Below are 72,089 nucleotides of genomic sequence, written 5' to 3'. Positions count from 1 at the left end.
GATCGGGTTGGAGTGGGTAGATCGGGTAGAGTGGGGTAGATCAGGGTAGAGTGGGGTAGACTGAGGTTGTGTGGGACATTGACATTACAGACAACACATTTTCAATTGAAAGGACCATTACATTGGGGCAGCCTTGCAGTTCTACAGCGCACAAACTATGTGTGGAAATGTCTTCACCTAGTGTATTCCACCACACTTCAGAAATACAAAAAAATAAACAAACTTAATTTGTACTTTCATAATTCTGATATATTTTGCAATATCTTCACTGTTCATTTTGTTGTGTTTTAGAAAAAAGCCTTTCCGTTTCACAGCAAGATTGTCACGTACATTTTCTTACTTTGAAGTCAGAGAAAGAAAAATAAACACCAGGATCCCTGGAAGACAGAGCCTGACAATTGACCTGTGTCTTGGAAGGCACAGCAGTGGCATAGCCAGCTATACCTACAGCCTGATGGGGGGATGGTGATAGTCGACAGACATGACTTCCGCCGCCCCTAAAAACAGTGCTGCATGGGGCGGACCGCCCTCGCAACCCCCAGCTACGTCACTGTGGCACAGCAAATGTGACGAGATAAGAACAAGATTCAAAGGGCTGTTTACTGAAACGAGTACTTGGATGGATACAGTAAACAAGCGTTTCTCTATCAGACGGACAAAGGCATGCTGGGCAGCCTAAAGCAGATAAAGCCACCAAATAGAAAGCAAGCAATTGTGAGTTACAAACCACAAAGCCAATGGGCGGCAATGGGCAGAATGCAAATGCAGGGAAGCTTTCAGAATGCCGACAATAGGTACCAGCTTCGCCCTAAACATGATAGCGGTGAGCCGCACGCATATAAGACTAATACAGACACTCTCGTCTTTGCGAATGACGCTACTGCCATCCAGTGGCTAAAGGAAGTTCGCATTCGGGACAGAAAGTGATTTCCCATAAAAGATTTCGGTTCTACTTTTACAAAAAATGCTCACTGAGGCGTAATTTTATTATTCATTTTAGAATAAGAAATGCTTAAACTCATTTGTTTGCCATTTTAGGAAGATGCTTCACCTCTCTGAACGGAAACACGAATGACATTTCTTCAAGTTTCAATCGTGCACGCTTACCTAACCCTAATGCTTACAAAAACAAAGCGTCAAACCTAACCTTAATTCCAAATGACGCCCTAACCATGAACCCTGACCTTGCACAGTGGTTAACAAAAGTCTCGGATGAACCAATAAGGCAACACACAGGGGCAGATTTACAAGCCCCTTGCAACACTTTTGCGTCATTTTTAACATGGAAAAAATGACGCAAACGTGGCGCGGGAAACATCATTAACAACGAAGGCAGTACTACGCGTAACGTTTACAACGAGGCACTTACCACGTAAACGTCTTTCCAACGCGTATGCCTTCAACGATCGTATTTACCACGAAAAAAAAAAACCGAAGGATTAAAAAGGGGGTTTGGGGGGGGGGTCTCCCCCCCCATAAAAAACGATCCTGCCGTGCCGAAAAAAACAGTGTCATAAGAGAGGAAGCGGAATAAACTTCTGCTTCCTCTTTATGACGTAAGAACGACGTGGCAAAGAAGATGAGGGGAAAACGAATTCCGTGGTAACGCATGCGTGGAAAAGGCATGTGTTGCAACGGAATTCGTGGTAACAACATATAACCACGTGGCGCAAGGGGCTTGTAAATCTGCCCTTCAGTGCTTAACAAACTCCTTATGAAAATACAGGGGTGCTGTGAGTGACCCGACTAGAATAAGCAAACATGCAGTTATCAGGCCATTTGCACCTTGTTGTTGGCAGATCTGGAACCGGGGAAAGTAAACTTGTTTCAATCCAACAGGTCCAAAGTCGAAGTCTTGCAGTTAATTTTGAAGTAAACTAATTAGAACGCATCTCAGGGAGGCGCCATGGAAGCAGCTGCCAGACCCAAGAGGGGGAGACTGAATATCGACAGGTACTCAGGGTATCTGCCTCTCTTGCCGGAAGAGGCTTGTCCGCACTCCATATTGGTTGGCATTCAAGTGTGTGCACTTTTGTTGAAGGATTATGCACTCATCTGTAACGGGCATCAGAGCGCCTGCCACAGGAAGTCACGTGTGCAACAGGTGCATAGGATTGACCCGTGGTACCGGACCTTTTTGTGCCCAACAATCATATGACTGTGCACTGCATCCGAAAAATATAGGGACTAGCGATATCCCCCTGAAATATTACTAATGGGTCTGCTGGGGACAGCCACCTTGCTTCACCAGCTCATCTCGACTGATATATACAGATCAGAAACATTGACAGCGTTGCACCACAAGGAGGTGCTCTGCTATTGGTTCTTGATCTAACATGCATTGGTAACGCCAGTAGGTCTGGCTAATAAATGAGAAAGAGCCTTATGTGCCATTGATGGGTTTAGGCTCTCAATAAGACATTATACAAACACTGTATGGCTCATTTTGCACTCATGCATCCCTTCATCCATACATTAAATGTGTATGTCTAATTGGCCCGCACACAATTGGCATAAATTAACTTACTTATAAGTCCCTTGTATATGGCACTAAAGTTACCTAGGAACTGTTAGTTAAGTTGGTCCTCACTTATTGTGCCAACACAAATATGACAAAGCAAAGCACAGCTCCCAGCCCACCGTTGCCCGCTTGCAGAGCATTTTTTAACTGCTGACTCAACCTTACATTTTAAAGTAATGCCAAAGCCCAAACCTTTCTTTCTAATATTTAAAAGTCACCACTAAGGCTGGCCTAGTGTGCCCTAAAGGCAGTGGGCATTATATTTAAAAGATGGATATGTGTTTTAGAAACTTTACAAGTCCTGACAGTAAAAGCCCTGCATTTTCACTTTTACTGTAGAAAGGTCGCTAGCCTGTTGGTGAGTTCAGAGTCACACACTGACAACTCAGCAGTGCTAACTTCTGAATGGGACTACCAAATATGATACTTTGAAGAATTTTTGCATTTAACTCGACTTGTTGCTCAAGTCAAATTTAATGTAACTTGTGCACAAATGGGAACTGTAGAAAGTTGCCACCTTGTGGCCCAAAGTGTCCAGTGACCATTTACACTTGCGCGCCATCTGCTGTCCTCAAGGCAGCTTTTTGCCCTCCAGGGGAGAGGTGTGAATAACTCTCAGGAAGGAACACAAAGGTTTTACTGAGGGAAGAGGTGTGACCTTTTCCTGGTAGGATGGCAAAACAGGGTGTGAGCACAAAAGGCGAGCTTCAAAGGAGAAGCTGCCTTTGAACGGTAAATGGTAGTCACACATGAAAGGGGCTCTTCTTTTGTGTTAGGAGAAAGGCTGGCATCTCAGACAGAGAGAAAGATGCTGTTGACAACCCATTTTTGTCCGTGGGTGTCGGGAACCCAGGTAGCCGCACTTCTGGGTCGGGACAGGGAGTTCCACACATCAAGAGAAGGGTTCCGCCATGTTGGGAGTGGGCAGAATGGTGCATTCTGTCCTATCTAAATGCCACACTTTGCAGGAAGTTGTCACATGGCGGGAGGGCACCTGATATCCCTTAGACTAGTAATTGCCACATCCCAGAGGGCAAATATGGGGATAGAATAAGCAACCCTGGCACCCAAACCTCAGATCATATCTGTACTGGAGAGAAAGACTGCCCTGCTGAACCCTGGACCCAGTAAAGAAAGGGTGAACCAATAACTGGACTGCAGCAGCTGCACCTTGTAGAAAGCTGTCTCTTTATGTATGATACAAAGTGAGGTGCACTATGTAGAGAGTCCAGGTGTCCCTTAGTGTATAGGGGCTTGCTCTAACCAACCCAAGGAGCTCTATTTGTAGTAGTGTGTCGCACAGCCTTAGGATTATCAGAGGGGAGTGTTGGGCATTTGTTGCACACTCATAGTCAATAAATGAGACACAGACTCAGAAAGAAAATCCAACACCAATTTATAAAAATAACACATATTTTTCTATTAATTTGGACATGAAGATCTTATAGATCAGATAAGTACTTTTCAAGCTAGCAATTTGCAGAAACGTAGAAAATGCACCTGTCAGATTTGAGGCATTAGAACGCAGTAACGTTATCCTATGAGAGAAACATACACTGAATAGAGTCACTTGCCAACGCTTTACAGGGCTGTTCTTCTGGACATAAGGTAAGTAGGGGCCAAGGTCCAAGAAAGCACCAAGAGTTCAAGTTTAGCTGCCCTGGGGTGTTCGGTCCAGGGGTACTTTTCGCGGTTGTAGCTTCGAACGCTACATGTTAAGTTGATGGGGAACAGTACCTGCAAAGAAAGGCTGCAAGTGGGGACTGAGGGACCAGTCCGGCAGGACCCAAAGGGGGACTCAGCTCTTGGGGTCCCAGGACCACAAACACACCATCAGTTTTTGGTGTCTGAGGGCCACCTACATACTGAATGTAACGACATTGAGGAGGGTGAGGGGTAGTAGCCAGTGTACTGCATACCTTGGGGTCACTAAACCCACTATATGACCACTTCCTATTGGGAATGGGAATAACCCTGTCCTGGAGTGCCTAATTCCATGAAAAACAAGATGGGGGAATCCTTTCCTGGAGCATATCAAGTAGCCCAAGTGGTGCAACATGCCTACTGCATAGCAGGGCTGGGTCTGGCATCTCCCAGGTCTAGAGGAAGCTGGGGTCGCACCTCAAAGGCAGCAGGGGCTTTAAAGACTCTTGCCTTGATATGGTAAATCACTAGCCATTCTGCTGGAGGGGGTGCGAATAACTCCCTCCAGAGCAGGCATTGTCTCTTGTCTCAGAGAGCATGGGCTCTCATATGCAGGGGGTCAAAAACTTGTCTCTGTTAGCAGGCTGGTCAAACCCAGTCAGCCTGCACACCAGTAGGTTTTTCAGGAGGCACATCTAAGGTGTCCTCTGGGTTCATGTCATAATACATCTAGTATTGGCAACAGTACAGAATTATCAAGACAAGGTGTTTGATACCAAACACCATAGGTTTCTGTAAGGTCACCATGTAGCTGGGGAACTCGTAAAGACCAGTGCCCAGTGCATATATTTAAGAGGGCTTCTCTGTTCACTTGCACCATCTAGTAATTGAACCAGACTGCACAGGGGCAAAAATATGATTAGGAAGGTGCTGGGTCATGTGCCATATGCCCCAGAGATGTCACTTTGAGTGATACAGCCCTTCTCTAAAATTGCAGATTCTATGTCTGTCGTTAGATGGAAGGAGGTTTGATGCCTAACAATGGGTGGCCTCTTTGAAAATAAACAATTCATTACATGAGAAAGCGCAGAGACTGCTTTTGACCTGGGGAGGGGACATTTCCTGCAATATAGGAAGATATCCCAAGTAGCCCGGTAACTATGGCCTTCGTTCCCGGAAGAACACCCTGTCACAAATGTACTGAAAGTAATGTTATATATGACCCAGGGGAATATGCCACTTTATTCTGCATGCTTTTTACCTTCATGCAATTACAACGCGGTCATTCTAACATTTACGTTGTAACAACGACTGCATTGTAACAAAGCATGCCATTACCCCACAAATCATAACAACGACTTGCTCTAGGGGGGGCGCTGGATGTTGGAATAGTATCATTTACTAGTCCAACTCCAGTATGTGCAATAGTAGGGAAGGTGTTGGGATTTTAAATCCAACACCTTCTGACCCCTCCGCAAGTCGTTGTTCCGGCTTGCGGAGTAATGGTATGCGTTGTTACAACGAGGTCGTTGTAACAACTGTGTTGTAATTCCATGCAAGGAAAAGGTTTGTGGTAAATGTCGTCTGATCTTGCACCTATACCGGGCGATTCGAGAGGATAAGATGATCTGGGTACTCCCCATTCAAACAAAATGGGCAACAGTGGTTAACAGAAACAGACTGGATTAAAATACACAAGGGGATTAACCGAGCGAGTTTAAATACACAGTTTAAAGTGATCCAATACAATTTCTTTCATCAAACCTACCTTACCCCCAAAACACTAAATAGAATATACCCAGATAATTCAGGACAATGTCCCCGTTGTGGTGAAAGGGACACAGCTTTTACACATTAGACATGGGCTTGCTCCACTTTAGACTCTTCTTGGACCAAAATGTTAGTCAAACTAAAGGAAGCCACGGGATGGGTGATCCCTAGGGAGATTTGTATGGTCCTCTGAGGAATCTTTCCTAATCCTAAGCACAAAAGCCTTAGTAGGAAATTTGTGATGTTAGGGCTTGTGCTTGCAAAGCGCTGTGTAGCCATATCCTGGATGAGTCACGCCCCTACCAATAGTAGCAATGTGGGTGAAGGATGTTTATGAATGGGCAACATCAGAGGCAGTTCGATTGAAACAAATAAGACACGATGAGAAAATGGGAGATGATGTACTGGCCTGGGTGGCAATGATCAAAGATATATAAGAGAAAAGCAACTACCTGGAGCTCCTTTGCCTTCGAATCCTGGTACTGGGAACACCCAATAGAGAACAGAGTAGTGACAAACAATAGCCTGATGAGCCATAAGTAGGACATAAGATGAGCCGCAAACAGGAACCAAAACGAGAGTAAAAGTAGACCTTCAGACACGGGGGAGGGATGGAGGGATGCAGGCATATAGGGGAGTTAAGGGACTCTGTTGACAAGGTGGTATTTTCCAAGAATGTTATGTTGTATATGCCTGGAATAGGCAAAAGGATTGCTAATGGTCTGATGATCCTCCCATAAGAGACTAGAAATGTATATTTACTGTTCAAATGTTTCAATATATGTATTGAAAATACACTCTGCATGTTCAAAGTCTAATAAAAACATTTAAAACAAGACTGGACAGGTGCACACCTGCTCATGCAGATTTACCCTCACGTGTAATATAATGCACCCTGCCTTAGGGCTACAAGGACTGCTGTAGGGGTGACTTACATATATTACATGCAGTGACTTTGGCCTGGCACATAGTCAATGTGCCATGTCGTGTTTGCACCATGACTCACAGTCTGAATTGGCAGGCTGCATGCAATTCGTATGGGGGTCCCTTAGGGTGGCATAATACACGCTGCAGGCCTTAGGGACCCTCTTTAATACAATGCCCTATGTAACAGGGATACCACTTCTTATGGAATTACAGGGGTGCTAAAGTGTGTGCCAATCGAACTACAATTAGACCATTTTACCTTGTTTTTAGGGAAAGAGCACTTGCGCTGGGGCCTGGTTAGCAGAAACCCAGTGCAAATCAGTTAAAAAAAATCAGTACGTGTGTCAAAAAGAGGTACTTTCCGGCACACTTTGGTCTAGCAAAGATAGGATTGTGCCTGTGGTGTTACACTCAAGGAAACATCGTACCCAAGTTCTAGACAGTGAAGGGGGGCATCCAAGATTTAGTTGGCTCACTCCCTGTTATAACAACAGGCCATAAAAACTGAGAATTCTGCTCCTCGAGGCAAGAAGCTTCACTGTCACTGGACACCAAGGTTCAGCCCGGGGTACCAAGTCCTGGCCCTCAAATATAGCACCCATGTCTGCAGGACCTGGTAGAGTCATCGCAGTGCATGCACAGCATGGCTATTACAGAAATTTAAAGGAAACCTCTGCTTTTGCTGTAATTGGAGACCAGTGGCAACTGGTTTTATGCTGGAGTTCATAGGACATTGACCCCTGAGGCCAAAGCTACCCCTCCATTGACTGAGAGGTGGCCACTGGAAAAACCCCAGACACCAGCTCAACATGAGTATCTTCAGCATCGTGCATCCCTCGCACCAGGACCACTATATTGATTCCTATGGCAGTTCGCCCATAGAGTTTACAACTGAGCTGGAAGATTCTATCCTTACGAGGTAACTGTTCTGTTGGACCTTATTAGTCCCTGTGACTGACTTACTGTCAGAACTGGTCCCCACAATAGTGATTTTATAGCTGATTTTAAGTCATTTGGGCCTAACCCTAAACCGTGAGTAGCACTAGATTACAACTCTTTGTTGAGCTAAGTGAAAATCTGTGATTTATTGCTCCTTTAAAAATTCATATCTCCCGAACCCTCTGGTGGATTTTGTCATTGAGGTGTCTATTTAAAGATAAACCTTATATTTATAAATTGGTGTCCGATTTTTATTGTGTTTCATTTTGGTGCTTCTGAATACTTTGCAGTTGTTCCTTTGATAAAGCCTGACTGCTCTGAGCCACAGCTACCCAGGACTAAGCTATGGTTTTACAAATGAGCCTGACTGGGCTTGGTACAGAATTGTGCCTTTATTACATTGTGAGTAAACACAAACATACCATAAAGTAAACTACTTTGAACACAAATAGGCTATCATTGTCAAAAATTCCTGCATGCCACCACATTTAGAAATAATGTGTTGGCCATCTTGGAATGAAAGAACAATGGTACAATATGGAAAACAGCATTCCATAATGGTCTAATAGCCATATGGGATGTAACGCATAGCAGAAGAAATAAGTAGCAAGCAAGGGATCGGTTAGCACTACCTGGAGAGCTGTTGTATCCTCTTAAAACATGAAACTAAAAAGAGGAGAAGAAAAGAAGTGAAAGGAGAACTAACAAATATAGAAAACTCAAAACTAAATGGCCTGCAAACCAACCCTGACACCAAAGTCATCTTCAGGTGGATGTATACATGTGTTCAGAAAATGCAGTCATTCAGAGTGTAAATGACACTCAGATAGACCAGTGGCAGATCAGAGATGACCCAAAGGGTCCTATGTGTGTGTGTGTATATATATATATATATATATATATTGTTTACCAATCCATTTCCCTCTGATTCAAGGAAGGCACTGACACCGTGGCTTTTACTCAAGGAAAATTATTTTAATCCGAACATGCTGCACAGACGCGTTTCGGCGGAAGCCTCCGCCTTGCTCACTTGACTCTGCAATAATTGGCATACGCTTATATACTGACATTACATGCTGACACATCATGAGCAACGTCATACAACATGATAGGTTGTTGGTCGTTATGACAACGGGTGAGTCATGGCTTAAACATACTATTAGCATAGACACAGAAGAGTCTGTAGTTTTTCGCGCACAAACATACATTTCCTCGCATTATTTCCACTACATCTCATTAGTCGTTAAATTACTACCCAGACGCTGCACGTTAAAATTTATAGGTACATTGTCTGAATATAAACTATATGAATTACCAAAGTTACCATGACAAACCACCGGTTTGCGGACAATTATTTACATTATGCTACGCTGCAGTCTGTTGACTAGTCATGTTAAGACACTTTGGTAAATAAATAAATTGATACAAATGATAATACCGATGCCCGGTCAAAAGCGTCTAAAACATTATCTCCAAGTGGACATAATAGTTGCTGTTTAAACATATAACAGTTATAAACGACATGTCTATGCCTGACATTCAGATGTATGCATCCGTTGACTTCCTTATCATGTGATAGTACTGTATGTGTAACAGTGTCTACTGATACTAGTAACCAACCAAAAATTTAATAGCTCACAATGTGTCCCAATTACAGAAGTGATTTGTGTATTTCATATTTCATATATTTTATATATATGTATATATATATATATATATATACATATATATATATATGATCAAGGCCTCTGTGTAGGCCGAAACGTCATGCTGTGGTGTGCCGCTTCCTCGAGGTTACATTAAAGGAATATTGCTCACTGCACCTGAGGTCTCCTCTCTTCTTCCTGCGCAGCGGTTTCCAGCACTGGGCTCCGGGCGAGAGGCAGCAGGGATTGTTTCATATGTATATATATATATATATATATATATATATATATATATATATATATATATATATATATATATATATATATATATATATTTATTTATATATATATATATAAATACATATAGATATCAGTTCAGTTCAGTTTTTAACGTCTTTATTTCGAAGTTTTTCTTCATAAAAGACAAGCATATAAAATACGTACACAAAGCACACAACAGATATGTACAAGTTTATACAAGCAATTAACATTTTTTTCATGGATCTTGTTTTTAAAAAAGTCAATTAAATAGAAAGACGATTATATCAAAGTTAATACTGGTATAAAAAGACAGTTAAGAAATGCTACTCAAGAAATATAGGTTAAGTCCATCATATTTGACAATCAGCTATTGGCTCTTTGTATACACCTTGCTCTGATTATCCAGGCCCACCCAAGAAATTTTGCCACCCCTATAGACAGCCATTCAGCTGTATTATATCTCAGGATTGACATATATATATATATATATATATATATATATATATATATATATATATATATATATATATATATATATATATATATATATATATGTGTGTGTGTGTGTGTATATATATATATATATATATATATATATATATATATATATATATATATATATATATATATGTGTGTGTGTGTGTGTGTGTGTGTGTGTGCTTGTGTGTGTCATTGAGTGTGTGATTGTGTGTGTCATTGAGTGCGTGGTTGTGTGTGGTTGTGGGTGCGGTTTTGTGTGGTTGTGTGTGTGGTTGTGGGTGTTTGTGTGTGTGGTTGTGTGTGGTTGTGTTAGTGTGTGTGGTTGTGTGTGTGGGGGGTTGTGTGTGTGTTTGTGTGGGTGTGGTTGTGTGTGGTTGTGTGTGTGGTTTTGTGTTGTTGTGGTTGTGTGTGTGTGGTTGTGTGTGTGATTGTGTGTGGTTGTGGTTGTATCTGTGGGTGTGGTTCTGTGTGGTTGTGTGTGTGTGGTTGTGTGTGGTTGTGATTGTGTGTGTGTGGTTGTGTGTGTCATTGAGTGTGTGGTTGTGTGTGGTTGTGGGTGCGGTTTTGTGTGGTTGTGTGGGTGGTTGTGTGTGTATGGTCGTGTGTGTGGTTGTGTGCGTGGTTATGGGTGTTTGTGTGTGTGGTTGTGTTAGTGTGTGTGGTTGTGTGTGTGTGTGTGGTTGTGTGTGTGGGGTTGTGTGTGTGTTTGTGTGGGGATGGTTGTGTGTGGGTGTGGTTGTGTGTGTGGTTTTGTGTTGTTGTGGTTGTGTGTGGCTGTGGTTGTGTGTGGTTGTGGGTGTGGTTGTGTATGTGGGTGTGGTTGTGTGTGTGGTTGTGTGTGGTCGTGGGTGGTTGTGGGTGTGGTTGTGTGTGTGGTTGTGTGTGTGGGTGTGGTTGTGTGTGGGGTTTTGTGTGGTTGTGGGTGTGGTTGTGTGTGTGAATGTGGTTGTGTGTGTGGTTGTGTGTGGTTGTGGATGTGGTTGTGTGTGTGTGGGTATGGTTGTGGGTGTGGTTGTGTGTGTGTGGTTGTGTGTGGGTGTGGTTGTGTGTGTGGTTGTGTGTGTGGTTTTGTGTTGTTGTGGTTGTGTTTGTGTGATTGTGTGTGGTTGTGGTTGTATGTGTGGGTGTGGTTGTGTGTGGTTGTGTGTGTGTGTGGTTGTGTGTGGTTGTGATTGTGTGTGTGTGGTTGTGTGTGCCATTGAGTGCGTGGTTGTGTGTGGTTGTGGGTGCAGTTTTGTGTGGTTGTGTGTGTGGTTGTGTGTGTGGGTGTGGGTGTTTGTGTGTGTGATTGTGTGTGGTTGTATTAGTGCGTGTGGTTGTGTGTGTGTGGGTTGTGTGTGTGTTTGTGTGTGTATGGTTGTGTGTGGGTATGGTTGTGTGTGTGGTTTTGTGTTTTTGTGGTTGTGTGTGTGTGTGGTTGTGGGTGTGGTTGTGTGTGTGGTTCTGGTTGTGTGTGGTTGTGGGTGGTTGTGGGTGTGGTTGTGTGTGTGGGGGCGTGATTGTGGTTGTGGGTGTGGGTGTGGTTGTGTGTGTGGTTTTGTGTGGTTGTGGGTGTGGTTGTGTGTGTGGTTGTGTGTGTGGTTGTGTGTTGTTGTGAATGTGGTTGTGTGTGTGGGTATGGTTGTGGGTGTGGTTGTGTTTGTGTGGTTTTGTGTGTGGTTGTGTGTGTGGTTGTGGGTGTGGTTGTGTGTGGTTGTGGTTGTGTGTGTGGGTGTGGTTATGTGTGTGGTTGTGTGTGGTTGTGGGTGTGGTTGTGTGTGTGGGTGTGGGTGTGGTTGTGGGTGTGGTTGTTTGTGTGGTTTTGTGTGGTTGTGTATGGTTGTGGTTGTGTGTGTGTGGTTGTGTGTGTGTGTAGTTGTGTGTGTGTGCGTAATGTAATCCATGCAAGTTGCATGTTGGGAGCAATTAAATTAGGCCCAATACCAATTTGTATAGTTGGTAGGCATTGACGAGCAGAGTAAATACGTGGTCCTGCACGGAAGAGACTACAAAGTTTGAGACCAATAAGTTTATTCATAAGACTTATAATAATAAGACTATTTTGATGCAACTCGAAAAAGTTTGCACACCATGGTAATTTACATTTGGATTTAAACAAAAGTGAAAGTGATCGGACGGAGGCAGAGGGGAAAGCACAGGAAATAAAAACAAGCAACTTAATGACCCATGACGGAGGAGACAGAAGGCGGCAAAGGAGACAGAGGCTGGCTGGGCTTGTGCAGGCTCGTTTGCACTCAAGCTTTAGGCCACAGGCAGCAGTTTGAAAACTCACCTACTAAATGTCTCGGCCAGAGCAACGCATGCACTGGATCAGGCGAGACCTAAAAAGTAAAATGCAATGGAGAGAGTGGGCAGACTTGTCTTGTCCCCCGATTTATTTTTACCCTACCTGCCCGTTTCGCATTAATTACCACATGGGCCAGAGCCCCTGATAAATATTACGTAGGATGGTGATAACCTGGGGGGAAACCAAATTAACCAAAGGCAAAAATCAAAGTTTTCCAATTTACCAAGTCGAATGCTTTCTCAGCATCGACCATCAAAATACAGGCCGGGATAGAGTTGATGTTACAGTAATCCAAGGCCTGTATTAAGAACTCTGTGTTGGCTGCCATGAATCTTCCTGCTATAAAACCAGTCTGATCTTTATGAATTATCTCCTGTGCGGCAAATAATAAACGCCCAGCCCATGCCTTCATTAAAATCTTATAATCTGAATTAAGAAGAATGGGCCTATAAGAGTTAACATCCATTGGGTTTTAATCTTTTTTTTTACAACTCACACAACAATTGCCTCCTTGAAGAATGAGGGGACCTGACCACCATTTTTGATATAATTAAACATTTTTTCTTAGGTGGAATTAATTCTTTCGAAAAGGTTTTATAAAATTCTATTGAGAACCCATCTTCCCCACACTCTTTAGCTCCGGCCGTTGCTTTAATGGATGCCAAGATCTCAGCAGATTGCACATCAGATTTTAACTGGTTAATCCGACAATCGGATAATCTAGGGATATTTACATTAACAAAATACTCCTGTATAGACTCCGCCCCCACCAAGTATTCGGTAGTATAAAGTTACTGGAAGTGTTCTAAAAAGATCTGTGGAATCTCCTCACTATTAACTACTTTTATTCCGGTCTTGGGGTCCTTCACCTTTGATACTATGGCTGCTTCTTGTTTGATTCTTGTAGAATTAGCCAACATTTTGCCAACCATCTGGCTGTCCTTATAAACCTTTTGTTGATAAGATTGAGAACTGCTGATCTCCTCTAAGACAAAAAAGTCTCTCAGGGCCTTTCTAGCCTGCTTCATTTGATGTGGGCGCGACCTGATCTTCTGAGAGTATTCCTTCTCCACCCACCTTGCAATTCTGCATTTTTGAGCCACTGAGCCCTAGACTGGGAGGCCGAAAGGGAAATTATTTGTCCACGAGCTGCGGCCTTGAACCCCCATACTGAAAAGTGTCCCGCTGTATGATCATTGATCCTAAAATATTCGGAGGTCCATTCTCTAAAATTCTCCACCCATTCTTGATCCTGGAGGAGGAGGCAATCCAGCTGCCAGCTGGGCCTCTCTCTTCTCCCCACCCTAAGTTCGAGCTCAAGCCCTATGTACGCATGATCAGAGAGGGGGTAGCTCCCAATATCTGCCTTTAAAATCTGCATGAGATCTTGATGCTAGAAAAAAAAACAATTCGGGAAGCGGTCTGAAAGCGGTGCGAGCAACAAATGATGGAGTTCTTATCGGCATTAATATTCCACCAAGGATCTATAAGTTGATAATCATGCCTAATAGCCTCAAAGATTTTATTTGTGTTTGGTTTAAGTTGTTTTTAATTTTTAAGGTGTCCTTCCTTAAGTCCTGTATATAATATAAGTCACCACCGATAATGGTCTGCCCAGGGTCCCCCTCAAAAGCTCATTGATTTTGACCAACCCTGAGGCTTCATCCATAACTGGGCCATAGTAATTTATGAAATTTAAAATTTTCCCCTTCAACTTTGCTACCACCCATAGCCACCTTCCTGGTGGATCCCTACGAACTTCAAATTCCCACGGTAAGTTTTTGGAAAAAACTCTAGGTAAATATAGTTGGGGGGATTTGTTTTTTAGATGTGTCTCTTGAAAAAAACAAGACATGGGGGTTAAACGAGATAAGCCATCTAATAAGTGCGCCATATTTTTGTTTATTAAGAATTTCATTAACATTGACTGACAGGATCTTGCATTTACTAGCAATATCTGTTGCTATTTCTAAGGTAGATTTCTAGTTTGCTAAATAAAAAATCTCTATATATCTCACTATCTGTACCTTTTGCTGCTGCTCTTTTTCCTGCTTCAAATCTCCCCCACAAACCCACCCTCCCTCTCCAAAGGAAGGGAACCCCCACAGAAATGTGGAAAAACCCCCACTGGCCACGCTAGCCACATTTCAATCCACCCAACTAACCTTTTGGGTGTCCTAGTACTACACCCAAGGTGATCTTACTGCCCACAGCAAAAAGGGAATTCAGACTTGCATAAGTAACCACCACACCTTCTCACCCCAACGGGAAGGAACCACCTCACAGAAATGAAAAGCCCAAGCTTTCTTGATATTAAATCAGACTCTAGATCCAGCCGAGATCTCTTTCAATAACACCTGGTCCTCCTCCAAATTCAAGAAAAGATAGAACTTACCCCTAACCAAAACCAGCAGCTTTTACTGTTGAGCAATTGATGCTTGAGCACCCTGAGCTTAAAATAGATAAAGCAACTTCACAAATTCCTTTAGTCTGCGTGCTGCCACTGCAGTCATATCGGAAAATATGCGACATTTAGAGGTTTCATTTACTGCAAACTGCCTCTGCTGAATCACATTTGTTAGGATTTGCTTCATAACACGAAAGTCTGCAAAGTTCAGCAAGATTGTTCGTGGTATCGTTGAGTTTGGGAAGGGATAAGACGGAACTTGATGCGCCCTGGTGATCGTTAGATCTCCTTCAAATTCAGGGAGAACTCTCTGTTCAATAAATGTATTGACCCATTGCAGGGTTTGAGTCCCTTCAATTCCCTCGGGGACCCATACTATTTGGAGGTTTGACCTCCGAGAATGGCTCTCGAGTTCTTCACATTTTTTCTCCAAAAAGCTTTTATTTTTGGCTGCTTCTTTCACTTTCCCGAGCATCCCATTCATTTGGTCTTCAAGCAATGAGATTCTGGTTTCAGCTTCTTGTAGTTTAATTGGAAGGCATGTCATTACTTCTTCTATTTTGCCTAACAGTTGATGTAAAGAGGCAATCGCAAACCTCTTCCAAAATCAAGTTCAGAATATCTCTTATGTCCCTCTGGTACATTCTGGATGTGTCTGCCCTATTACTGGAGTTGATTTGTGGTACCACCCTGACCCGGTTCGAAATCTCAGCAAGAGTGTTCTCCTGTTCCAGTAAGGCACCGCCAAGCGGTATCCCCCCTGTCAACAGTTGGAGCTGAGACTGGGGTCGGAGTTGAGACTGAGATTGGGCTGGGTCCTGAAATGGCAGAGAATTAGGTGTCTCACTTTCTAGTGCCTTATTGCCCTCAGCTGAAGATGCAGATCTAATTGGCTGGATCAGACTGAGAGCAGTCATTTCTACCAAATTTGATGATTCAGGAAGAGCCCACTGATCTTGATCTTGATCCTGAACTGCCGATTTTCTCTTTGTAGACAAGGTTTGGGTCTGACCAGATAGCTGGAGGCATTGTGATATCTTCTGGTCCCATACTGGTTGATCGTCTAATGTCACTAATGGCCCTTTTGGTATTTTTATGGTTGAGCTGGGAGAAAGAGGTGGTAAGGACGCTTTCTTTAAAAAGAGAGGAAATTCTTTTGCCCCTTTTAACTCCTTTTTGTGACCATCAATTAATGAATTATCTTGTTGTATTTAGCCGTTGAAGCTGAAAGTTCCATCCGATTCGGTGCTATGCTAATCTGATCTTCTACCAATTCTCCCAATTACGGGGACATGATGGGAGGCGCATCCTCTTCTGAACTCTCAAGGCTGGTGTCCAGACCATGGGTATTGATGGTATACTCCTAGTTAGCCAGCCGTGCGGTTTCCTTTGCCTGGGCTAAGCAAGTTTTGGCTTTCAGCCTGGCAGCGGAATCAACTTTGGCAACTGCGTTGGAATGCTTCAGAGTTTTACCCATTTTTTTTTGTTTCACCCTTTTGCTCCTCCATACCTTAGACCATGAGCCTCCTCAAATTTTTCAGATTCCTCAGGAAACCGCCAAGAGCTCCGTCTGGCTGTCTGGTCGCACTCCACAGCCACTCCTGGTATCAGCGCTCCACTCAACTCAGGGAGTCGCTGAGTTCAGGAATCTGCCTCCATGAAAAAAGCACTCCAGCGACCTCGGATCCCCTTTTTCCCCAGCGTCACCAAACAATGAAGCAGGCAGGCTCGGGAGGCACACACACTCGGGAGAGCAGCCTGGAGATGCCCACAAGGATCTATTCAGCCGGCTCAATACCAGTAGCCTCACTTGAACCAGACATCTGATCTCGCTGTCCACCGACGGAGAGAACCCGCCGTGGACCAGTCAGGAAAAAAGACTCTGCCCCTTCAATGATTATTTCCCGGCGTCCAGCATTCGTTTTTCTCTGCATTCACGTCCGATTAGAGACAGTGGATCTTTGCCACGGCTTACTCGTAGACCGCCAAGGTGAGATTCTCCATTGCTAGCGGCAGGGCGGGCTGCGTCACCTGTGGCCACTCGGAGGTGTTGTTCTCCATAGCCATCCCTCCAAACCCTCCACTTCAATGACTTATGCATTGTCATTGGGTAAAAAAATGTGGAACATCTGCAGATTCTATGACAAAAGGCAGCTTTATTAAAAACCAATAGTGATTCTCTAAAAACATGCCTCTTTCTTAGAACCAAAAGTGCGAAGAACAGTATGTCAGTGCACTCATGGCATTATAAAGCACAAAAAATTACACTATTCTTTTCTGATTTGTAAAGCGCATGACTAACCCAACAGGCTTCCCATGGGTGAGTAAGTAGACGATGGCGTCCAGCATAATTATAATACCCAGGTTTTCAAAAGCTTTGGCAACTCCACAAGCGAGGCACCCATGAATAGATTCAGGGGAGGGTCCTCCACAAGGGGGGCCTAAGGAGGCAAAAGAACCCTTACCTTGTCTTGGGAATTTAATATGTAGTATCACTACAAGATTAAGACAACCTGAACAAAGAGCGGGCTTAGGAAGATCTGAATGAACCACAAAACTTATATAGACAGGACCACAACCGTGCAGAGCCTTGTGCATGTAGCACCATGCTTTAAACTGATTACAGTCACCCATATGAAGCATGATGGCATTGCCAGTTAAATTATGACATACAATTGACAAAGGAAGATGCGTTTTCCGGAAAATTCTTTAAATTTCAGCACAGTAAAACTACTATGGAGGTTGGACTGCCACTCGATCGCTACTACCTCTGGGGATCCATGATCCTGCTGCGGTGGTGCAGCGGTCAGAGGAATTAATATGCTGGCGGTGCCGCTGGGGCACTGCTGAGCATATTCTGAGTTTCCTCACTGCCCTTCATGGGCATGGTATAGTGGTATAGCGGTGAGCACGTAATGAAATGAGTGGCAGTGAGGAAACTAAGGGCCCTTACAGGGCCTCCTGTCCCCTCTGTGCATGGGGGTGCATGCAGGGGGGTACAAGGTGTGCCCCCATGTAATTCTGCATCCCCTGCTGCTGCACAGGAAGAAATGCGCATCATGATGCATTTTGTCCCATGCAGGAACGTGCTGCGGCGCTACCACAGCAGTGCCTTTCTAAGGCTCCCCTTTGAGCCTTAGAAAGGTATCGCCGTGAGACAACCTGCCAGGAATCTATAGCCCGGCTAGTGGTCTGACTATGGGTTTGGTGGTCTTCCTGCAGGATGCTGGTATGGCGGCCCGCAGGAAGACCACCAAACTCGTAATCAGGCCCTAAATGTTTAATCCTGTACTTTTTTTTTACTGAATGACAATTTATAAACAGGAATGGTTATCCCATGTGCTTCTGAACTCTATTACAGTGGAGACTTTCAAGACTGACACTTCATCAATTAAAAAATGAATTTGCGAAGGGCGTGGCTAAGGCGCCGAACTAGATGGCCGACTACGGAGTTCTCCTCGCCGCGTCGGGACTCTTATTGGAATTGCCTAAGTGTTTCCCCTGCAGCGTGGTGATAATAAATGCCCGCAACATGTACCGGAATATCAGCTGACTCCGGTGAGCATTTTTCTGAACTTCAGCGCATCGCGCTTCATGTATTTTCAGACGCCATATCTCTTCCCTCAACACAGACGCCATTTCAGATGTGCCCGCGCCTCAAGATTGGAATCCACGCTCTTGCGATAATGTTTACTGTATGCTGGCTTTATCACTAACACCTGGAATGCCTGGATTCTTTGTTAGTTTCTCACTATCTTCCACTTGACTAAGGAGGAAATCAGCTTATTTTCATGCCACATAGCTTTCTATCTCTACAAAGCTATATTCGTCTCTACAAGATGGCCACCATTTTAGATGCAAATCTCCTCAGAATCTGGCTGCTTATACTTGTAAGTTAACAGGCTTGCTATTATACTCCTACTTCTCCCATAACTCCAGAGACTTCAATTTCAATGTTACTATATGCTCGCCTTTTCATTATTGTGGTACTTTATCTGCAGCTTAACATTTAATTTAATTTGTCATTGACTGGATTTATACTAGTATTTCGTCGCTGCTCTGAAGGGAGCATTTTTGCGCCACCTGACTTGCCTTCATCACCAACGCTTTTACGGTTATCTGGAGGCACTGTTTAACTGAATGGTTTGCTATGTTAGATAGAGAGCTATACCAATTTTCCTACCATCTTTGATGTGGAAAAATCCTTAAAGCCTGGAGATTAGCAGGTATGCCACCTGTATCTTGTGCCTTTTTCATGCTTTCCGTAACTTCAGGAATATTTTTGTCTCTGTAGCTGCATATTTACTTTTCTTTTGTGGTGAGTGCTTCGACTGTCTACAGTGCTGTCCTCTGTTGCAGTGCCCATTCATTTGCCTGTTCTACAGTGGGCATTCACTATCTGCAACTGACCTAATTACTACACCTTTAGCACAACAGCTCTCTGTTCTTTCCATTGCTTAGAGGTGATTAGTTTTTATGGGCAGATTACGCAAACCAAAGTTTGTTTTTGTGCCTTCCAAGAGTATTCCTGTGACATCTTTCTCATTTTTCTCGACACCAGGTTCTTCCTCCACCACATTCCAAATGGCTGGAGCTGCCCCTAATTGCTCCTCCTCAACACAGTCCATTTCGAGCAAGATCTCTCCTTCTACAACTTCGACTAAACGCTTGAAACAGGATCCTCCGTCTCCAGACAAATCGCCATCTCCCATCTCTATGGAGCTACTTTTAGAAGAGATTCATGCTTTGTGCCCATTTGTAGAGGAAAGCAATAATAAAATGCTATTTCTTGAGGAGAAATGGTCGACTATGGACAATAGAGTGACGTCTTTGGAACAACAAGTTTCAGGAATACAAGCTAAGGCTCAATGCATCTCCACTCTAGAAAAGTCGGTTCTTGCTCCCCAACAACACACTGAGGACTTAGGAAACAGAAATAGGAGGAATAACCTATGTATTTATGGTCTGCCCTGAATCCCTGGAAGGTGATGATCCTGTGACGTTTTTTACCTCTTTTCTCCCAAAGCTTCTGGGCATGTCACCTACTACTTCTCTCACTATCCAAAGAGCCCATCGGCTTGGTCCACGTTCATCTGCTTCAACTAAGCCACGAGGTGTCATCATTCTCTTCTTGAAATTCACATACATTCTTTCAGTTCTTTCTGCAGCCAGATCTAAATGTCAGATATCTTGGCTGGGTCAGAGAGGTTTCCAATGCTACAGCGGCAAGAAGAAAATAATTTCTGAAACTGCGTGCTCCTGTACGATCTCTCGGTGCTCGTTATGGCTTATTTCATTCATGTATTTTTAAAGTCACTCACCAGAATCAAATATGGACTTTTCAAGACCCTGGAGAACTTAAGAACTTCATTCACATTCAATCTAATAGTGGCATGGATGCTTCCACTTCTTCTAGTGGTTGATTGATTGTTTAAACTTGTTCTTCTTTCTTATTGCATTTATGATGGTGTTCTACGTTCAGGTTTACCTTTAGATCATTTTTAATAATGTTTTAGTATAGTTTCTTTCATTGCTTCTTCTTCGTTTATTGCTTATTCTCATTTGAAATCGCAGTTTCTTCAGTTTTTCTATGTCTTCACATGGTCTGTTGGTTTGATGTCTGCATCCTAATGTATATCCCTATTGTTAATTATTCTTTATATTTCCTTATGTAGGTTCTTGGGTATACTTCCCCTCAACTCATGTGGTCCCCTTTCGTCGTTCTCTGTCCTGGTGCGGTTGGACTCCCTTTTTTCAGGTGGTCCGTCTTGTTGAGTGTCGCCATTGCCCCATTGTCCTCTTGTATGTCCCTCTCAGGTATGTTACTCTCAGACATCCTTTTGGACATGTACTGTCTCTTCTTGTATTTTCTTCCTCTCTTCCTTCCCTTTTCTCTCCTCATTTTTCTTCTGCTTTTGCTCTTTTTTCTGCTCTCACATTTGTACAGACTTGTTTTCCTCTCCTTTATTTTATTCGGACCTTTCTTTTGATGTTATCTGTTATATTCACTTCTTCTCTCTCTCAATTTTTGGCTGTATTTTACTTATATGCATTATTGTACTTTTTGTTTCTATTGATTTTATGCTGTTTGTAAATTCAAAGTTATCTCCTGGAATGTAAAATGTTTCATTAGCCCTATTAAACAGCAGAGAGTCCTTTCCCATCTAACATCCTATAACTCTGATATAGCTCTTTTACAAGAGACCCATCTTACCGAAATTTAATCCCGTAAATTAAAAAGGAGCTGGGTGGGCACAGTCTTATTTTCGCCTTCTACCAACAAAAAGAATGGGGTTGTCATTTTATGTAACAAGAAATTAAAAAGTAAAGGTTTGTCACATGAAAATGATACTGATGGTAAATGGATATGAACTAAGTTATTAATTAACTCTATACCTTTAAGTGTTTTTAATGTCTATGGCCCTACACAACCTGATTGCTCTTTCTGGCCTTTAATCACGATAAAATGTATTCAACATAAGGACGACTTATTTGTTTTAGGTGGAGATTGTAACCAGATTGTTGATCCATTCCTTGATCGTAAATCCACAGTTTGCTTCATACCTCACAAGACTCACAAACAATTTCTTGACACTATTTTGCAATCATGTTTTATTTACTCTTGGTGACTCTCTCATCCTGATACTTTGGACTACTCCTTTTTTTCTTCTCCTCACACGTCTTTTTCTCGTCTTGATTACATTTTTCTATCTCAACCTTTATCTCAAAACGTATTATCTTCTTCTATTGAACCCATAGTAATCTCGGACCATGCCCCTATTGTAACTGACCTTGATTTATTTCCGCCGCACCCCAAGTCTTCTCTGTGGCGCTTCAATAGCTCCCTTCTTACTGATCCTACCTTCTCTTACTCTTTTTTCTTCATTTACTAATGATTTCTTCTTGTTTAATTGCCACCCTAGTACTCCTCCTCATATCCTCTGGGATTTCTTTAAATCCACTGCAAGAGGATTCATTATCTATTTTGTCTCTAAGAAAAAGAAGCAATATCTCCAGAAGCGGAAAACCTCACTGGCTCATATAAAATCTTTGGAACATAAATTGTATATCTCTTCAGATAAATCTATGTCACCAGAGCTTTTACGGGCAAAATTGGAGTTCAATAAATCTACTACTGATAATGCATCTTCGATACGTCTTCGTAGTAGTGCCTGTTACTATGGAGGTCGTAATAAATCATGGAAACTTGTAGCTAATTATCTTAAATCACGTAAACAGTGTACCCTTATAGAATCTATTTACTCTTCTGATAACACTCTCCTACATAAAGATAAGGAAATACTTGATCAATTCCAATTATTTTACCAACATCTTTATAGCTTGGAATCTCCTCCTACTCCTTCTCTTATTCATGCCTACTTTCAGAGATTCCCTAAACCCTCTACTTTTCATCTCAACTTTCTGGACCTTGACCTTGATCTTTCATTAAACCAACTTTCCGTGGCTTTGAAATCTCTCACTAAAGGTAAAACTACCGGCCCTGATGGTTTCCCAGTTAAATTGTATTAACACTTTTCTGATCTCTTACTTCCTAGACTTTTAACGCTTTTTCAATCATTTTATTCATCTGGTAAGGCGAAAGGCACTCTTCAAGATGCTACCATTTGTCTTATCCCTAAAGACGGTCGTGACCCACACTTTTGTAAAAATTATCGTCCGATTTCTTTAGTCAATGTGGACTATAAACTATTTGCTAAATTACTTGCGTTACGCTTAGACCCTTTTATGCCCCATCTCATTGGTAAGGAGCAATGCGGCTTTGTTAAAGGCAGACTTACCTCCAATAACTCTTGTCTTTTTCTTAATGTTTTGAATAAAGCCCCATCTCTTTCAATTCCTTTAGCCGCTATCTCTGTTGATGCAGAAAAAGCTTTTGACAGGGTTGATTGGTCTTTCTTGTTTGCTTCATTACGTTGGCACGGCTTTGGTCCCAAATTCATATCCCTTATCTCCCTGTTATACTCTGCACTCAAGGCTTCGGTGCTTGTGAATGGTCAGGTCTCCTCGCCCTTTACTCTCCAACGAGGCATACGTCAAGGTTGTCCCTTATCCTTACTTCTTTTAACCCTTTTTGTCCTCCATCCGTAACAATAACTCCATTTTTGGTTTTCCCTATGGTGATAATCAATTGAAACTTTCTGCATATGCAGATGATATTTTGTTATTTATTTCCGATCCAGAAGTATCTGTTCCACCTTTATTATCTGAATTCGACTCATTTTCACTGGTTTCAGGATATAAGATTAATTCAGATAAGAGTGAAATCCTTCCTCTAGCCAAAACTTGTCTTCCTCATCTCTTCTACTCTACTGGCTTTGCTTGGAATAGTTCAAAGATTAAATACATAGGTATTTAGTTCTCTAACTCTATTCCCTCTTCAATTAAGTTAAATATGTCTGCTGTTTTGTCCCGAATTGACTAATCATTTTCCTCTTGAAATCCTCTTTTTCTTTCCTGGTGGGGTCGATTGGACTCAATTAAGATGATGATAGCCCCTATTCTAATATATATATTTTCCATGTTACCCGTTCTTGTTCATGCAATCTATTTTAAACGAATCATCCCTTTCGAAATTTCTCTGGAAGAACAAAAAATCTAGAATTTCTCTTGCAGCTCTTCGAAAGTTCAAATCTAATGGTGGAGTCAACTTTCCAGATTTTCGGCTTTACCATAAATCCTTCTAATTGAGCCAGGTCTCGAGATGGCTTTCATTAGACCTTTCCCCTTTTACTCCTCTTTGGCTCCTCATTGAGCAAACATTGTTATTACCCTTTTCCTTCAATGAAGTTGTACGTTTCTCTGCCAAAACTCCCCATACTTCACTTCCCTTATTCAAACATACTTCTTCTATTTTAAAACCCCTGGTTCTCCCTACTACCATCGCACGTGAATCTTTTTTAAATACACCCATCTGGTATAGCTCACTGATCCTTTTAAATAATTGACCTATTTTTTGGAACGCTTGGAGAATATGGGGCGTCATGTGGGTTAACCAACTCTTTGATGGATTATTACCTTGTTCCTTTTCCCAATTTCAACTCTTATTTCATTGTCCTCGATCCTTTTTATAGAAATGTACTACTCTCATGGCAATAATTCTTGACCTTTATTATTCTCTGCCATCTTCCTCATCACTTGTACCTCACTCTCCTCTCCTCAAAATTCTTACTACCCTCCCTAAAGCGTCTCTTATTTATACATTTTTCTCCTCTCCTAATCCAGATCATGCTAAAACTAAATTGGAACTTTCTTGGGAAGCAGACTTTGATTGTACTTGGTCTGCTGCTCTTTGGGATTAACTTTGGCCCAGATCCTTAAAAATGTCCCGTTCTGCTTCTCTTACTCAATCTTTATTTTATATATATCATAGACTTTATCTTTCTTTGTCACGTTTCTCAGCCTCTTCTGATTCTAAATGTTGGACATGTGGTACTCCTAATGCTGATCTTCTTCATCTCTTCTTTCTCTGTCCTATCATTTCCAAATACTGGGAAAAAAATGTGGTCATACCTTACTTGCATTTTTACACTTTCTGTTCCTTATTCTATAACTCTTCTCTTTCAGGGTAGTCTTTCTGACTCTTTAGACCTTCCCCCCCTCTTTTTTGAATCATTTTTGGCCACCACAAGTGTGGCAGGGTATACTCAGACATGAGTCCCTTGCTCACTGCACCACCAGGATTCAAGCAAGCCGGGACGACGACGGCTGAAATGCCAGAAACCGGTCCCCGGAAGCTTGTCTCCTTTCCGGTGAAGAATTGGCTTGGTAGTTTGGTCTGCCCAGTTCCCATGAGGCACTGGGTCAGACTAATTTGCATATAGCCAGGTTCTGAACTGGGGTGATGCAGTGAGCTAAATAACGGTGATGGATCAAGCCCTGATCTCTTGACTGGGTAAGAGTGGTCTGCCTAATTCAGACACTCTGTTCATCACCACCCCCTTTTTTGAATCGTTTTTGGCCACCACAAGTGTAGCAGGGTATACTCAGACATGAGTCCCTTGCTCACTGCACCACCAGGATTCAAGCAAGCCGGGCCGATGACGGCTGAAATGCCAGAAACCGGTCCCCGGAAGCTTGTCTCCTTTCCGGTGAAGAATTGGCTTGATAGTTTGGTCTGCCCTGTTCCCATGAGGCACTGGGTCAGACTAATTTGCATATAGCCAGGTTCTGAACTGGGGTGATGCAGTGAGCTAAATAACGGTGATGGATCAAGCCCTGATCTCTTGACTGGGTAAGAGTGGTCTGCTTAATTCAGACACTCTGTTCATCACCACCGCCTTTTTTGAATCGTTTTTGGCCACCACAAGTGTGGCAGGGTATACTCAGACATGAGTCCCTTGCTCACTGCACCACCAGGATTCAAGCAAGCCGGGCCGACGACGGCTGAAATGCCAGAAACCGGTCCCCGGAAGCTTGTCTCCTTTCCGGTGAAGAATTGGCTTGGTAGTTTGGTCTGCCCTGTTCCCATGAGGCACTGGGTCAGACTAATTTGCATATAGCCAGGTTCTGAACTGGGGTGATGCAGTGAGCTAAATAACGGTGATGGATCAAGCCCTGATCTCTTGACTGGGTAAGAGTGGTCTGCTTAATTCAGACACTCTGTTCATCACCACCCCCTTTTTTGAATCATCTTGAGACCTTCCGACACACTCACATGGCCTTTTCGATCTCATGCTTGCTCTTGCATTTCAACAGATCTCATCGTATTGGAAATCCCTTACTAACAACTCCATACAAGGCTGGTGGAACACCTCATGTCATTTTCACAGACTTGATGTTGCCTTTGACTCCTCCTGCAAAGCAATCCGTAACACTGATCTCTTCTGGTTGCCTCCAAGTTCATACTTGGATCGTTTGGGCCTAAAGAAATCTCTGCATATCAATTCAGAACATTTTAAACCTCCTTGAAGAATTTTCGCTCTCTTTATTTTCTCCTTTTACAGGTTTCTTGTGTTATACCATTTGTATGCTGAAAATTCTGTATTGTTCATCTATACCATTTGTTTATATGCCGTAATTAATATTTAATATTTGTATATTGCAATGTTAATTTCTGTCCCCCTCCACCCTCATTCCTTTCCTATCTTTCTCCCTTCTTTCCCCTTTTCCCCCATAAAATGCTGTTTGCTGTTTAATATTTGATATAAGCACTGTTTATGTTCTATATTATATTTGATCACATTCTCTGTTTCTGCTGATGTCTTTATATGTTAACAATTTCTTCAATAAAGCTTTTAAAACATTAAAAAATAAATTGCTCTTTACTCAAAAGTACATTTATCTTTTTCCGAGGAGCCAGGTATTAGCTCACCTAAAATACGAACTACCATTATAGGTATTTCTTCATTAACTCCTTTTACTGGGACAATCATCTGTGTAGATTGCTTTCCATTGCCCTACTATTGCTCTTTAGTACAACAGACAGATTGTGTTTCCTGAAATGGAGAGTAACTGCTCAAACCCAGTAATACCAGGTCCTTCTTACGGCAATTTTCTCAATTCAGGGTTTAACTGCCCAGAAAACAGGCGGAAAGTGTCAGGGGGAGTGCCATGTCACCCGAGTGGGAAGGGCATGCCCAGACGTGGGTCCTGTGCTCTCCATGCCACTGGAATCAAGCTATCCTGGCTGAAGAGGGGTGAAACCCTGAAACCGGTCATAGGATGCTTGCTTCCAGTCCAGGGAGGACCTGGATTGGCAGTTTGGGCTGGACTGTTCCCATGAGGCACAGGGTCAAGACTGATTTGCATATGGCTGGGTTCAAACGTGAACGACATGGTGAGCAAAAAAAGATTGATTTAGGCCCAGATTTCTGTCCTGGGGTGAATGTATGACATTGTTCTGCATTCTGTCGATCAACTTGTTTTTGCATTTGTCACCCGAGTGCGAATGGTATGCCCAGATGTTGGTCTTGTGCCCTACAGCCACTGGAATCAAGCTATCCTGGCTGAAGAGGAGTGAAACCCCGAAACCGGTCCTAGGATGCTTGCTTCCAGTCCAGGGAGGACCTGGCTTGGCAGTTCGGGCTGGACTGTTCCCATGAGGCACAGGGTCAAGACTGATTTGCATACAGCTGGGTTCAAACTGGAACGGTATGGTGAGCAAAAACGATGGATTTAGGCCCAGATCTCTATACTGGGGTGAATATATGATATTGTTCTGCATTCTGTCCGTCAACTGTTGTTTTTGCATTTGTCACCCGAGTGGGAAGGGTATGCCCAGACATGGGTTCCGTGCTCTCCATGCCACTGGAATCAAGCTATCCTGGCTGCAGAGGGGTGAAACCCCAAAACCGGTCCTGTGATGCTTGTTTCCAGTCCAGGGAGGACCTGGCTTGGCAGTTCGGGCTGGACTGTACCCATGAGGCACAGGGTCAAGACTGATTTGCAAATGGCTGGGTTCAAACTGGAACGGCATGGTGAGCAAAAAAACGATGGATTTAGGCCCAGATCTCTGTACTGGGGTGAATGTATGACATTGTTCTGCATTTATTTATTTATTTATTTATTTATTTATAGTGTTTTATATAGCGCGAACAAGAGCCGTGGGTATCAGAGCGCTTAACATAGGGGTAGGTTACAGATTGCAAATATAATAGAGTTGTATATAGCAAATATACATGAGGTAGATATGTGGCTGAAGAGGGGTTACTTACATTTATATATTCATCAACATGTGCAATTAGCAATAAGAGGTGAGTAAGGCTTAGTATATGTCAAGGACAATATAGACAAACAATTGTGAGGTAGGGGTTAAATAATATCAGATCACACAGCCATGAGGTAGGGTTATATTGTTCGGGTTGTGAGATACATTTATAAGGATTGCCTAAACCTGAGGTAGTTATTAAAGTACGGCCAAGGCTTGAACATGGGGACAGTCATTTGTCAGTTCATGATCTTCCAAATCATCGAAACAAGTACCATTGTTCTTCTAACAAAATGTTTATACCAACGATCAGTGGGCTTCCCTATGCGAGGTATTTACTCATCATGTGGTTCTTCAATTCCCGTTTGAATGATACAGAATTTTGGATCTTCCTTATGCTTGGAGGGAGTGAGTTCCAAACTCTGGGGGCAGCTCCAGAGAACGCCCGGTCATATGTCTTTTTCTTTTGGAAGAAGGCTGGTCGCAGTAGCAGCTCCTTACCGCTTCTAGTTGGTCTGTTACCTCCCGATAGCTTAATTTTCTGTGCTAGGTATCTTGGCGTGTTGAAGTGAACCGCTTTGTGGGTAATACACGCCATCTTCATTTGGATTCTGGCCTCGTAAGGTAGCCAGTTTAGTGCTTTCAGGTGAGGAGATATGTGATCAAATTTCTTCGATCCAGAGATGAGTCTTGCCGCTGAGTTGAGACAAGCTTTTAGTGGTGCTGTGGATGTTTTTGGAAGGCCAGCCAGCGTGGTGCAGCCGTACTCGATCCTCGCGATAACTAAGGATTGGATAGCCAGTTTTAGATCCGCCTCTGAGATGAATGGTTTTAGTTTTCTTAAGTAGTTCAAGTGGAAGCGGGCGCTCTTAGCCAATGAATTAATGTGGGCTTTCATGTCAAGATTCTCATCTAACGTGATACCTAGTGATTTAGCTGAGTTGACTAGTGTTGGGGAGCAGTTTAGCGCAGTCACCAATTTGGTCCATTCTTTTACTTCGGACTGGTTCCTTGGAGGTGAAATTAGCAGGAATTCTGTTTTATGGGCATTTAGTTTCAGATGATTAGACGTTAACCATTGCAGGGCCCTCTTTAGTGTCTCGTTCATTAGATCAATGTCTTCAAGGGAGGCGATCTTTATGTATATTTGTGTGTCGTCTGCATACATGTGGTATGATATCTTTGATTTACGAAGAATGACCGTGAGAGGTTCTACATACAAGTTAAATAGATCTGGGGATAACGTTGAGCCTTGCGGGACCCCAATTGTGTTAGGGCAGGGAGCTGAGATTTCTTGGTTGACCATGAATCGTTGGGTTCTGTATTGTAGGAAAGAGTTGAACCATTTCAACACGTTTCCGGACAATCCCATCCTGTCCTGCAGCCTGGACAATAGTGCTTCGTGATTTACCGTGTCAAATGCCGATGACAGGTCTAGGAGAATCAGTAGGCTATTGTTTTTACTTTAGGGCGAGGGAGGCAAAAGGATGGATGGGTGACAGGTAAGTGGGCATTCTTCGGTCTGTTTGGAGGTAGTGTTGTCCTGTCCACCCTTGATACCGCACAGGGTTGGGTAGGGTGTGTTACTGCCCACAGCTCCTGCCCATGCATATTTCGTTTAACAAAAAAAAACGAAATCAAAGAACTTGAAAGTCAAAACCCTTATTACTCATCCCTTTCAGATTGCTGCTGACTTGTTGGTGTGATATTATTTAGACTTGCTATGACCACAATAAAACACCAGAGTGCGCACTTGCATATATTTTTGGAACGGGATCCAACGAGTTGCTGCTGTGAATAAAAAGAGCAAAATAGAATGTATGTGGCGCAAATGTAATTTGTACAGTTAGACATAGAATATCAGTAGGGATTTATTTTCGGACACGCCAGCTTCTACCATAGGAGTCAAGAAAGTCTGGCAGTCTTTTAGTGGTTCGTTGTTGGTTTGATGGGGAGCAGCTGGGAGAGGGGCCCCTTATAGTCGGCTAGTGGAGCCAGTTCACTATGGTGGGGTAACCTTGCGTGGGATCACCGGAATGTCCTTGAGATCATCCCCACAAAACAAACTAGTCTTGCCCAGATTCCGCAGACTGTGGAACTCTCTCCCCCTGGCCATACACTTGGCTGTTCCCCTCCTAAGCTGCTGTTGCGCTCTTTCCCTCTGTTTTTGTCTGCTTAGCACCTTGACACCTTCGGGTATAGAGGGGCAGATTTATGTTGGGAATGCGCCACGTTTGCGTCACGCAACTGCGGCGTAAACGTGGCGCATCCCTACGACCCATTTACAATGTGACGCATCTAGGCAGATGCGTCACGTTGTAAAGCCCTGCGCCACTTGTGGGCGTTCCGGCGCAGGGTGGGCGTTCCGGGGCAGGTGCGCCTCGCAAAAGTGGCTGAGTGAAATCTATAAGATTTCACTCAGTCACTTTCAGGCCAATGCTGCGTCAAAACCTTATGCCTGCTTGAAGTAGGCGTAGGTCTTGACGCAGCATTGTAAAGATGGGGCACCCCTGAGCCTTGCTGGAGCTGCGTCGCGCTTGCGATGCAACTCCAGCAATGCGCCACCTTTACAGCACAGATGCGTCACGCATCTGTGCCATGTTTGCCCCATGGTGCGCCGCATTGTAAATGCGGCGCACCATGGGTGGCGGAGCAGCAACGCAAATAACTGGCGCATTTCTGGGGATGCGCCAGTTATCATAAATCTGCCCCAGAGTGCTTAACAAATACTATCCTATAATCCTATCCTAATGTGGCCAGTAGGTGTCAACTTTAGGTGCAACTAGAGACAAATTTCGGGGGGTACTAATACAAATTTCAGGGGGGGTAATCTTCCAGCAATAGGCAGAGTGGAGATGCAGGGGCTCTAAGAAGTGGTGAAAAAACAACAAAGCCTCGTCAACAAGTAAATGGTCTTTTAAAGACCTGTGAAGTACTCGGGTGCGGCTGCAAGAAGACGGACGCCAGATCAGCCAGCCTACAGCAGCTCAAAAACTGTCTGTGTGTGTGCCCGGGCTGACACACATGACGGGGATGGGATGTTTCTGAAGCCCTTTGAGCCCTTTGGGCGTTGCCGCCTGTTGTCAACCAACATGAGAGCTTCACAGATACAGGGTTTCTCCATCAATAAAGTCCATCCGGTAGATCGCAGTCATTCCATGCATTAGTTTGCTTGCTACAGTCATAGGTAGACTTCATATTTTGTAACTGAAGGGGTACATAACGGCCTCAGGAACAACCTGATCCCTGGGCATCATCACGAAAGGGTGAGGTTAAATGTTGATGTTTATGTTTAAGATTTGTAGAGCGCATGGCTGCCCGAAGGCTTCCCTGCACTGGGAAGTACTATATGTGAAGCTAAAATCCTGAATGTACTTAACGGGGAAACAACCCTTTGGCTGCACCATGCTGCAGCACTTTCAGAGCACAGCAATGCAACATATTTACAATGATATGTCGCATTCCAGTGCTGCTGGCGCACAAAAAGCTGTCATACGTCGCGCAAGCACCCTTGTACCATGATGCAATGATGCCTGCTTTATGGGGAGATTGTTTTTGTGCAGGAAGGGGCACTTTCCTGCACGAAAACAATCACTACAGGCATTTTCCCCTTTTAATGCATGCTGTAGAATGCAGCACGCTTTGAATGAGGGAAAAAAGCGGAGAAATGAAATCATTTCTCCTTGTTGCAGGGGGTGGCGTAGCATACTGACGCATTTTCAGGTTTACGGTTTCTCGTAAATCTGGAAATATGTCTGGTTCCATGGATGTTGCGTGAGAACACCCACAGCAAAGTGCTGCGTCTAAAGGGGCAGAATTTTCAAGGACAGGAAACGCCAAGCTTTTCCTGTCCTTGTAAATATGGGACAGAGAAATGTGCTGCCGGTGTATCACAAAAAGTGATGTACTGGTAGCGCAAGGGGCTTGTAAATCTGCCCCCAAGTCTTTACGTTTTTCTGAAGGAGGTTTCATTCGGTGGGGATCTGATGTCAAGTGGATGGACATTCCACAGCCTTAGTGCAAGATGGGCAAATGACCTACCTCCCCATCTTGCCCTTTTTGCCTCGTGTTGTCTTGAGGAACTGTTGCTGGGAAGATCTTAAATGTCTAGTCGGGTGTAAAAGGATATCAGAAGCCTTTAGCATACAAACTACTCAGTTTCGATCCCAGCTCGTCACCATACTCTCATGGGTATGCCAACATACACATTTGCTTTCTATCCTAGAACGGCACCTGACACCCTTCATGTATTTGATAACTGTGTACAGATCTATATTTCCCGAAGGTAGAACGGGCTCTTGCACTAATATGTTGCGGGTGTCCTTGATAGTTTGGAAATGCATTTTTTCAGTGAATAATGCATAACTCCCTTAACTGCGAAGGGTCCAGGTCTAACGTGATGTTTACTTGGTGCCTGGTGCACATGTTTTTCCATTTTTGTATACATGTAGTAAGACAGCAAAGCAAGGCCTTTGAGGCAGCTTACGACGGTTTGTTTATGTACGACATTGAATCTTTGTGGTGCCCCTATGCGAGAGTAGGGATGCAGAGAAGTTGGCACCAAATTGTGTCATTGTGGCCCTCTTGTCCCAGCTATCTCGCCTGGTGTAGGATTGGATTAGGGGCCTGGACTGGCCCCTGCAGGGTTCTATTCTGTGGGCAAAGGGATGGCTAGAGGGGGGCTGACCTCACAGTGGTCCTGGAACTCTCCTACCCTACCCGGGGATGTCTGGTTGGAATGGTGGGGGCTGGGCCTGTGTTCAGTTACCCCAGCAGGGCTGACACGCTATGCGGTGCCCTGGATTTGAGTTTTTATGGTTCTCCTGTGGGATGGGGGGTGTGGGGAAGTTTGAACCAAGGTGTGCCAATGTGATCCCCTTGTCCCTCCCTTTGCGCCTGGTGCAGAATGGGATTCTGGGACTGGTGTAGCCCCTGGATGGGGTGTTATTTGTGTGGACAATGGGATGGCTTGGGGACTGACCTTCTGGTGGTCCTGGAACAAGGGTCAATACTTCCGTCATCCTAAGTCCGACATGACACAGCAAGGTAGATCCCCCGAGGGTACCACTTTGGATATATAAACACATCTTTTTGCTGAGGCAGGTAGAGGAGAAAAAGGACCACGATGCTTACACACTGAAGCAGGACGCTGAAGTTCCTGCATGCAGACACTCCAGCTCGCAGTGGTCTGACATCCCTCGTGGGGTGTCCATCTCGAGACGAAGACAGGGTCCCACAGTCTCTCACTTTAGGTAACAGGGTTGACTTTATCCTAGAGCAATTCTTGGCTCTATACCTACATACATGCTAGATACACTTAGGTATGTCTAGCTAGGGTTACATCGTAGGAATACGCATTATTACTATTATATATTTTTTATACTTGCCTGTATTTATTGTTATAGCACTATGGTAGGAATCTACCACCCTTTTACTCAATTGGTGCTCATAATCATTTATATCTGTTTCTGTCTTATGGCTGTTTCTGCACACCTATTTTTAGAATGACGCTGGTTCAATAAATGCTTATTAAAAACGTCCCCACCATTTATTCTGTTTATCTCTCCGAGACAAAGTGAGCACGAGTGACTGAGCGAAAAGTACTTTACTGTTTCCATGATCCCTGCTGGGACAGAGTTGTCATGCTCGATAGTTGCCTGGAACCATTCTCTCCTTGGTAAGAGGGGTTTCTAGTGCCACTGTGAGTTAGCTGGTATATAGGCAAACATGCCCAGTGGGGGTGTCTGGAATCAGTCTGGACACCAATCCCACAGTCTATGTTGCCTAAACGCGCAGATCCTATATAGGTTTATAGGAACTACACGACAGGTGGGCACTTGGCTGGCAAGAAGGGGGGACTGGCCTGTTTGTGGTCCTGGACCTTTCTTCCCAACCCCGGGATGTCTGGAGTTGAACATTCTGATGGGATTTGCCTGGTGACAGGTGCCCCGGCAGGGATGGAGCGCTAGGCGGTGTCCTGGTGTGTGTGTTGGTATGGAACTCCAGGTACTGCCCATCCCTCTGAGTGAAGGGGGGACGTTTCTACTAAGGTATGCTTGCCAATAATCACCCGGATGCCCTTGGTTGAGGGCATGGGGGATGTTTATAGGAAAGGGGCCTTTAGGCACTTTGCATCCTGTGTGTTGTGCTTTAATGGAAAGCCGAGACAATCGCTGTGTTGCTTGTACAATCCATGAGCTGTTTTTGCTGATCTGTCATCCTCTATTCTCATAACAATAATGTCTGCTTAACTATGGCTTTACAAGTCTATGTGAATAAAAGGCTACGCCTTGGTTGAATCACGTTAATTGATGTTGTCTCTATCTTTGGGAGTTGTTTCTGGGGGGGGAGGGCAGCGACTTGCACGTTGTGAGTGCACTATTATGAAGATCGGACTTTGCAGACGTGGAGAGACTTGTTTCCGCGCTGTGGAATTTCATCTGACATTATCACTCTGGATGAAATATCACAACTTGTAATGAGGGCGTGAGTTGCTTCGAGGCCTCAAACGTTTCAGCTCTTGTTTGCTCCACATTTAAATATATGATTACGTGGAACCGCTCTTCTCTCTCCTGTGTGTCACACCACCACTGAGCAACAGGAATCTAAAGTGCACTAGTGCGAGGCTAGTAGCAACAGTTCGTAGGAAAGAGTGACAGCTTCTATATCAGACTTGGAAGATAAAAAAATACATGCACTTGTGCATGCTTGTATTTGCATGATTTAACACATTAACGCCAGACCCACTGTCTTTACTAATGCTTTTTTTTTGCTTTTCAGGTAAAACCCATTGTGTCCCCTTCCAAATCCAGACATAACACCCACTTCAAGAATGAGTATTAAATATGTATTTTTGATATTTTGCTTGTTTCTGGTATTAGGGGTTAAATATTTTGGCATTCAATATTTTGACTGTATATTTCAATACGTTATCAACACTGAAACAGGAAGACGGGGAGACAGGCACCATAGTATGGAGACATTGACAAGTGGCCTTTCGGTAGGGTGACCAGATTCTCAAAACAAAAAACGGGGACAGGTCATATACATAGAAGTAGGACTACGGTTTGCAGTAACCATCAACATAAAAGTAGGACTATTTGACAGCTGTCATAGACATAGAAAAAGGACTACAACGACAGCTCCCTCCACAGACCGAGGTGAAGCATTACAGATAACAAATCTGAGGTCTTTTACTGGCACCCCTCTCCTTTACGCAGCAGCAGTATTACTTTTTTATTACATTTACACTTTTAAGGACGAAAGCATATATTTGCCAAAAATCAATAAAACATCACAGGCTATCAAACGCCAGATTTACTAGCTTTATCTATGCACGTTTCTATAGCTGTGTGTCAGCACCACGTAAAGTACAACTCATTAATGTTGCTTAGTTGCTCATGACAGAAAAGCAAGGGAGGTAAACTGTGGAATGCTAAATTGCCGAAGGGCAGCCATGGAGTAATGTAAGAAAAACACTTCTCTCCAGGTATTACTGCCTTAGGGTCTTAAGGGTCGCAAAGGGTGGCCGACCACACAGTCCTCCCACATTTGCTTGGTCACTGTTGGAATGTCATTTTACCTTACTGGGGTATATATAGGGCACTCTAGCCATTAGTATCATCTCATAGCGCAATAGTATGAAGACCTGAGCAAAAAAGCTCGAGCAGCCCTGCTCGCCTCTTCCACAGGTGTTAATACTGCTCTTTTAAGTCCTTCCCAGCGAAACATTTTGCCTTGATCTGAAAGGTTAGTCCAAAGGTCAAGTCATAGCTTTGATATGGAGAACACAGAGCATGCATCAATTGGTATGAATAAAACATGCAATGAGCAATACATTAATCCTTGCAGGGTATGCATAAGGGCTACTGAAAAGTTTGTATGGCTATGAATACAAACTACACGACAAAGAAATATTGTTTTATCCAAAGTAGAAACTTTTGGTAATAGACATCGGCTAGGCAACTGAAGAACATTTGGATTGCCACGTGGATTGTATGCTTGCTCATGAAATTGACAAACTGCTGATGCAAGCAATAGATGCACAACTTCCATGTGCAACTGACGAGCTATTAATTACAGATCTTTGGCTAAGTGAAATTTAATGGCTTAGGGAATGTGCACTATCTAGGCTACCAATACAACTAAAAGACCACTAACACAAGCAAAGGACATGATATGGGAATGTGCAATGTGCAATCTATATGTTCTTGGTATATGAAACAGATAATCTATTACCACATATCCACTTTTAGTAAATATGTTTAAATAATGCAACAATAGGAGACCCCTAAATAAGAAAAGTGATCAACGAATTCCAGTTTTTGCCCATGTAGTGTAAGTGTTCCTTTATCAGGTTTAATTGGATTTAGGACCATGCAGTTTGTTTTTGCAGCATTAATTTCCAATCCTTTGTTGGTGCAATATTCACTGAAGGAACATAAAAGTGCCTGTAAACCTTTTTTGGTCTGTGAGATCAAAATGGTTTCGTCCGCGAAGAGTAATGCGGGAACCCTTTTGCCATTTAATTTAGGTGAATCATTCTGGCATCCCTCTAGGTGCCTTGGAATATCATTTACGAAGAGGGAAAACAAAGTGGGTGCCAAAACACAACCTTGGCGAACGCCACGCTTGATGGGTATATTTTCTGTTAGTTCCCCATTTGGGCCCCACCTTATTTTAGCGTAGTTCCCAGCATGGAGCTCAATTATTTGAACCAACAAACAGCTAGGCAGCCCTAACTGATGTAGGGATCTCCAGAGCAGCTCACGTGGCACTAAATCAAATGTAAATGTAAATGTCAAGGTATTTGTAGAGCGCACTGTCACCAAGCGGTTTCCTGGCACTATTACTCATACCGCTGTGGAACCCCTCCTGGCTTTCCCTGTGAAGTGTCCACTCCTGGGCACCCCCAGGGTGAAGCCAGGCATCCACAGCGCTGTTGGGGCCGGTGTGGAGGTTAAGCAAGCTATTGCCCAGAGTTGCAGCGTGGGACCCATGATTAGAATAGGCACCGAGGCGAGAAATCAGGTCCGAGGAATTATGAGCCCAAGACCCGCCGAGGCGGGAATTGAACCCTGGTCCCGGACCAGAACTCTGCATCAGGGTCTGCCGCTCTAACCATTGAGCCACACTCCTCCACAATCAAACATCGCCCTTAAATCTACAAAGGCGATGTATAAGTGACCCTTTTAAATACGGACATATTTCCAATATAGGCAGCAGAATCTAAAAACTTGGTCGATGGTGCTCACTTTACTTCTGAACCCTGCTGGAAGGTCAGTGAGGACCATCTTCTCTTCTTGCCACTCATTTACTCGGGATAAAATATGTCTTGAGTAAATTTTTTGGAGAACGTCCATCAGGCTAATAGGCCGGTAATTTGATGGCACCGACCGGTCGCCCTTTTTAAAAATTAAAACTAGTTCAGCCCCCGCCAACTATTGGGGAAATCTAAACTGAGGGAGAGTGTATTGCCTAAATAGTTTATATACGGAACCCATACCAAAAGGTCATGCTTATACAAGTCCCCCGGTATTTTGTCTAAGCCTGGCGCTTTTCCCCGTTTCACAGCATTAATTGCCACCTCTGTTTCCTTGATTGAAAACTCTAGCTTTGTCCCGGGATACTTTTGCCATGGTTTTTCATCACTTGTGTTATTTGGATTCCCTTCATACTTTTTATATGAGGTCGTGAAATGATTCACCCAAGTAAGTTCATCCAGATATACATCCTTAGCAACCCTCCTCGCGCGAGTTCCATTGGCAACCAAGCTCCAGAATCCTACAGTCTCTAGTCTTTGCGGCGACCAACATATCTGCCCAACTAATCTCTTCCCACTCCTTCTTTGCAATTAGCTGTGCCTGCTTATAGGATTCTCTTGCTGCTTTTACTTCAGATGGAACTTTGTTTTTTATTGCCAACAAGAGATTCGACTTTGATTCCCTACATGACTTCCCATACCAAGATTTGCTATGGGACTGATTAAATTAATTTTGTGCCCTTTTTTTTGGCATTTTAGTCACTAGAGTTTTTATTTTTTGAAAAAGCTTGTTATGAAGGGACATAAAATCCGGGCAGTTATTTGTCTCGGACTGAGACTCTATGAAAGTTCCAATGGAACTCCCAAATTGGGAATACATTTCTGTAAGAGTTTCCCCATGGTCTAGAATGCGCGACCACTTGAGTGCTCGTCTGTTATTGCTTACCAGCACATCATCTCCCAGGGACACCCCTAGATTGGATGTATTTTTATTCACTTGCCCAACAAACAAATGCTCCTCTATTGCCAAGTTCAATGGATAATGGTCACTCTCAGTCCTGGTCCCCACTTCCAAGTCAACCATATACTGCCAGAGGGAAATTGAGACAATTACAAAATCTAGGTTGCTTTTGCTGTTATATCTGAAAAAAGGTGGGTTTTTTCTTAATATCCAAAGGAAGGCGCCCATTACAGGCCCTTAAGCCATGCTCAGCTGTTATCCTCAAAAGTTGAACTGCCAATACAGAACAATTGGCAGGTTTCACATTATCTAACGATGGTATGTTATTAGCCTGATCTTCTTCCTCGAATACTTCACTCAATCCTGTGACAGGTTCGTAATTACAATTTAGGTCTCCAACTATAATGGCCGCCTCTTTTCCAATTATTTTATTTAGAAGGGAATCCAACTTAGCTATGGTAGGTGACTCCTTATTTGAGGGTCCTGGTCGATTATATATATTAATAAGATATACCAGCTTCTCATCACTAGTAATAATTTTCAGAGCTAGAATGTCAGGCGTACCAGTATCTATTGTGTCGACCTGGATCCTTAAGGTTACCTTGACCCAAGTGATTAATCCACCTGACGGTCTCCCTCGTGGGGAGGGGACAGCTCCAATACCAAATGACTTAAATCCTACCCTATGTGGTGTATCAACTAACCATGTTTCTTGAAGGAGACAGAAGTCATTAGACTCTACGTATTTTGCCCATTCTGTATCCCTCAAGTTCTTAGCCACACCAGCAATATTCCATGAAACTAAATTCAGGGTTTTGCCTTTACTGCCAATTGCTAGTGGTGACTCAGGGCATGAAGACCTCTCCTTTAGGGCTAATGACCCTGTAAGTTGTTCATCCGGGGAGAACACATTATCATTGGTGTTATTAATATTAGTGTTGTTATATTCAGTCCCCCTGTCTATAGGAGCATTGACTAAGGTCAGCGACCTCGTTGATAATGGAACATACTCCTTTATCAATTCTGCTTGACCAGCTACTGATAATAATACTTCTCCATTAGTCCCCACACTTGATTCCCTTGAGTCGGTGCTGCCCATGGTGGTCGATAGTCAGTCTACTGACTCTAGGCAACTGAACCTATTGTATGTGGGTGCCCCCATCCATTGTCTTGGGGTGACTGACCTTGGGTTAGCTGACCTAGGGTTAACTAGCCCCCAGCCATTGTACTCGCTCTGTGACATTTGATCAAACCTTGCCCAGTCTCCCCCCCCTTCTGGTCTAATTCTGGGTGGGTAGAAAAAAGAAAGAGGTCGCGTTTCAATGGAAGATATCTCCCCGTATGAGTTCCATGTGCAAATATGGTGAACAGTACGTGACTCCTCAAACGTAACAACCACGCAGTCACCAGTTATAGATTTCATTGTCGGACCTATCCATGGTACTCTACGAGCCATTAGAATGCGACTCTTGATCCAGTTTGGTAGTGGCCTTTTTTCGTTTAACCATTGGGAAACCTTATTTTTAAGTGAAGAAAAGGTTTCCACATGAGGATTACTTAGCTCAGGGACCCCTGTCATTACAACTACATATGGGATGGCATCTGGTGGAAGGTTTATTTAGCCTCCTTTAGGTTTCCTCTCTATTTGGGATCCAGCATATTGCTGATTTGTCTTTATGCTACTACCAACATAATTGGTATTTCTTTTAGCTGATTGGACAGTGTTCTGGACTGGAGTTTCTTTTACTGCAGCGTTAGCAATTGCTGGAGTGGTCTTATTATTTGCTTTAGACTTGTTGCTAGAGGTGTTTTTATTACAACTAGTGGTACTCTTCTGAGCTGGGGGTGCCGGGGGTTGGTTGCTACAACTACTGTGATTGGCATTAAAACTTGTGGAGCTGATACAGTGTTGTTACGCAAGGAACCCACTACACCAAGACTTGTCAATGTTAGGATACTTTTCTCTAGCCCAATCAATTGATTTTCCATGGACATTATCCTGGTTTCGAGCGGACGTAGCAATTTTTTTATAATTCCCCCAATGTTTTTTAACAGGGACTCACTATCTTTTGGAACACAATCTACCCCCAATTCACCCAGGTTACCAGAGGCAGATGCACGAGAGACGAATGTATCTTGTTGATTATCTTGTGCCTCTACATCAACAATACTTGTGGTCTCTCCTAGTACACACTCTGATCCTTGATATACCACCTTGTCCCCATTGTCTACTAAATTAGAACTTTCCATTTCTCTCTCATTCATTGCTAATTTACTATTTCCCCTGCTGCCCTTTGCTTTACTAGTTATAAACTTTTTCCTTGCTTAAGCAGTAGTATTGGGGCGTTTCCTTTTATGGACTGCACCCTCCCTCCTACCTCAGAGTTGTCTTTGGGTAGTCTCATCCCCACTGTTTTCATGATCGACAATTCTCACAGTACATGACCCAGCTTCAACTAATGTACTGGTATTTGTGATACCGATGGCGTGTTCAGGTGTCACTTCGGTACTAAGCATAACATGTGCATTTCGGTCTATTTCCTCGTGGATTTCAACCTGTACTGTAATGGGAGTAGGACCATTTGTTCGTTCTGGAGTTTTGGCTGATGCAATATTACCTAGAGAAGATTTTTTACTCATTACAGGGTCTTGGGACATTCTCCTTGCAGCTGCTAGATCCAGAGATACTCTCTGTTCCATTAAACTTATTCCCATATCAATTACTGAATTGGACCAAATAATACAATCGTCCAAAGTACCTGTTAACTGCTTTGCCCCTTTCGCAGTTTTACTTCTACTCTCCCTTCCAGCCATAATCGCGATTGCTCACACCGTGTACCCCGCGAATCAACACAACATTATAATTTGCAATAAATTAATTAAGACTAAATATTTATATACAATATCAAACTTAAAAGGGAATGGCACCAGCCCAGCCTTGTTCGGCCGTGGACGGCCGTAGACGGCCAGCCCTTTGCCCGGGCTTCGCCCCGCGCGCGTCCCGCGTGCGCATGCTGAGAAATTTATAAATAATAATAAGGGACGTGGCCGGGAAGAGGACCAGCTGCGGCTTGTCAGCGCCGCTGTGGGTGCTGGTCCTCGCAGTCCCGGGTGAATTCAGGGGCTCAGGGTCCAATAAGTATTCAGTCCACCCTTCTGCACCTCAGGGCGAATGGCCCCCGCGCAGCGGGGGCCGTGAGAGGTTCGTGTTTCTGGCAGCAATGTGGCGTTATCCTCGGCAGAGTCAGTGACAAACTGCAGCACCAGGGAAGTAACAGCGGAGATCGATGAATTAGGAAAGCATCTCATCTGCAGAAACTTGCAATTGTTCAAATATGGCTGGCACGATGACGTAGGTGGCTCTGCGTGTAAAAAGAGAAGGGAAATCCTGAGAGAAAATGTATCTCTTCAAAGGATTTCCCTTCCTGCTACAGTGCTCACCTCAGTGACGTCACACGCCGTAAACAGTGCAAAGAGAGCATGCGCATGCATGCTCAATCGCAACAATAAAAAATAGGGACATTTCTACGTTTAACCCGGACACTGTTGGAAAACAGGGACATTTGAGTCACTTGGAGAAAAGTGTCGGGACACAGGGACACTTCTTCAAAAACGGGGACCGTCCTGGGAAAACGGGGACATCTGGTCCACGTCCATTCCTCTCTCCGAAAGGCTTTCGGCAAGAGGAATGGGCGTGGCTACCTGGCTAGGGCCAGTTAAACATGGCTAGTGGCATAGAAAGATACCTGTATCTAAAAACTGCAATTCCTGAGCCTGCTGCTGGGCAAGCACTGCAGTGATACCCAAAGGTTGCAAGACTAAACTCCCCAATGTGGCTTCTGCCATAGTGGAACTCATAGCAGCAGTGCTTTAAATGGGGCGGTACTGTCTGGTACTGAGTACTGAGACTTTATTATTTTGATTGGGAGAGTACTGGCACTTCTCGAGAGAAATGTAATACTTTTAATTGGAGAGAAACAAGCAGGTACTCTGTTACAGAGTACCTGCACTTCTATTTTATCATTTAAAGCACTGCATGGCAGATAAGAACTCTCACACTGCCAGTTCGGGGTCTCCTTGCGAAGATAGCAGATGCTGTGCAGTCTAAGTGCTGTGTAACAAAATATTACATCTATTGCATCAAGAGAGAAAGCCAAAACAGATATAAGAATACCGGAAATCCAGTCAAAGTGATTTATTAAGGACATTTCAAAATGATTTTGACAATACTGAAGCATTACAAATCACTCCTCAATATGGAAAACAGGTAAAGTAGTCACAGTGTTAACTCTAAAAAATAGAGAGAGACAAGGGAAAATAATAATAGTAGGTAATAATAATAACAATAATACTAGGATCCATAAGAAATAAATAAGAGTTGTCATCTCTCTATCTGTATATAATTACATATAGATACCCGTCTCCAAATGTGTATAATCTACTCAGATAGGTATTGAAAATTGTTGTGATGTATAATCCTTAATTTATACATTAAACATTTGCATGTGCTCAAGGAAAGACAAAGACATTTGTTTCTTCATTAGAACCAAAGCATTCTCCACAGTTCGCCTGCAGCATCCATGTACTTTTATTTTCTGCCCATAACATCTTTTGAGTTCTGGAAAGGTCAATTTTGTGTTTCTTTATTGTGAACTTTCGAATATGTCTGACTGTTGGATGCTAGTTAAACATTTTGTGGTAGGCATTGTGTTCCCCCATGTCCTCAATAAAGTGCGCTGTGGTATAGTTTAACCCTCGAAATCATAAAATCCGTATTTCAACTCCTAAATTTAGACATGACATAATAGATTTTGTTAATTTCGAACAAGAATCTCCTATTTTTGGAATCAAAATGTTTGTAATTCAAGCATGTTAAACTTTTGAAAGCAGATGTATTGGTCACATCAATCATATCACCTTTTTGTAAAAACTATGATAAAATTAGTGATCTCAAGAGTTCTGCCACCATTTTGGTCATGCGGAAGACACCACATATTGCTCCAAATTATCCTGCTCAGTTTCCATCAATTTAGGACTCAGTTAAATTAGAAACAGGGGTTTCAGAGAGGGCACTGGACCACCAGGACTGGTGATCACAGTGGTAAACATTGTCTCATGCTAGCCAGCTGCCATTTATTTTTCACAGTTGTCTGAGCACAGAAAAGCAAATGTGGCCAATGGAATTGGAAATTGATGACCCTTCAGCCGTCATACCTTCAGGACTACTTCATTTACTCTTTCTGAAAGAGACAGTCTGGGCTTTTCATCATCAGCTAACTAAGCGCCTGATTTGGAGTTTGGCGAATGGCTACTCCGGCACAAACGTGCCGGCTATCCCATCCAACTTTATACAGAAGGAAAGATTACGTTCTATTGTTGTGCACTATGTCTACCATTTTAGTCTTCAAGAACATTCTTGCTGCATGTGGTGGCTGACATTTTCTTCATTAAATAAATAAATAAAATAACAACTGTGGCTGCTTCCTCCTAAGAATGGAGTTTGTTCATTATGTCGGTTTAAAATTGACATCTATGTGCGGTGATTCGATGTGATTCTTGACTTCGTTTAGGTGCGGAACTGGATTGGCGTCTTTGGCCATTAGGAGAACCAGCATGGGCCACCTTTACTTACAAGTGGGACAGTTACTAATCAACTCATTGCCTTGCATTTTGGAGGGTAGAACCTCTATTCAAAGAAATGGTCCACTCAGGGAGAATAAAGTCATGCCATGGGTAAGCTGGCTTTGGCCAAATAGTTGTGTCTTTCTTCGGTCAATGGCTTTTTGGGCTTCTCTTTTCAGCTGTTGTGGAGGCTAGTCAATGTCCAGTCTCCTTAGTATTTAGTTAGGAAGGAGCAGCAGCAGCAGGAAGAGCAGCGGGCACAAATGGAGCAAGAGGAAGAACACATGGAGAAAAGTTTGATAATAACCATTGGGAGAGAGAGGCCCAGGATAATCCACTGAATGATGAGGATGGAGAATGTAAACAGGTAGACGACTCTGTGGCAAGGACTATAGTTGGGGTAAAGGGGGAAGGTCCAAACGCTACCTGCGGGAACAAAGAGGAGACAGGAAAAAAGATTAGGAGGATGGACACAAATAAATTGTGCTTTGAGGTTGCCTCACTGAAGATTCTGCTCTACAGCATTTTAGATTCACCCAACGCCCCTCCATGCCATGCCTCCACTCAAAAATAACCACAGAGGGAATGGTCAGGCAGTGCCAACCGTGAGAGAGAAGGCGGCAGTACTGGGCTTCATCTGCCCTATTGGTTACCAGCCTATGTATTATTTCTTTGATTTTACTGTGTAAGTGATGTGGGATGAAGAGCGCCAACCCTACATTGATACATGGTACAGTTGGATGCCATCATGCTTTACAGAGAACACAGTTTTGTCTTACCATGTGTTGATACAATTCAACATCTTATGCATATCAATTAACAGGAGATCCATATCACCTCTGGGAATGGCGGAGAGGGCAAAACAGAGTAAGAAGTAAACCTTGTTGAACTTATAATAATGGGTAGAGGCTAAATCTATCCAAAAACCTTGACAAGTTGAGCTTCCTTACTCACAGTTCTAGAAGTGAGCACTGTGAGAACCCCCACGGCAAGAGTGGCAGACTTCATGAAAAGATGTGCTCACTGTCCTTAACAAGTAGGGAAACCCCATACCATTGGGTGATAGACACACTGTATATGTAATTATTTACTTTTGCAGTTTTTATATAGCATGCACTTGGTCCAATGGCATTAGAGTGATTTACATGACAATCAGACATAGTAACTGTGAGCCCGATGTTGCACTTTCTTTTTTTAAAGTGATTGGGGGCGCACAAGGAGGTTAAGTGATTTGCCCAGAATCACAGGATGTTGAGATGAGACTAAACCACCTTTTAGCCACTAGGCCACATCTCTAATCTAGAGCCACATTGGAGGTACATTTTTAATGTTCACATTCTATCATCCTATAGAAGAATTGGTAGAATTTCTGCCAAAGATTCCCCCACCTCGATCACCATGTGGCAGCCAATTTGATGGTGAAACCTCAGCCACTATGGTAGAATTTGCACCAGAAGCCTGACGAGAACCCTAATCTGCTACACAGGCGCATAGATTTTACACAAGCAAAACTCTAAATCAGCCCCTTAACAATTGACCCAGTTTATAGAGAAAGTTCAGTGTTAAGTTTTATGCCACTTAATCACACAAAAGATAATTCTTTACCTGTGATCAGCCAAGCAAACCAGAAGAGGCTCAGCAGTGCCAGCAAAAGCATCACGAATTTATTGGGCCTGCATCCAGCAACCATGGACAGGATGGAGATAAGGATCACGGTGACTCCATTGACGATGAGATAGATGGGGATGTGGTACTGATTCGTACAGTTATTCAAATACACAGAACCTGTGAGTGAGGGAAAAACACACTGCTGTAGCATACTTTGTAAGGGTCCTATGGTGAGTATCAGCACAAACAGAAGTTAAGACCCTTAGATGTATAATTGAGTCCGGCACTATAAATGAATCTACTATTGCAGCAAGATATAGAGTCTGGGCCAGATGAACGACCCACCAATATGCGACTCGCAATTTGCCACTTGCACATTGGGATGCACAACAGTGTCTCAGACAAATCAGTATTGAAAAAAAAGCCTTTCGCCCATCCCTACGTTGATCTTCTCTAAATGCATTTGACGGAGCAGCAGTTGTGTTATTCTTCTTAAAGTGTTCCACTGCAGTGTACAAACAGTGATATGCCCATGCACTGCAATGAAGGTGCAATATTTATTGCTGTGGGAGTCTGAGCTGCAAGATAATACAACCCTTGAGCAGAAGGGCTAGCAACCTACAGAGGCATTTTCTAGAAATACATAACAGTGTACCTGGTACAAATGCTTCATATGGAAATGCTTCATTTCAATATAAAAACAATTAGTGGAAATGTTATTACTCCTACTTGTGCAAGATTTAAAGTGCTCTTTGCCTAGGCGAGGAGAGGACGTTCAAGGCCAGAGTACCAACATTTCTCAGTGGAGGGAGTTCGACTGTATTTGTGAGAGTAAGAGGATTTCTCAGCTGTGGATGCTACTCCCGCATGATACTCTGCCCTTTGTTAGTTTTGAGCTATACAAAATATAGCTCTCGGGGGCGTGTCTTTCAGTGGTAAAGTAGCTACTTTTTTGTTAACTCAGAATCTGTTCATTAGACTTTTAACAAGCGGTACAGAACAGCTCAGAAACATGACGCTAGATCTCAGAGTCAGTACATAATCAAGCTGTGGCCTACAAATGCAGTGGAGTAGCATAAGTTAAAGTATGCCAGGTCCCCTTGGGAGATCAGTCCTGAGTGTCAGTGGGGGAGTGCCATCAGGGGCGGCCTTAGGCATGTGCAAGCTGTGCACCTGCACAGGGCCACCAAACCCCAGGGGCCTCCACACCAATATATATCCTTAATATAATAATCCTCTGAGGATTGATACATATTTGTGTGGCGGCCCTCTGGCAGGGATTTGGCGGCCTCCAGCTCTGTTCCACTTCCTAACACCCTGACCACCCTCCTGAGCTCCGGGGGGGCTCCCCCCGACCCCCTCTTCCGGGGCCCCCTATCTACTCTCCCTGCCCAGGGCCACCATGAGCCTAGAGCCGCCCTGCCATCTAGGGACCCGGCTATTCATACCAAACAGAAAATTAACAAGGGATCTGGGGACAAACGGGGACACTCCAAGTAGGTAAAAGAAAAGGTGCAATGGGGATAACCTAAAATTTGGGTGGGGATGAGGGAAGTTCTCTAGGGTGCTGCGTAAGCGGTGGCGCGCAAGGAAACCTGCGGTGGAAGGAGGGGTGGGGGTTCACAAGTAGGGAGGAAGCACTGTTTAAATAGGAATGGCACGGGGTCCTATCCTCTGCGTCCATTAAGCAATATCAAGGGGGTCACCTTGTTATCGGGGGGGGGGTTATCAGTCAAATAGATGGAGGGCCCAGAGTTACTCTTCTAAAAAGGGTACCTGGATTTTAATCTTTCCATACCAAGTACTTGGTGTTTGCTGACTCCAAAAGCCAAAGTCAGATATGCCAGTACCCCCTCCCCACCCCCTCCCAATCAACCATCATAGGAGAAGGGACACTTTTTTACACAGAGCACACCGTGCACTAAATTGCCTCTATGTGTTTGTCAGGGTTACTCTAAAGTATAGTTTTGGCTTCTGTGAAATGTTTAAAACTATTCGCAAACCCTGGCACTGCCAAGGCCCTCATCAGGAGTGGCATTTTTGAATTCTGCATGTGCTTTATCTCCTGTTACAAAACATACAGGAACTGTGAGTTTTATGGCCAACATAGCACCCCTATAATTTTACACAGGTAAATTCAGGCAGATCAGATCTGCCAAGATGTACTGGAGGAAAAATACAACAAATACATGTTTGTTAGCTGACTTATGTTTATAACAAGCACCGACCGAACTACACTAATAATAACTTGATAATAGTAATACTCCTACAAACTACACCGTTTTTAACATTTATGTTTGCCCATAAATCTTTCCATATTTAATTCTGGTATTTAGAGTGAGGGGTATACTATGTAGTGTAAATAATGGTCTTCAATATAGCATAATTGAATGTTTTCAATGCCTGGGATTGCCTTGGCAGAAATTCCTGGAAATTGCAGAAGCGGAGACATGAGCTCAAAGATAGAAACGAATACAATGAAGATGGTCTGGTGCTAACGCTTACACACACCTACATGCATAAATGTGAATTTTTCATGAATGGGTTTCCATGTGTTATCACATTAAAGCTAGCTCTATTGGCTTTGCCAATGCTTGCTGGAAGATGCCAACAGGTTGACCGGTCGGCCCCCTTTTATGTTTTATTTCCATTGAACTGCATTCTGGGATTTGTTGTTCTAGTGTTTATTATCAAACTACCTAGGATGTAGACCCATAGAATGTACCACAAATACATGGCACACGCAAGCCTGTGCCCGCTGACCTGGAGCATTGGGCTCTCCCTAGTTCGGCTTGGGCTGTCTTTCTAGAACCAGGCGTCTCAGCCACTGATTCACTGATCTTTTTGTTCGTTCACCTCTTTCTATAAAGGCCAGACACACTGGTTTCGTCAACGTTTCTGTTTATGTAGGACTCATCAATGTCCCCACTGAAGCCCAGAGGGAACATTTGTTGTGATTGTGGGGAGTAGGGTGTCACTTCAAGGAAAGGGAGGCGTCCCAGAGCATCCATTCCTGAAGCGACCCATAGGAGTCATATTCCACGCCATGCATCGCAACGCTTATATACACTATGCGTCACCGGCAGTGTATAATTATCGTGATTACTGTGGAATTGCGACACAGATATTTGGGACACTGCCGAGGCTCTGGAATGAACAAGATGTCCTGATTGCCAATTGGCGACTGTCAACACTAACAATCTCGTAATCATCATCCAGTGATATCCCAAAATCTACTCGTCATGTTTTCTTGGAATCTCGCCCCGGCGGTTCAGTTTAACATAAACATCGCCCAAATTATGCAAAATAGTCACGCTATCGTAAGGGAGGATTCTCTGCCACGCGCCATTCGCCGTGCCTTCCTATTGAGGGCAAACAAACAAACCTCGACGCGCTAGGGCGGAATGTAGAACCCGCGAGGGAACTCCCAGTCATTCCGAGGCCCGGGGAGTGGGACAGCGTGACGCAGCAAGAGCTCAGGTTCACGAGCATTGACCCGAGACAGCCAGCTCCACAGCCATACCAAAGAGAATATCTGTCCCACAAGTTTTTTTACCCTGGGCGATGTAGGCCTAAAACCCATGATGCCACCTGTTTTTTCAACCTACTTTCCCAGTGCATTTTGGTACCTGTAGTGCTGTTCTTGAAACGGGGAACACAGGACTACGGGCACAGATATATTACAAAGTTTGCCCATTTGCTTCACAATTCGAAAACAAAAACACATTTCCTTAACTTCATAAATAAAACGAAGGTTCGCTTCCTTAGTATATCCCAAAACTTAGGGTCATCAGAGAAGGTAGGACGGTAAAGACAGAATAAACCAAAAGCAAGGGTGCGCAATTATCTTTTCTTACCTATGACGATTTCAGCAATGGCCAGCGCTATCCAGACCAGTGAAATGAGGCCCACCAAAATTTCTGAAACAAAAAAATACACTTTCAGCAAGGTTACAAAGGCAAAATGAGCCCCCCTTAGAAGACTATCCTTTTAGCGTCTAGCTACAGCTTTGGCAGTGTGTTCCAAGTATTCGTGCGATCAATGCATGTCATTTTAAGGGTGGTTACATGGTGGCGTTACCTTTGTGTAGTGGCTAGGGGAATAGTTCCTTATTGTACATACACTGCAGATTTCTCAGTACCCGAAGCAGCTTCTCCATCTCTGGCAGGGGTCTCACACAGGAGGCTCGCGGCCCTATTAGATGGACTGTTCCATCCCCCTCTTTGCTGTAGGTTGCCTTTTGCTTGGTGACTTTCCCTGGGTATCTCTCCACAGAGCTATACATAGTGCTCACCAAATGTATTGGCTTTACCAATGCCTTTTATTAGCAAGGACCAGCTTGGTCTGTAGCCGCTGATGGCCTGACCTGTCAGTGGCCTTGCGCACCAGCTGGTGGCCCAAAGGACCCTCCATTCAACTGTGTCCTATGATTTCTTCCTCATGTCTTGATGAACTCGAGCAACCTACAGGCACACTTGCTTAAACCTTAAATGTTGCCATCAGTGACTTCAACAACCTGGCACCAAGTGGGTGAGACTATTGCCAAATAGGCCACCCCCAGGACAGTCTAGGAGTGAAGGTTCTGATCTTCCAATGAACCCTTAGGGGACCACAGGCTAGTTTCAACAGCACTGGCCATCTGTGCTGACAGCTTACACAAAGACAGGGCTCTCATGTAGTCACATTACCCCACAAGTAGTTATTCTTGTTGTGTTAACTCTTTGCATTATGGTAGATGTAGTTTTGCTCTTCTATTGTAAATGAGAAATTAAATAGTACAATCATGCAAAGCAAAAGCAGGTGGTACTCAAAACTCTCACTCACGCAGGAAGCCAGGGATGGGGCAAACATGGTGATTGAGCATTCTTCCCATCCGTGGTTGGGATGGGAGAAACTGCATAAATCCAGGCACATCTAATGAAATTACGCAAAATTAGACTTTTTAAGCCAAATGTGGATTGCTGATATCTTGCTTGACTTCTTTAAGGGGATGCGCACCTCTCTTTAAAAAAAGGATTGTGGGATTCCAGTAGGAGACTGGTTTGAACAGAAAACGTGTCTCAGCAAGATGTTTTCTGAGCAAACTAGTGTCCCCTGGGAAAATTGGCCAATGTGAAATGTCATTGTGTTTTGAGAATTTGCATATCACACATTTCAGGAAATTTCACAAGCGTAATTTGAAAATGTAACCCAGCCTAGTGGAAACCCATTGACTGAGGTCAAAATTTAAAGCGGGGAAAAGAATGAGCTCCCAACTATTCCCCTGGTGGGCATCACTGCTACGCAGACCTTTAACACTGTGAAAATATCAATGCACACCAAGAAGTCTGCAGGGCTGTTGCAGTATTTGATCCCAGAAGACAACACTGGATTGATAATCTCTGGTGCTGTCATTTTTGTCTTTCTGATCTAGCATCATGCAAAACACTGTCAAATGAACATAAGGAAATACTTACTCATACATTTGGATGCGCAGCACAATAGCTGATTGACCGATGGTTCCTAAAGGAAACAGACAGGGATTCAGCATTGATGTGGTAGATTGTGGCTGCAGTTTGATATTTATATGACCCCTCTACCCAAGAACTCCATATTCTGACATTTCTAGGCAGTACTGTTTCTGTGATTTTAAGGACTTAAAATATATAAAACATTTGAAGAACATTAGTGAACTTCTTTGACAAGTCACTAAATTTGCAAAAACTGAATAAGCATAGAGAGCGACGTGCTAGACAGTACAGCTTTACCCTTTTTCCTTTTAAATGGCCAAACACGCAATCAACTTTTCTGCTATTGTCTAGTATTTTCTTTCAAATGTTAGCACTTTTCTTTTTTAGAAAAAAATAATAATCGGGTACATACCTGGCACTCTTGCTGCGCTCTGTCTTGAGTCATGGTTCCCTTCTTTTGTTCTCACTAATTTAATTTGGGGTGTTCGATGCAGCTCAGGAGGGACTTCCTTTTCAACAGAGTGCCTGGTCGTTTTCAAGAAGTTGATCTCTGTGAAAATTCCAAACACATCGGTATGTCAAACTTGCAGACGATCCAAGTTCTCAGACTCAAAACATGAAGAAGATCTAATTGGGGTGTTTTTGTAGTGGTGGGATAGTTCATCTGATACACAGTGCGCTCTGGAAATATCAATCATGTGGTTTCCACTGTCCATGAGACTAGTTCCCATAAGCAGTGGGGCTCCACAGAGAACACCAATGACTGAGAAGCATTGTGACTAAATTATTTGAGCAATCTTTTTACCTAAAAAGTTGTCCCTTCTTTGAGATCTCCATTTTCCTTTTGTTTTGTTTTTCCAGGCCACCATTTTTTCCTTTAACTCCTTCGACGCTCATGATGAGCTCAGCTCGTTATGAGGCACAGTGGCGCTGTGCTCATGCCGAGCTCAGCTCGCCATAACCGCCGTGGAATGCCCACGCGGGGATAATTCCCCTGCTGTGCTGGGCGTTCCATTAATTGGGCGTGGTCGTCATGAGCACAGCACCACCGTGCAGCGTGACGAGCCGAGCTCGTCACAAGCCCTGTGGTGCTGAGCGCGCCTTCACCCCCCGTTGCGGGGGAATTAGCCCCGCAGCGAAGGTGTTAACCCCTAACTCCCCTCTGTCCCTCATCTGCTCATTGGCAATTTTATTTTTAGGTTCCCCTACACTTTTCTTCCATCTATCATTTAATTCTTCCCCTTCTCTTCGTGAAGCTGGCCCGATGATGTAGACACTGACATTTTGACATTAAGTCCAACTACCCATAGCTGCCAAGCTTCCCGGGTCCATCAATGATGAACTACTCCAGTCCAGGTTTTTTTTCTTTGAAACCTGGGACTTTGCAGCCCTAGTTGTATAATGGAATAAACAAGTCTACAAGTTCCAGAATTAAAAGCTAACACTTGCATAGGAGCAGTTAGTTACTCTTGGACCTTAGAAACGTGGCAGGGCTGCACTTGTTACCTTTTTCGCGCTCTGAATCTTTATCTACTGCCCTGAGCTTCTGTCACTTTCCACATCACTGGAAATTCAGTGAGCAACAAAAACATTTTGAAAGGTGTCCTTCTGGTTCTCCGTCCATTTTTCACCTTTCTCACCCATTTGTAGTTCCTCTCGCTTCTAAAGTTCCTATGTAAATCTCGTTTTTCTCCTTTTCATTTTCCCTGACTTAATGTATTTGAGTGGGTTTCCTTCTGCTCATGTGACTACAGTTTTTTTAAAAAATGGGTTCGTTAAGACCAGGCAACAGAACAAATTAGAGAAGCTACAATTGCACAATTTATCTAAAAATACCAATTAGTACAAAAAACGAGATTATTTCGGAAGATGCTGTGCAATTTTTTCCCCTAACTAGAAAGGGGGATAGGATAGGATGGGAATTTATAAAGTGCGCTAAACCAAAAAGGTGTCAAGGCGATAAAACCACAGCCTGGTATGTCTTAAGTTACATTAAGAAATTTAAACACAAGGAAGTATATTGTCTGGCCCCTAAGGATTGCATTGTCAATAAACACAGGTCCCTAAACACAAAAGACTGAGTTCGGATTGCATAGTGCAAAAAATACAGCAGACTTGCATCCCTTAATCAGGCAATTATGTATCATAGGGTCTTTAATTTGCAGTGATTGTAAGTCCATGTCCACCCCAATAGTTATAAGATTATCTCTTGGGATGGTCTAATGTGTGTCTTAAGGCCCCCAATCACTTTACGTTACAGTGATACTGAACCCATATTATCTAGCCCTCTACACCATTGACGGTCTTAAGGGTCAGTTACCCAATACATATCAGAACAGACCTGTCACTGGCCCTCCTAAAGTAGCAATTTAAAGTGTGTGAATCCCTTTATAACAAACATCTTCCTAAATACAGAAAAATACAGAAATACTTTCTTACTGCTGTTCTACATCTTAGTGATCAATTTTTGCATAGGTTTTCAAATCCCACAGTAAAGCTACATTTGTCATTGCCCTTCTGCCAGTGAATACCCAGAGCTTAAGGGCATTATCCAATTGAAGTGAATTTTCTGCCAGTGGTGAAAGATAGATTGGTCTCCCTCCAGCAAAGGAATAGTCAATCCCAGCCAAGTATCCAAAATGATTCTCAACCACAGATAAAGACAGCCTCGCCAAAGAAGATTGGGATCCACAAGCACATACCTGTCCACGGTCAGCCCGATGCTTTGAGGAGACGCCGGCTCCTGGTAACTTGTTAGTTGCTGTCCTTGGAAAGCGTTTATATAGCACAGCTTCCAGCTCTGGGAACAATGGCTGGGAAGCACACGCCCACACAAGGAGGAATATCAAGCTCCAATTACCTGCTCCCAGAGCATGTGAGCCAATTGTTTACAGGTGACGAAGGTAACACTCATGGGTTGAGTATGAGCCGACAGTAGGCCAAATTCCAAGGTTAATTTGAGTAAGCAAAGAATTTTGCAGGCCTGAGCGGTTCTGAGGTCTTATAGCTACTTTTGAAAACGATGCACGGGACGTGCACGGGATCCCTCTTGGAGTTGGCGAACAAGTTCAGCAGCTTACAGATATGAATTCCTGCAATATTCATTCAACATTCCAGCTAGATGCGACAACATTATTATGCCACTATCTTCCTAAAAAATAAAATGAATGTGCATCATCCATGGATATTCATTTCTAATCCCTTTTGAAAATCACCAGACTAGACCTAAACCAGAAAATTCGACCAACAATGGAATAATCAGAAAAATTAAATCTAATAAATGCCAGCTAATGGTGGACATGTGGATATTCCCCACAACCCCCAATGTAAAGATGTGCTACTGTCTGAGAACCTCTGTATTCAAGCCAAATACAGGCATACAATTTCAATCAGTGTAAATATTTAAAATATTGAAATAGATGGCATGGTCATTTCGAACATCTGTAGACACAACAGAACGTTTGCTCAACGCAGAGAAATATCTGATAAAAACAGCCATAATGACTGCATGTCAGAATGTCATAATCAGAAATATTGTGTCCTAAATATATAGTACAAAAATATCCTCGCACTGTGATTAGAATGTCACACATTAACTTCAATGAAGCGACATTTTGCGAATATTTAGGAAATTACATTTCTGTCTAATATTCTGACTAAGATAATCTGCTTTGGCACGGCCCTGAGAGGGTTCTAAAGTATTTATTCAGCGTGGCCCACCATTCTTCTTTGAAGAGATGCAGTAAGTCCTGAAAACTTTCTTTTATGCTGTGGGCCACGTCCCCACTGCCCATGGACTCTTTTTGAAGTGAGCGGAAGAATCTTCCTATACCCACTCGATGTCCTGAAAGGTTTTCAAAATAATTTATAAGGGGGTAGGGTAAGGACACCCTAACCCAATCACACGTGTGGGGGGACATAGGTTGACAGCCCCTGTGTCCAAAAAGCAAAACTATATAAATATATATATAAATATATATATATATATATATATATATATATATATATATATATATATATATATATATCCAAAGTCAAATTGTGTTTGTACGCTCTCAGGAACCACACAACAATCCAAAAGTATTAATTCTTCGGTTTATTCACACAACGCCTTTCGGCGACTTGCCTTGATCACGTGTGATAAAAATAGATTTTTATCACACGTGATCAAGGCAAGTATCCGAAACGCATTGTGTGAATAAACCGAAGAATTAATACTTTTGGATTGTTGTGTGGTTCCTGAGAGCGTACAAACACAATTTGACTTTGGAGATTAATAATCACCGGCGTGCTTCACCGGAGTGTACGCCACTTTCCTATGGGTCACAGCGTTGCAGTAGAAGCAGCTTTGTTTGGGATATATATATATATATATATATATATATATATATATATATATATATTAGATTTTTATTTGTGCTGACATCCACATATGGCCTATATGGCCAGGTTCACTTATGTTCACAGCATTACATATAAGTACAGCAGTAGTATCAACGTTAGTGCTTTCCAAAAACAAAGTGACATTCCATATTACAACAAAATGTGCTATGTCCCAGCTATACTCCCCAGCTTTCACCCATCCACACCTCAATATCCCGAGTGCAATTAAATCATGCAGTATTGTATGTGCTAGCATCACTATCGACCCTCATTTTCTACAACCATTGCCACTGGGGTCAGAGGCTCCAGATAAAGGCCACGGTAGTCTGCCCATCGCTGATAGATTTTGGTGTGTTTCTGTGGGCATCCTCTAGCTTTAAATATAGGTACTTCCATGCCCATGCAAAAATCCATACCCTTATCCATACGCTCAGCAGAGGGGGGATGTAGCCTTCCCTAGGCTGGCGATATCCTGTTTTGTCAAAGTGAGGCCCAAGAACAACAAATGTAATTTATACCTATTGCCCCAATCTCATCTGTGATGTGTAATAAGAACAATCTTGGTGACATGGGGAGATCCCAGGCCAACACTTCGGAGAGGCACGTCATGACCCTGCCAAAACCTAGTGAGCACTCTATACAGCCAAATCATGTGCCTAAAGGTACCGTCGCTGTTGCCGCAGGTAGGGGATGCTATTAGGCAAGCCCTCCGGAACCTACACCCGATAAAGTATACAGAGGGGAACAGCCTTTACAACGCGGGTATTACCATGCGCTACCATTACAACGCTGCTATTACAACGCAAGCCATTACAACGACTTACGCTGGAGGGCACTGTTGGATAGGGAATAGTTTAATTTTCTATTCCAACACCTTCCCTACTGTAACGTGGGCTGGAGTTGGAATAGAAAATTAAACTATTGCACTATCCAGCGCTTACAGCGCAAGTCGTTGTAACGACTTGCGTTGTAAAAACAGCGTTGTAATGACACACATGGTAAAAGCCTGCGTTGTAATGCCATACAACCGTATACAGAGGCTCACGTACTATTATTCGTTGAGTAAAAATTGTGAATGGAGAAATTCTCATTTGTTAATATTCAAGACTCTCCTGGTGCACATTTGTGAAATAATAAAAGATGTCTGCTCATAGGAGGCTTGGACAACACGTTACATATGCAAAGCAGTATTGAACACGACCAGTCTCAAACATATTATATAAAAAAGATTGATTACAAAATAGCATGTGTTCTGTACAACGTGCCATGTGTGCGATCTCTTGGAGTGAGTGAGGAGGTACAAATGCATAACTTTCAACTGCCAGTTGCCCCAGCCCTTGAGATTTATGGGGCACAAGCTAGACCAGCTGTGATGTACGGTGCAGAACTCTGGGGCCATAAGAGTACACCAAGCCTTCTTAAGGAGGAGCAGGCCTTTATGAGGAATTTGGTAGGCCTCCCCCAGAGCACCCCGCTCACACCCTTGAGACTAGATCTAGGTTTAGAGTCCATCTCAGAACTGCTAGCTGCTCGACCTCTCCTGTATTGGATAAGGCTTTGGACAGTACCTGAGCTCGAGGATTATAGAGCTGAATTCACTGCAGTGTGGGAGCGGTTGAAGAACAAGAATATTCCCTGGTTAGCCCATATTAAAGCCCTTGTACATCAAATTGGTATGCCCCAATTATGGGAGACCCCGGAGGTGAGCTGCCCGGAAGTGAAGAGAATAGAGCTCTTGGCCTCCTTGAGATATTACAACCTAAGTCTGCTGCATAGCTCGACAACTTTGGGAAGATTGTCCACAGAATTTTTGCAGGTAAGCCTCGTGTCCAAGAGGGAGGAGTTTTTGGACTTAATACAGCCTCCCCTTGCAAGAAAACTCTATACACAATTAAGACATGGTTGTCTACCCAATGGGGCATTTACTTGTAAATGGGATGAACGAGAGGAGGGAATTTGCCCAGTCTGCAACAATATTAAAGAGGATATCGTTCACGTTTTATTCTTCTGCCCAGCTTATAGTATAATACGCAGATGCTAGTTGGCACCGTTTTGGTCTAAGGCAATGTGCACAAGCTGCTAGAATTTTAAGATATGACACCTCCCCTTTTATTGTGTTTGCGGTCTCCCGGTTTTTATATGGTATGTGGCGCAGAAGGCTCACTCTAATGAATTGCGATAAATTGTGATTAATTGCGATGTTGTTACCTTTCTTTTGATAACTTACTGTTTAATAACTTTTTAACCATGTATTCTTAATTATTTATGTATTTTATCTTGTGTATCTTGTGTATGTACATATTCTATCTGTGCTTTTATGGTCTATGACCGCAATAAAGTTATCAAACGGCATAACTTTCTATCCTTTATACAGCTCAAGACAACTGATCACATCAAAGAAAATGGTTCTGCTAATACCGCATTGGTGGTTTCATCTTTACCGTCTTATAATGCATTGTAGAGTTATGTGTAATCAAATATGTATTGCTTCCCTTTTGTTATTGATTGCTAATACTGTGGTGGGAGCGTGTTGTATGCAGCCCTGTCCATAACATCTTAATTGTGATTTGTAAAGCTGGTTTTTGAACCTGTCTGCTTTATACTCGTTTTAATAACAAAAACGCCGTTTTTTAATCATTGACTGCATAGCATTTAAAGCACGTAGATTTGCACGTAGATTTGACAAAACGCTTAGCTTTTCACTTTTCTTAGAGGCGCGCTGACGTCCCGGTCCACCACAGCTTTCATTGCTGATTGATGTGGAGGGAGGAATAGCGCTGGCACTTCCTGGTCGTTCCACGACGGGCGGCCATCTTGTCAGGGTGTCGGTCTAGTCTACCAGCCCTCCCTGAGTACTAAAGAGCTTATTTTCGGCGCGCCCCCCTATTGATTGCTAATACTGTGGTGGGAGCGTGTTGTATGCAGCCCTGTCCATAACATTTTAATTGTGATTTGTAAAGCTGGTTTTTGAACCTGTCTGCTTTATACTCGTTTTAATAACAAAAACGCCGTTTTTTTAATCATTGACTGCATAGCATTTAAAGCACGTAGATTTGCACGTAGATTTGACAAAACGCTTAGCTTTTCACTTTTCTTAGAGGCGCGCTGACTCCCCGGTCCACCACAGCTTTCATTGCTGATTGATGTGGAGGGAGGAATAGCGCTGGCACTTCCTGGTCGTTCCACGACGGGCGGCCATCTTGTCAGGGTGTCGGTCTAGTCTACCAACCCTCCTAATCTACATAGCCCCTGATTTCTAGCGCAGCGGAGACGCGCAGCGGGAGCGCCTGTGACGCGCCGAAGAGGCGCCAAAGAGAAGCCAGTCTGTGCCAGTCCGGGACAGGACGGGGCTAGGGGCTTACTCCCAGGTTGGTTACCCCTGTACTAATAAGTGTTCATCGAATGCCTATTATAACATATTCAGCTGCCGCACTCCACCATGTACATACATCTTTGCTCGGGGATTCTGTGTGTTACAAGGGTCAGTTCCTGGAAGGGCCCTTTTCCTGTAAGAACTGTCATTTTCAGAGCACGGAGGCTCCGCCTCGGATGGAGGTACCTGTTGTGCCTGTCCTCCCGGTTCCTACTAATATAGGTTCCCGCAATAAATGTTTACTATGTAATGTCAGATCACTGCCTAAACATCACATTCAGATCTGGGATCTCATCTCAGAGGCACAACCTGACTTATGTTTCTTCACCGAAACTTGGCTAAAGCCTCACACTGTACCTACCCTTACATTGGGAATACCGGAGGGATATAAAATTATCTGCCAGGATAGACCCATAAAAAAAGGGAGGTGGCTTAGCCATTGTGCACAAGGATAGCGTTATGGTCTCCATTCTCGAGCAATATTGCTCTGCAAAGATTGAGATGTTGGTTTTTAAAATCTATACCTCGCCTAAATGCTTTGTGAATGGTGCTCTGATCTATCGCCCTCCCGGACCCATGAACAATTTTTCCAATATGTTATTGGAATTATTGGCCCCCCATGTTAATGGAGATAAAGACTTTTTACTATTGGGTGATTTTAATATACATGCAGAGTTAAAGGAGGAAAAAGAAACCCAGGATTTTTTAAATGCCCTTTTTTCATTGGGATTCCTGCTCCGTAATATTGGACCTACCCATAGGGCCGGACATACTCTGGACCTCATCTTGTCCAGGTTTCCCGGAATTGAGTGCTCTGCCCCTATCGTAAATGTATGGACTGACCATTTTACGTTAGAATTCTCTATTCCTGAGATAGGACCTATTCCTAAAAGATCCACTCAGATTCCTATTAAACGGAGACAATGGCACAAGATAACTAGCGAATCTCTGAGGGATGCCTTCTCTATTCAAGATCATGTCACAACGAACGATATCGATGTGGCGCTAGGAAATTATGAAAAGGCAGTAACCATTGCCATTGAGCATATAGCTCCATTGAAAACCTTTAAGACCCGCCCGACGAAAAATCAGGAGGTGTGGTTCTCAGAGGATTTAAGGTCCATGAAACGGAGTACTAGGAAATTAGAGAAAATCTGGCGTACATCCCATTTGGAGTCAGATAAAGGGAAGTATCAGACGGCGCTAAATTCATATCATAAAGCTATCCGAACTGCCCGCAAACAACATATTTCCTCACAATTAGAGGCGGTAGGAAATGCGCCAAGGACACTCTACCAGATACTGAACTCCTTCTTGAAGCCGGCAGCATGTGAGAGTGTTGACACTTCATCTCAACAACTTTGTGACGATACTGCCAGCTTCCTCACGAATAAGATCGATACCATCTATGAAAAGATTCATGCCTCCATAGCATCCATTGGACATGTTATCTTTCCCACTGTGGTCCCAGCGAGTAAAAAGATCCTCGCCCCCACCTTCACTAATTTTCCTAACATCACTGTGGATGAAGTGGAGGGACTTATTACAACTATAAAAAGTGGGAGTCCCATGGATCAGCTTCCACCGAGAGTGATGATCTCAGTGAGGAGCATATTGGCACCAGAAATCCAAAGTTTGGTCAACCTCTCTTTGGACACAGGCTGTGTCCCTTTAGAGTGGAAGAGAGCTCAAGTGCGACCCATCCGCAAGAATACCGCCACTGCGTGGGCTGACATGACCAATTTGAGACCCATTTCCCTCTTGCCATTCTTGGGAAAGCTCATAGAAAAGCATGTCAACAAGCACTTGTCCAATCACCTGGAACACACTGGTGCACTTGATCCATCTCAGTCGGGCTTTAGACCAAAATACAGCACGGAAACAGCATTGCTGTCAATTACCGATGATCTACGCATGCTCCAGGACAAAGGAACATCAGCTGTCCTGGTGCTGCTAGATCTATCGGCAGCTTCTGATACCATCTCTCATGAAATTTTGGTTGAGCGCCTGACTGAGACTGGACTAGGGGGCACGGCACTGGCTTGGCTAAAGAGCTTTCTTCTGGATCGAACCCAATGTGTCACCATGGGAGACTTTCGATCCAAGGAGACCAGGATTACTAAGGGGGTGCCACAGGGCTCTTGTTTGAGCCCCACATTATTCAACATCTATGTGGCCCCCCTGGCGAACATCCTGAGAGCCTTTGGCTTTTGCCCAGTGTCATATGCTGACGATACTCAGCTGCTCTTTCCCTTTGACCATCTAACTCCAGAGGTATTACACTCTTTCTCTGAGGGGATGAGAGCAGTTTCCCAATGGATGTCTTTGAACAAGTTGCAGTGCAACGTCTCAAAGACAGAGGTTATGCTCTTTGGTGAGGCTAAAATCTGCTGGGCTCCTGACTGGTGGCCTTTAGACCTAGGCCCAGTCCCTGAGCCTAAGCAGATAGTTAAGAACTTAGGGGTCCGTCTGGAACAAGAACTCAGCCTGAAGCAGCATGTTACCAACATTGTGGGGTCCTGCTTTCGAACTATAGGGCTACTACGCCGAGTTTTTCCACTGCTTCCAGACACTATTAGAAAGACCCTGGTCCAGGCGCTGGTTATCAGTCGTCTCGACTATTGTAATGGCCTCCTGTTGTCAGCTAATGAGGAGGATCTGGACAGGTTGCAGGTTGTGCAGAACACTGCAGCTAGGCTGGTGGTAAATGCTCCTCCCAGAACACCATCAAAACCTCTTCTTGCCAGGCTTCATTGGCTCTCCATCCGGCAGAGAGTCACCTTTAAGATCTGTTGCACGGTACATAAAGGTCTTCATGGTTTGGGTCCCTCTTATCTCGCAGACAAGTTTGTGCCGTATGTCCCTTCCCGTGCTCTACGGTCCAGTGATCAATTGCTTCTTGTGGTTCCTAGGATCAAGCGGGCAAGGCAAGGGGGTAAGGCTCTGTCGGTAAGGGGACCGAAGATTTGGAATGGCCTCCCCCTCCAGCTTAGGCAGCTTGAAAATCATCTGGCCTTCAGGAAAAAGTTGAAGACGTTTCTGTTTCAGGTCTAGCTTTACAGGTTTCAGAATTGGATTACAGTTATATAACTTGTTCCCTGGTAGGTTTGGCAGTCATAAAGCGCGGAGATACTCCCCTGGGAGTCTATTCAAGCGCTCTATAAACACGCAAAATAAAAATAAAAATTGTTGGTTTGATAGGAATAGTCGCGGTTGTATGACATTTGGCCTATAGGTTGCCCAAGTGAACAGTTCGGTATCTCATACCAGTAGAGAGTAGAGAGAACTGCACCTTGTTACTGTTGTATGTGTTAATAAGAATGGTTGCGAGTGTATATCATTTGATATATACACTTTAAAAACTTGTGATTTAGTACACATCGGGAAACATTAGAGTGCTTTTTGGGACTGCTTACCCATGCTGAAATTGCAGAACAATTTGAAGCTGCTGTCAAATGTAGAAAGTAGGTAAGAACATGTATTGTGGCTCTTGCCTATTTTGGGTTTACATGATACGGGTTTGCATGGGCAGTTCACTCAAGACGTAATACGTAGGGGGACGCGAGGAGGAGGACAATGGCAAGAAGGAGACACCGCCGTGAGGAAGAGGGCGGCCCGCAGATGACATAAGAGAAGGTAAGTGGGTTTTTTAAAAAAATGGAGGCGAGTTCCACTGAGTTTTTTTATAACTCTGTGGAACTCTGCCGAGCACCAATCCGCATACTCTGCCCAGGGTAAATATTACTCCATGGTAAACAAGGTAAAGGCTGAGTGCACCTGATGTGGGTTTCAGAGTTATGTTTGAAAGAAGGTTGAGGCTCAAATCTATGCCTGGGTGGTAAACTCCACTCTGTTTGTAGTGTTTGCAGAGTTTTCCTCACTCCGTGCTCCTTGAAGACCACGAAGTTCTGAAAAACTCTGCTACACTAAGCAGAGCAGAGTTTTTTCCTCGCTCACGCATGCCAACGGTAAGTTGGCGAGCAAGGAAAATCCAACGCTAGACCACCTTCCAGGCTGATTTCTCCACACGGATGGTTGCGACCGCTTGTGTTGAGAAATCATTGTTCACATTGAGGAAACTGCAGTTAAAGTAGAAAATCTACGCGAGTGTCAGAAAGAAGCAGCGCCCTCTTGCACTGCGCATCGTGCTGTTCTCTCTGTTTTTTCCAGCACAGGACAAACACCCGTCGCTAAAAATTAGCTAAAAGGGTGCAACCTAATGCAGTCAGCTGCTTCCCGAACTCAGCGTAGCACGGCTGAGTTTTTTGGTCATTTTGCAGATTTCCATGCAGCAGAACTCCGAGAACTCCTCCCAGACCAACTTAAATCTAAAGTTTGTTTAAAAAATTTGTGAGTTAGGTAAAAGCTTCTTTAGACAATGAATTATACATCTGAGCAGGTGCCCATGTTAAACTGTTGTAATGCAGTTCTATGGACAAGTTTTATGTAGCATGGACATTTATAGGTGTGAATGTTCATGTTCAGAAATTTGGGGAGGCATTGCATGTTGTTGAATAATGTAGAATGTAGAGGTGTCCCAACTAGACGTGGGCTATCTCACATCGGAAATAAAAGCATGCCTCTAAGATTTTATGGCATTGTACCATTTCAGGTATGTGTGTAGCATATTTAGCAAATTACGGAGGGCTGTCCATAGAACCTGGCAAAATGTGTCTCTTCAGTGGCTAATGCATACCTTTCAAACTCTTGACCTAAAATTGTGGGTCAAGTCTTTAAGAAGGTAATTCCATGAGTGTGAATAGAAAGTTGGCAACATTTGTGTAACATATTGAATCACTTCAAGTCCACAAACCATATAGGACACTGGTACTGGATGATGTCCTCAGTGATGTCATGAATAATGAAATTTGAGATGTCATTAGGGATGTCATCAATGATATCATTTAACTTGTCATGAGTGATGTAATTTGTGAGGTCATAAACAATGCATGACGGGACACAAGGTATTGATAGCTGTGTAAAGTATAACTGGTGAATTTCAGTGTATTGTTTATTTTTAAACATTTGTTTTTAGTTTACTTCAACACCTAATTTTATATTTAACCCGTTTACCGCGGCGGAATGTCCGCCGCGGTGCGGGCGTGCTACGGAGTGGGCGGGGCTGCGTCGGCCAACGGTAGTGCGCAGCACCCAGAAGGTAGTACTCGCGTCGCCCCCCTCCCCGGGCCTCTCAGGGATGGTGTCGGGAGGCCAAGGGGAGGGAGACACTGACTCTTGTCCCAATTGCAAGGAGACCATTCAAAAGACAGTGCGGGACGCCCATTGTCAGCACTTTAGCGCCCCATGGTTTTCACTTTCAGCCCACAAACAATCCTCACACCTACAGCTCGATAGGAGCTGTAAAAGAGGTGCTTGTAGGGGTCCGGGAGGAGGAGCTGCTGTCCAGGAAGAGTCTGCACAAAGCAGCTTTCCGAGCTGTGTCACTTATGTGAATTAGAGGGTCCTCGCATATTCCCTTTTGGCCCAGGGCCCCTCAAATCCTAGAACCGGCCCTGACAATACTATACTGGCACCATCATTCTACCCCCACACTACCGCCACCAAAGCTCCACATTATCCCTATCTGTACTACACTACCACCAAGATTACTTTTCTACCCGTGCCAAGCACCACTCACCACAGAATTGCTCTACCACCCCACACAACCATACTGGCAATCCTGTCACAGCATCAACACAACCATACCTCTTGTCTTTATCAGTTATTCTTCCTACTGTTTGTAACAGGCAAGAGATGCAAGTCTTTTTACCCTCAGTTTATTGAGGTAATGGACAGGCAGGGAAGGCACTGAGCTCAGCTTTACCCTGTGGGTTCCTCAATACTTTCACAGGTTCCACGGATGTTAAATGCGCTTTCTTTAAAATCTGTTTGCCATAGTTTCAGAGCTTGGAAACTATTTTTCGTATCATGTGCCTTAGAGTGTCTACATGCTAGGAAATGCCTAAATTATAAACAATAATGCAAGGCTGTGCAGCTCATAGGGCAGATCCTGTGGAGGAAGTGAGGTTTGCTGTCCGGTTATGTATCCCCCCCAAAACAATGCAACCTCAACCTACCCTGCCATAACTGCCCTAGGCATCAAACCAAAGGCGAGAGGTCAGGACACCCCCCCAAAAAGGAGTCTTTCTGCAGTTTCAATTTGTTTAGCCCTGTCATCGCATAACTCCAGGGCGAATACAGAACAGGGAACCAACTACATTTTAAATATAACACTAAAATTGATGCTCTCTCTCCCAGGATTTTCTAACTTTCCTCCTATTTCGTGTCTCTAATGACGTCCGGCTAATACATGAGAGCCAATGCCAGATTGAATAGTGTGGTACCCCGGCTCTTGCAATGAACAATTGAAGGAACACTCTAAACGCACTTTTGTTTACACTTTACCGAAACTCTGAGTGTCTGACACGTGCATTGAATAATGCACCGAGCATCAACACGTCATTATCTGTGGAAACGTGTCTACTTACTTCCTGAACTTCTCCCCCTTTTCGCATCTGAAAGCTGCTGCTTGTGTATCTTGGTAATTAAGAGCACAACTCGATCAACATCCGAATGACAGGTCGGATTGGAACCTACCAGTTGCCGGGTGCATTAGTATTGATAATCACACAGGCTGGCATTCCACTGCTAGGCAGGCTACACCCCATTGTGTCAAGATGACTCGATAAGAGCGAGTGTCAGAATCCCTTTGGGAGCCACTGAGCATGCAGATGCGATCAGGCGTCAACTGAGGTGGTTGAGTCAGTTCTCCTGTAGAGTCGGAGGCCGGATCTACTAGGGCTGTGAATACTGAGCGCCAAGTACACCCCTTCAGCACTTGAATCTCGGGGTAGTGAAGCAAGCACTGCATGACTGGAGACTCAGAACTCAGTGACTCACAAAGTAGTGTAAACAAATCGATTGGACAGCAGCCAGTGCCAGAAGAAACACGTTTATATTATTGAAATTCTCTCCAACTAATAATATAACATGGCATTCAAGTAGGATAAGGTGCCTCTTTCGGGGATTTTTATGATAGTTGCATGTGTAATTAAAGTAGTTAACTAAGATAGATAGATAGATATATATATATATATATATATATATATATATATATATATATATATATATATATATATATATATATATATATGGTCCAGTGGAAGGCTAGGAGTAGCCGAAACGCGTAGGCCGTCCAATTTTCTGCACGGTATCTTTGCACATGGTGTGTGAATAAAAAATCATTTTGAAAAGACTTACCTGTTGCTGTGCCGTGACTCCGCCGTGAGGGATGTAGAGGCGAGAGAATCTTAAGGAATATAAATATATATAAATATATATAAATATATATATATCCTTCTCCTTTTGCTCTATGCGTGGTCCTGGCGCTGCTTATCAGCCGTGCGTCACCCCGCGGTCGAGCAGACCGCCGTCAATTCCACACTTCCTTTCATCAGACAGAAAGAATTTGGGTCGCACTCCAGCAATCGTTTCAAAGTTCAAATTACTTTATTTGCAAAGAGTTTCCAAACATCCAAACACCAACGCGTTTCGATCTCTGACTGAGATCTTGCTCACGGTATATGTATATGTATATATATATATATATATATATATATATATATATATATATATATATATATATATATATATATATATATATATATATATATATACACTGAGAGCTTTATCTTTGCAACAGTCAGTCCTGACCCTGCACCCAATGGGAACAGTCCAGCCCGAACTGCCAGGCCAGGTCCTCCCTGGACTGGAAACAAGCATCCTAGGACCAGTTTGCTGTAACACTTTTCACACTAAGTGGGATGGGCAATCCCAGTCATGGGTCCCTTGCTCACTCTGCCACTGGATTCAAGCTTATAGTTAGTTCAGCTAACTATAACTTGCGCGCCCGCAATGCACTGCTGATGACATCACATTTTACATCACTCATGACATGGTCAGTGACATCACTCATGACATCACTGATGACATCTCAAATGACTTCACTGATGACATCATCCAGTGAATGTGTGTCTTTCTGAAAAATAAATATTTTTTATATATGTATATCTAAAGGTTGACGGAAGAATAAATGGGTAATTAAGTGTCTAAATGGATTGTTTTTTTTTGTAAAATTGATTGTATAACTTACTTATTAAGTGTATTAAGTGTATATTAGTGAATACATGTATTAACGAGTACTGTTTAAATATTTAAATATCTATCAGTGTCTCACTTTGTGTATAAGTGACTGCATGGGTTGATGAGTAGCTTCATGAGTGTGTATATGGGTTATTAGTTGTTTTTTGAATATCAGTATGAGTGTCTGTATGGTTCGGTGGGGGATATTAGTTAGCGTATAGATGCATGAATGAGTGAATCACTGTTTGTATGCTTTTTGAAGACAGCATGTGTGCAGGGCTGAATGGGTGGATGAGTGTGTGTATGGGTGTGTTAATGAGTGAATGGCTGTCTCAATAGTGTCTTTATGAGTAAGTACATATGTTTTAAACTAATACATGTGAGTATTGATGTATGTAAGTGAGTATATGTGAGAGTGAGAGATTGGAAGAGTTCCTGTATAAATAAGTATGTGTTTCTATAAAATAAATGATTGTTTAAGAGAGTACGTATGTGTACGTTTCTGTAGAAGTAAGTGAAGTGGTGTGTTTATAGCTGTATATGCAAGTAAATGGATGTTTGATAGTTTATTTGCATGTGTGAGTATGTGTGTGAGTAACTATGGATGAGTATCGGTGTGTAACAGGATGTATAGGTGTGTGAGTACGTATGATGAGTGAGTACATGTATGAATTACTACATAGAACTGTTGGTGAATGAGTGGATGTGTATGTAGATTTTGGAATTACTGAATAGGTTGTTGTAACTGGTATTGGTATCTCCATTGCTTTGACATTTTTAGTTTCTATTTTTGAATGTGTGTATTAAAGGTTATATTAGGCTGAGAGGAGGTCTGCAACTCTTTCACAAGGATGATGTCATAAGTGATGTCATTTGAATGTCATCAGTGATGTCATGAGTGATGTCACTGACCATGTCATGAGTGATGTAATATGGGACGTCATCAGTAGTGCATTGCGGGCGCACGAGTTATAGTTAGCTGAACTAACTATAATGGGGGAAATCTCCAGCTAACTATAATATGGGATTTTCTAAGGTTTTAAAAAAAATGCTAATTCCAAACTATAACGTGTCTAAAACCTATGGTATTTTCAGTGAATTTCTAAGGTTTTTTAAATGCTAATTCCTAACTATAACGTGACTGAAACCTATGTTTTTTTCAGTGAATTTCAAAGGTTTTGTAAATGATAATTTTTAAATGTATTAATTGTTATAATTTTTATACTAATTTACTACATTATTTTAAATATTAAAATTTTAATATTTTTTTATTTTATATATTTTTTATTTATATATCTTATATAGCAGGCAATGATATCCTATGGAAGGAAATTCAAGTTACTGGCAAGTACAGTTAAATTTACTTTTCAGGAACAGTAGTGAGCTGAAAGATGCAGCACTGAGGTCTCTCCTGATAACAGGTGAGTAAATCGGAATTCGTAGTTCGGCTGATTTTTGAGGAATTTTTTAAAGTTCTAAAACTCCACACTTAAAAGAATTTGCAAGTGAAACCAGTCAATGTTAGCCTATGGAAGGAAATTCAAGTTACTGTAACTACGATTAGAATTGCTTTCCAGGATCAGTAGTGGGCTGAAAGATGCAGCACTGAGGTATCTCCTGATAATAGGTGAGTAAATCGGAATTCATAGTTCGGCTGATTTTTGAGGAATTTTTTAAAGTTCCAAAACTCCACACTTAGAAGAAGGTTAAAAAATATTGGTATATCTCAATGGTTGGGTTTTGCACCTGTCTCGTGAGAGTTCCATGAGTGCACAAATGAAAAAATAGAGCTCTATGATTGGTTAAGTGTCCTGTTTTAACTCTCAGCCTTCTCGCTCCCATGGAAGCGAGAGACTCCCATGAGTACCTCGGGAGCGAGCACTCTGATTGGCTGACTGTTAATGGTTTAGAAATGAAATAGCTGCCATTACTGTTCATTGTGAAAAACTTTAGGCATAACAATTGTGATGGAAATAAATGGCAATTTAAAAAAATTTTTTTTTTACAGAGCTTTATATAGCACAAACTTGAACCAAAGGTATCCGGCATCAGAGTGCTTTACATGAGCACCAGTTGCGTTACAAGAGGACACATTCATTCTTGTTAGGCACTGGAAGATTAAGTGATTAGCTCAGAATCACAGGATGTTGCGCGTCCTTCACGATACTCGAACCCGGTTCCCCAAATTAGAGGTCGACCGCCCTTGCAATTAGGGCAACTCCTCTCCACAACATTTGCTATATCGCTGAACTTATGAGGGATTGTGGAAAGTAAAAAGGAGTAAGTGGCTTCTCAAGACACTCTACTAGAAGAAAGGCTTTTTTACCCCCTAGTTATTGAGAGGAGTTATGTAAGACATAAGTACAGTGTTGAATAAAATGTAAAACATTTTTTTTAAATATTGCGATTTTAAGCGAACTCTGAATCCACTCAGTGATGTCATCAATGATATCATTTGAGACATCATCAATGATGACACAAATGATGTCATAGAATAAGTCATGAGTGTTGAAATATGTGAGGTCCTAAACAATGCATGGTCGGGGCGCAAGTTAGGGTTAGCTTTGCTAACTATAACTGGTGACCTGGTCAATTTCTGAGTTTTTTTCAGTTCAAAATATTAATGTTGTCAGTGACATATTCACCTAACTATAACATTAGTTTAGCCTTTTTTTCAGTGACTTTCTAATTTTATTTTTAAATAAAAAGAGATCTTTTTCTCACACCTTACTGTAATGTTACTTTAACCTTTGTTTTTTTCAGTGATATATAAATATTACCTACTAGCAGTCACCAGTAGGCAGTTATAGATAGGAACTAGGAAAATCATTTTTTGACTTGCCTATGTGTATGGCGCCGGTTAACGAATCTTCACTAAATTTTCCCAGATAAAGATGTTCCGCAAGGTCTTAATATGCATTGAAAGTTTTGGGGTGATCCGTCAAGCGGGGGTATTTCCCATTTCAATTACCTTAAGGATTTTGAACACAACTATAGCCTAAACCACCCTTAGGGAATTGCACCAAATTTGGCAGAAAGGTAGTTCTTGGTCCAGGAAGCATGCTTTTTGTTATTTGGTGCAAATCCATTCAGTAGATTTAGAGTTATTAAAAGAAAAACAAATGTGTATATCTAGAGGTGCGAACCCTTTGTGAATCCATCATGGCACTTCACGCACCAAGAGCAGCGCTGTGATTGACTTGCCACAACCTGTGTAGACAGTTGCTGCCACCATTTTACCAACCAAGACACTGTCCCAGGGATGAAAATACAGTTTGGAAAATGTAGAAGGGGTCAAGGGTAGTGGTACCCTGACACCCATGTGTGCATTGCAGGATCTCTGATGACCTTATGAGTAGACCTTATCATTACCCGTTATGAGTAGCAAAATTTCCCAATCCATTTTTGTCACATGTAGGGAGTCTCGGACCCATTGCAATGCTCAGCACGGCCCCTGTATATCATCCCAGTGGATTTGCACACCTTGCCAAAGCAAAAAGTATATATACATTCACACACACACTCACAAACTATTGCACATACTCACAGACCCACTCAAATACTTACGCACCAACTCAGACACTTATGCCCACACTCAGACACTCATGACGTATTCACAGACACACTTGATACTCACACTCCCATTCACAGACCCACTCAGAGACTCACACACTGACTCTCAAACCTACTCAGACACTCACGCACCCACTCATACACCTACTCAGTCACTGGAACACCCACTGACAGATACAGTTAAAGAAAATGCATCCATTCACAGACCCAGTCAGGCACTAACACACCCACTCAAAGACATATTCAGATAGTCATGCCCCACTCACAGACCCACTAGAGACACTCATGCACCGAGTCACAGACCCACTCAGGCACTGATGCACCCACTCACAGATCAACTCAGACACCCATGCATTCTCCTTTAGACCACTCATACACATACCCACCCACCCATAGACCCACTCAGACACTGAAGCACCCACTCACAGATAAACTCGGATACTCATGCACCCACTCACAGACCCACTCAGACACTGATGTCTACTCACAGACCCACTCAGACATGCATTGGCCTACTTACAGACCCACTCAGAGACTTATGCACCAACTCACAGACCCACTCAGACACTGATGCACCCACTCACAGACCCACTTAGACACTCATGGGCCCACTCACCGACCTACTTCGAGACTTACGCACCCACTCACAGACCCACTCACAGACTTATACACCCACTCACAGACCAATTCAGGCACTTATGTACCGACTCACGGACCCACTCAGACACTCATGTACCTAGTCACACACCTACTCAGACACTGTTGCTGTCAGGAAACACACTATTGCTTCAGTCCTTTGCTCTAAAGGGCACACCAGAAAACGTGTACTGATAAGACCCAGTCGGGTAAAATTTTGGGTTTACAGTAATAAGAGAAATCCCCTTCCCAAGATGGCCACCGCATGTACCGTACTTTAACGCACCCGCACAGTCTAGCATATTTAGGAAGTGCCCGAGATTCTATCTGTGCACTTCAACGAACTTTGGTCTGAAGCAGCAGCTAGGAACCGTTGCTCCGCGTCTACCTCTTGACGGGAGTTAGCGGTAGTTCAAGTGTTCAGAGTTTAACCTTTCCAAGAGCTCAGAGTTGTTTCTCCGCGTCTACGTTTATGACGGGAGAAAACAGCACAGACATTTAGACAGAGGAAAGGCGAATTCCCTCGTAAACCTTCAGGAGACCGACGTGGGATTTCGTCGCAACAAGCCTCCCTTCCACTGAGATTCCAGAAGCCTGTTGTGACATGAGGTTTCAACACAACGGCAGTGAAACCTAGAAACTGCAAGTAGAACTCAGCGGAAGGCAAAGTAAGATTAGCGTTATTGCAGCGTTTTGAACTGTAAATCCTATTCGGCCAGTAGAAACCTTTTCCCTTCGGTTGCGCTTTTCCTGTTTTCCTTCCTCCCTCTTTTTTCCTTCCCTGTCCCCTTTTGCGCGCTGCCAGCAAGGAATCATCACTGGTCTGAGACTGTTCATATACGAATCTGGAGTGTATTCATTTATAGACATTTGAAGTAATATTACAACACAGAATAGGAAGATTCTCAGGTATAACTAATTAAATTCATGGCATAATAATAGTAAAAGAAGACTATAAGGCAGTACCTTTATAACCCACTGATTTCTTTCCTCAGAGAGAGAACTTCCAATTGAGCACTACATACACATAAACAGAAGAGAGGCGAATACTCTGGATACAGCTGGTAGGATAAGCTCCAACTAGAATATTGAGGTCAAGTAGAAAAGTGGTTGTTGTTTGTTTATGTTCTTTCCCTTCTGTGTATTAGGCACCCCTACTGCGCAGTCAGGAGAATCCTCCAGAAGAATCCTAAACTCAACGAGGGTGGTAGCAGTTGACGGAGTGTCTCTTCTTTTTCATTCCACTTCCCCTTTTCCTCCCTCATTGGTGGTGTTGCTTACTTAGAAGCGGCGGCACCGGTGGGCGGGCGATTGGGACTCGCATCTGCTCTGCCTCTGCGAAGTTTCTGGGAACCTTGACAGATTGAAGTGCCTAAGTATTAACTTTGCCCAGGCAGAATGGCTGAGGGAATGAATCTTAAGGCTTTGGGTGAAATGCTTGCAGGAATCCAGCGTGAGATAGGTGCAGCTAGAGAAGAAAATAAAAATTTAAAACAAGAGCTAGTGGCATCTCGCCAAGAGACTCGAATA

General features: G+C 43.2%; 1 protein-coding gene across 1 annotated transcript; it reads right to left on the bottom strand.

Annotated features, from left to right (window-relative positions):
• Nucleotides 1–41,952: 41,952 nt before the first annotated feature.
• Nucleotides 41,953–53,270, bottom strand: LOC147692009 (uncharacterized). Its single transcript, XM_086938301.1, has 6 exons — nucleotides 53,155–53,270; nucleotides 50,865–51,002; nucleotides 50,459–50,504; nucleotides 48,860–48,922; nucleotides 45,000–45,179; nucleotides 41,953–43,820 (listed from the first exon to the last, which is right to left on the bottom strand). Exons 2-6 carry the CDS (start codon nucleotides 50,895–50,897, stop codon nucleotides 43,606–43,608), a joined length of 537 nt encoding a protein of 178 aa, XP_086794427.1. The 5' UTR covers nucleotides 50,898–51,002; nucleotides 53,155–53,270; the 3' UTR covers nucleotides 41,953–43,605.
• Nucleotides 53,271–72,089: the final 18,819 nt, after the last annotated feature.

The sequence above is a fragment of the Lissotriton vulgaris genome, chromosome 9 (assembly GCF_964263255.1).
Source record: "Lissotriton vulgaris chromosome 9, aLisVul1.2, whole genome shotgun sequence".
Lineage (NCBI taxonomy): Eukaryota > Metazoa > Chordata > Amphibia > Caudata > Salamandridae > Lissotriton > Lissotriton vulgaris.
The sequence above is the reverse complement of the archived record's forward strand: the minus strand, read 5'-3'. Positions and strand labels throughout refer to the sequence as shown.

Excerpts from the sequence above, each read along its gene's own strand:
- LOC147692009 (XM_086938301.1), bottom strand. The coding sequence starts at position 50,897 with ATGACTCAAGACAGAGCGCAGCAAGAGTGCCAG. Across the intron at positions 50,505-50,864 it reads GAGCGCAGCAAGAGTGCCAG|GAACCATCGGTCAATCAGCT; the intron begins GTATGTACCCGA and ends TGTTTCCTTTAG. Across the intron at positions 48,923-50,458 it reads CTGCGCATCCAAATGTATGA|AAATTTTGGTGGGCCTCATT; the intron begins GTAAGTATTTCC and ends TTTTTGTTTCAG.